The sequence below is a fragment of the Anticarsia gemmatalis genome, chromosome 1 (assembly GCF_050436995.1).
Source record: "Anticarsia gemmatalis isolate Benzon Research Colony breed Stoneville strain chromosome 1, ilAntGemm2 primary, whole genome shotgun sequence".
Classification (NCBI taxonomy): domain Eukaryota; kingdom Metazoa; phylum Arthropoda; class Insecta; order Lepidoptera; family Erebidae; genus Anticarsia; species Anticarsia gemmatalis.
This window is the reverse complement of record NC_134745.1, coordinates 4321038-4377142: the sequence shown is the minus strand read 5'-3', so window position 1 is coordinate 4377142 and position 56105 is coordinate 4321038. Positions and strand designations below refer to the sequence as shown.

Sequence of the window (56105 nt, the reverse complement as noted above, 5' to 3'; positions counted from 1 at the left end):
CAACATACATTTGTGTAAACAAATATGTCTTTATGTTTTATTTTCGGAGTCCATGAAAACGTCTGCTGTGAATCATTGAAGTTGTTTGTTTCATAACGATAAAGACTGAGGAAAATTGATTGTACCATGTATAGTGAACTAAATTCAAAATCTGAATTAAAACTTAATTTATTATAGTTTCTGTTTTTCTTGAAAATGAAGACTGCACGACGCCCAATAAGCCTACGTCATGAGATGCGTCCATGTTTTGGAAAATTTATTTTATTTAATGTCCTCAGTAAACAGGAAAATATCCGATAGTTTACTGTTTACAACAATAGATGAGAAAGGGAGGTAGCTTTTTAGTACTTTCTATATGAAACTCCTTTAATAAATAGCATAGAACTTAAATTGTTTGAATTATTGAATCGTATTGTCTAGTAGAAGAATAATAAAAGTCACGTACGCATGTTAGCTGCACGTGTTCCATGAACATTTTCCACGAAAAACATTGTTCTAAATTACGTACATTTGGAGTAAAGAAAATCATTCATCATTACGACACATATTCTTTTGCTATTGATATTGTAATAAGCATTTTTGAAGTCCATTCTTTTAATGATAGACATTACAAATTTGCCAAAATGGTTTCTGGACATTGGGGTAATCATAACCACAGTATTTGTGTTACATTTCCTTATATCATAATAACACTAAATTATAATTTAATTTAGTCTGAAAATATACTAAAATTTTACATTTCATTTAATATAGTACATAGAAAACTAATATTTTAACACTGTAATTGGCAGCAAATGTAAGTTTGCGCATCGGACAATAACTCCAACTAAATGTTTTTCGTAGCAGAAAACGTTTCTAGATATATTTTGTTGATCTGTGAGTTCAAAATCTGCTTACTGATAAATTGATCTTACTTAAAGAACATACTATTATACAATAATTTTCTGCACTCGTTATTCTTATAAGCTAGTATAATGTCCCAAAATTGGTATATACTTCTGTAGTATGTTCCATATTTAGCTTTATTCAAACGCATTTCCTGTGATAAATGAGTAAATGTTCCATTTCACCCCATCGTCCTCACTATTCATTATTTGAACGATTGGTAGATTCAAGGCTGTCAATACGTGGTATATATAACTACTGAAACTGCCTGGTGTCTCAGAATATTGTGCGTTTTCAATATATCAATACAAAAAATAATATTTTTTTCAATATGACGAAATTCGTTCTTCTTTTGGTGGTGGTTGCGTTTGCCTGCTGTGTTGATGGTACTTAGTTTTTATTACTTTTAAAAAATATTTCGTCAAAGTTATTGTGAGTGAATTAAATCAGTATTTCGTTTTTAACCGACTTCAAAAAAAGGAGGAGGTTCTCAATTCGACTGTATTTTTTTTCTGTTTGTTAGCTCATAAGTTTTCAAAGATCAGTGTTTGCGTAGGAAAAGTGGTGAAAGACGTAAAAGAAAGAAAAACTTCGGGTTTGGTATTTATTTTCATAGAGCAGCTTGTTAATGCTGCAGTTATAATTACAGCTGAAGATGTTTCTATGCTATTATTTAAAGAAAACACCATTCTCTCAATATGGAAGAATTTCAGATACAATACTATATGAAAAGCTTGCATTTGTTCTAATCAGTCAAATCGAATCTAACTTGTTTGTTGTGAAATCAAACAACACGCTAAAAATTGTTTGGAGTCTCTTGTTATAAAAAAAATCTATGAAAGTCTGGAAAATATTTAATAGTACAATATGTCACTAAAACACGAAAGGTCTGAAAATCCTCCGCTGTATATTTGAAGTTAGCAAAAGAAATATACTATTTTAATTGTTATTTTTTCTTTTTTCAGCGCAAGCGGGCAACTTCCCGTAAGTATTACCATATAATTCCCATTTTACTTCGAACCGGAAAAGCAGTTTTAAAACTTGTATACTGAAAATTTCATTGTTTTATTTAAATTTAAAGACTTTTAGAACAATAATAGTACTCCCTAAATGTTCCGTGTTATTTTCGTGAATATTCGTTCACCAGCGGGCTTATCACGTATCTCAGTTGACAGCTAGTGTACGTCAAATTGATGGACATTATTCAGTACATTGCTGCTTTGAAGTAACGTGCTAACCACAGTATTCTAAGGGAGAAAACAATGTACAGGGTAGTGTCTTTCAAATATTTGACAACTGAGATACGTGATAGCCCCCCAGGACTGAATTGCCACATTTGGCGCGTAGTATTATATTATGATGGTGATGGTGTCATTGAAATACAAGCAATCATATACAATCGTTTTTATGAGTCATTTTTTAATAAAATTACAATCGTAAATCTAAAGTAATTTATATTTAATATTTCAATTATTTAATCAATCCGTCTCGCATGATATTGCACTTATTTAGTGACGTTGAATTAGTTACGGGTACTGTATTATAATATTAAAGATTATAATACTTGTAAATTGTATTTCCTATATTATTACGCATGTTGTCACGGTGTCGTACATTTTGCTCGACACTGTGACGTCATTAGCCTGCATCCCGTAACTTGAACACTAGTTTAGTCGTTGATTAAAAAATCTATACTTATTCATATAAAAAAATCCCAGTTGTCACTCCGGAAAATAGAGCTATAAAGAGGTTTACTAGGAATAATCGAACTCTTATACACGCTTTAAAACAAAGTGAAGTATAGACCTGATTGGCTTTTAACAGAGCCTTGTTTCTTACGCACATAAGGAAAATATTGTTATTGATAGTAGACTGTTTTGAAAAATCTTATATGTTCTTTAGGTTCCAGAGACTGTCAGCAAACAGGTAACGACTACCCAGACAATTAAGTAATAAATAAATAAGTATCCTTGACCACACACGGTCATTTGATTTCAAACTAAGCAGAGTGGTGACTGATAAACTACAACAGGCTCAGATACTCGTGCTAATTACAAAAATATTTGTCCCGGGTGATATGTGTTTAAATAATTTTCATTATTTATTTTTTATTGTTATTATCCTATTATTTATTTATTTATCAGTTGTTACAAGTTTGTTAACTTTATGTTTGTTTACAGATTCGGCTTTTTCATGTTCCCGGTAAGTTTAAAAATATATTTATATATTTTGCACTTTTAGATGAATTTACGTAAAGTTTTTCTAAGTAAGGACGGCAAACTTTTACTTTCACATAGGATTCGCATGTATAGACACTCTTCAAGAATGTTTAAAATTAAATTAATAACAAACAATTGAAACTTTTTATTAAGAATCAAATAAAGGCAGTCTAACAGTTTTTTTTTCCTTTCCAGCAGAACATGCTGTCCCCAGACTTCGTCAAGAACATGAGAAGCGGTTCGGGAGTATCGGCCGTGTCCTCCGTGAGGTCTGACGGCAGCGGCAAAGTTGACAGGCACATGTCAGTCACCAGCAACACTGACGGAGTCGTACGTCACTTTGAATCCAACGATTAAACCACGATACAGGCCAAACTATAAATGACCATGAACGACGCAAGCTGTAGTTATGTAGTACGTAGTTATATAAAGAAAAAAAAAATACTACCGATTTTCTTATGTTTTCTTCAGTTATAGAAAGCGTATGCTTTTTTGTACCATTGTCATGTCCTTATAAATTGTCTTTTAAAGTAAAGTTTCCCAATTAATAAGTTTTACGAGCCTTTTTCCTTAAATTGAGATTACACATATAAAATTTGCATTGTTTCCCTCTTTCTAATTTATCATTATGTTATTAAAATGTTACTTTACATTTGAATAAATGTTAGCAACAAATATGAGTTTACATTTTCACCTGTTTGTTTAAATATGTTAGCTTATAGATACTGCAGATAAATTGCAGTCACCTTATCCATCGGATTGGTCGCCCGTCAACTAATTCGTTAGCAGTGAAGCTGGTTCTTAATAAAGTTATCTTTATGATAATTTGCCAATCGCTGGCTAACGATCGGTCCCACGACTGTTGTCTTATTCTTATGATCAGGTAAAACAATATTCGCGTAGGATGTTAAAAAAAACAGCATTAAATTAGTTTATTAAAATTAGAGCACTGAGATCGTTGACATTTAGTAGAACTGGTTACACGAAAAATATTATAAGCGGATTTTTGCTTATTGTAAACATTATTGTAATGTAAATTTATTGAAATTCCAATAAATGTTAGGAACAAAAAATCCACTTTACATGTTATCTTGTTTTAAAGTACCTACTTAAACGAAAAAGTAAAGTGGTCTGATTCAAAATACATTCGTGTGCATTGCGTCCATATATTGTCTTGCATCGATCCTGCGCTATCTACATTCGTATAGCTCATTCAAAATGTTGCTAATAAAGAGGTACTCTTAACCATCTAAAACAAGAAAGGTAGGGTCAGACCTACGACTAAGTACAGACTAGTATAAAAACTAAATAGCATTACTTGATGACTCAGGCATTAAGACATCTAGGAAACTTAGCAAACAACAAAATATACAATGTAAAATCAGGCTCAAGACCACACAATTTATTAGCTCCGTGCTCAAATAATTAAAAGGATTTTAGGACGAAATCCTATTATTTATTTAGGTACAAAGAAGTACACAACAAACGATAGGGAGAAAATATGGTATTTTTCCTAGGACAATATAAAAATAGTTGGTGAGAGATTGGCGACTACCTAAAATCAATCAATATTTTATTGTAACTACATTATTTTAATTTCAGAAATGCTAATTTAGCATACAATTAGGACATTAATCGATGCATAGCGCATAATTAGATTCATAATGACGTTGATAGTGCACGAGTATTATTAATAAGGAAAATTTCATTCCAAACTCCATAATTGTTCAGATCCTTTATCAATACAGGTGTTAATTTCTTCATCGTTTTGGATTGTATGCCGCTACCGAATATTTTCCGTCCATTGTCCACACGCACCCCATAACACCCCAGGATATATTTACTAAATCTATATGTATATAGAAAATATATATAATCTCTTTGCCTTGTAAAATATAAACCGCAATGCGAAGGAGTGTGAAATCACAATGTGTGTGTATACGAAACAGGCTAATCAACGTTTCGGACCACATTTTAATATTGTTTTAAATAATATTCATTAATTTCCAATTGTTTGGCAGAAAGGATATTTTCCTTTTATGTGCGAAAGTAAACCCAAACGTTTTTATATCAGAGGGCAAGATTCAATAGGAGTCGTAAAAGTAGAATAGACTAAATTTTCCTCTAATAAATACTCACATGTATATTTTCTACGAACATCTAAATCTATTCTTACCAATACTGAAAGGTCTGAAAACAAAGCGACATGACGTAATACCTATTAAGTTATGACGTGCGAGTATTGTCTAACAACACTAATTATACGTGACTACACTAAATATAGGACAGGGACGTATCTACCTACTATTATCTATTTAAAGACAGCTAATTACGTATGAAATTAAAGTAGGAGACTTCCAAAAGACTTTTACTAAGTGTATATTGAAGAGTTCACCGCTGAATATCGTCAAATCATACGATTTTAAAAGGCGCTTGGAAACATTTCTGTTTTTGTGGTTCACGATAAAGTGATGCGAACAACATGAGGTTTTCAAACTTTACTTATTTAAAACATTAAGGTCGGTTTTTTTGGAGGTGTAGGCTGGAATAAATCCACCTTTCGCTCTTTAGTCAAGTTTAACATGTTAGTCCAATGTTATATAGATGACGCAGCATTAGGTATATCGGGCAACTAAGTGAACTTCGGGCTGCTATTGAGTGTAACAAAACAGAATAGCACTACTCCCGCCCCGGGAACCGAGCCCCAGACTTCATGATCAGCAGTTAATACACGACCACTTAGACCACAGGGACTAAGAGGCTAATAAAAAAATTGTGACATTACAATGTAATGTTCTAGCATCTAGATTGTCATCTTTGTCAAGATCGAGAGACTTCGTTATATTGCTGAATTGATACGTAATTTAATGCCAATTCATTTTATTTTTGAAGTTTGCCTAATTTAAACTTAAGTTATGATCAATAAATATATTATAACCAATTAAGACATACATAAACTCAAGCATTTTTATTAAAATTGCAAAATCTAAATTTATTTTATAATTAGCAGTATATCACCATATTATAATGTTGGACTTTTATTTCCTTTTTCTTGTAAGTATCATGCATTATTGTCAGTTTTCCTGTGACCTTACTGATGGTAATTATAGATAAACTTTTCATTTGTTTTTCCTTCATAAACATAAGTGATAGATTAATAGGGAAACGTGTGTTGTTAGTTCATCACCTTTTTATCTGCATTGTAGGAAACGATTATCTTGTGAACTTCTGTGAACTATCCATTTCCCCATTTTCTGACTAACGATTGAACTAAATAGATGTAAATAATAATAATACATATTAGTAAGTAACCGACTAGTGAAATGAAGACATGCGGTGATTTAGGATATTCCTAAAACCAAAGACACATCATACCAAAACTTCGATTTTATTTTTGAACACGACATGAAACAGATATTTGAGTGAAAAACCGATCAAATGAAATTAACAAATTATGGCCAAATAATAAAAAATATAAAAATCTCAATACTACGAGGATAAAAACTCATATTATTTTGTTACAAAATTGTTTGAAATGTTACCACCCTGCACTTAGTCAAGTCTAAATTTTAGTCCTGCATATCACCATAGTTACCTTTGTGCCTATCTAGAGGAAAGGTATTGAGTGACCTCTGATTTCCATGTTGAAAGCTGAAATACAGTAACAATGAATTACTCTATATGTTTTGACACTTTTAATGGAGGTGGAAAGTTTTATCTGTCTGAAATAGGTAAAAATCAGATTAACGTATACAAGAGTTTAGGCTACATTTGTCAGATTTAGTTAGCGTGTTACAGATGATTTATATTACAAGGAATCTGTTAAACAGAATGTTTATTGAAATATTATAAGGTCCACGAGCAAAAAGTATTCACTCTGAAGCGAATGTCATTGTACTTAGCAGGATTGGAGGTGAGACGCGCATGACATACTAAATATTTTAATTAGGTATTTAGCCTTATTTACTTTACCTGAATGACAATGTTCTTACTCATTTTGTGCTTAAAAAACTTTTATTAATATTTGGCTTAGATATTAAATAGTTTTATTTTTCTTTGAACGATTTGTTCCTATTAAAGTTTTAGTGTATAATTTTATTATTACATCTATAAATATTTAACGATTCATTGTCAATAATAATTTTGACTTTTTAATGACTTTAAATAGATTTATAAATAGGATGATCGCCAGAATCTACCATTACTGTATGCGTTGTGTTGTGGGATCGATTTCCATCTATTTCGAAAATTAGTAATTACGGTACCCTTGTTAGTTTGCGCTTTTAGCTAGTTGAGGAGCTTTATTTAGATAAAATAAGTATTAGTATACATTTCTTGCAAAAAATATGGTTAGTTTATTATACTAACCGAGACAAAAATCTAGGCAAAAACATATAAAAGATTTTCTGTTTTCTCTCTGTCTCAATGGTTCAAAAGAATATGAATTAAAATAATTAAAAATAATTAAATTTGATATCATTGTAATTAAAATAGTGCTGATATTTATAGTAAGTAACCAATAATAATCAATTATTTTATAATTATTGAGCTCCTGTGAAAATTAGTCACAGATATGAAAATAATTTTAATTTAATAATTAACTATTTTAAAAAACACTTCAACCAACCTGAGAAGTGGACCAGGGACACTGTAGTCATTTTTGATATCACAGATGATAATCAGCCAGATTTGGACAATTCTTACTTAGTTCGTTCAATACATAGGTACACTATAGTACAGTTAATAGCCGCATGCAAAATTCTGAACATCAGTAACCTGTACGAGTGAGCAACTAGCAATGGCATACTTAATACAACTACTTTATTTTAGAACCTAGATTATACTTACTTAGATAAAACGTACATGCCAGGGCTCTCTATGAATAATGTCCTTCTTACCGATATTCGGGTACGGCGGCGGCGGTCAGTTTCATTAAAACTAGCCAACTGTGCAGGACCTTGTCTATACTGTCCAATTGTGTGCACAATACGCAGGTACTCTCTCTATTCCTTATTAACTCTCATAGCTGGGTGGAACGAATGACCGACGCTCTCCTCTTCTTCCTCAGTAGAGAGTAGTGTCAAAACTGTTAAAGTCGCCCTAAGGCCTTTGACGTGGCTTAACGATTGTAATCTTAATAGACAACAACCGGGACCGACTTTTTTTACATACCCTCCGAAGCACGGAGACGCCCCCTTTTCAAATACCACTATGCGGTCACCCATCAATGGAATGTCCAAGCGTTGCTTAACCCACAAATCGTTTTACCTACCGGTGAGCACAACTGGCTATGGGCGCCTTATCGTTCTCTACTAAGTTGGCAGACTATAGACTGTGGGTAGAGTCCGTTACGATAGAAAAAGATACCTACAAGCTTCTGTACGAGGTAAACGTTATATAACAATCGAGTGTTAAAAACATTCTCTGTTATTTATTGGGCCGGTTTGAGTTTTTTTCTTTTCTATGTAAAAAGGTCCAAAAATGCTGTATCCATTAAGGAAATACCCAACATAAAAATAGGTCGAACAGAATAATACTATTGTGTTGATAATTTGATAGGTATTTTGACAGATATCATTAGAATTAATGGATAATATAATAGTTGTACGAATTGATGAATCTTTTTTGGATTTTGCATAGAATGTAAAGAATTTAGCCGTGAATATAACATCTATCATGAGATTTATTAGTAACTATTTTTAGGATTTATTTTGCTTACAAGGATGAGATTCACATTAAACTTTTATGGGACTAGCTTCTGTCTGCAACTTTGTCTGCGTAAAAAGATTTCCCCGTAGCTGTGTTCCAAATGTCATCGAAATCACTCCGTAGGTTTAATGAGGAAAAATAACAACCTCCATACTCCATTCTTCTTTAGTTAGGGGTAAGAATAGACAGGGAGAACAATAAATTGTAGTGTGAAATGGTTGGTAAATGATATATACTAGCTATAAATTATGACCTTAAAACCTATTGAGTTGCAATCTTGAGTTTGTTTGGAGTAAGTTATATTAGGGGATAAAATTACCGACACATTTAATGTCCAAGTGCATTACTCTGAAGTTAGGCATCGACTAAATCTAAATCAAGAGAATCAACAATAAATTATCACATTTACATAAACAACTCTATATTTACTTGTTTTCGTTTTTGTGACACTAAACAACTTCTGTACAAAGAAACATTTAGCATATAATTGAGAAAACCCATACGACATCGACCATAAAATCTAAATAAGTAGGTAGTGGAATACAAACAACAAAACGAACCCTTGGATGTGTACAATAATACCCTATCACATATGTGAACATATAATGTATAGATGGAAATATAGCGAACGATAAAAGCCTTGATATCGCTCCCGATGTCGGCATATAGTCGCGTCTATTCACAACGAACACACGTGTTCACGTAAAACTCGTTAATTCGTATTCGTATCTACATTAAAATGGCAAAAATCGCCTTATCGTTGGTTCTAGTGGTTTTAGCAGTTACCGTCCAAGGTAAGCCACCAAATTATTCTTACATAAATACGATAAAAATACATAAATTTTATCACTCATCATATGTTGTAAAATTACCTAATTCTATTTAGCATAGTTTAACAACATTTGTCTGTTAATTATTGTTAAGAACCTGTTGAATTCGTGACGAGTAATCATCTTGTAAAAAATGCATAATTTATTGGTGATATTTAAAATCGAATGCGGAAGTTATGTCAAGAAAATGCGCGTTGTTGACGAAATTTGTAAGGTTTCGTGTAAATAATGTTTGAACATAATACATGCGTCTACAAGTAAGTACTAAAAATATATTGATGTTTTGAATAAAATAAACCGATCTAGTAAAATGTACTTTTAAATTATCAATAGCATTCGAATCTTACAGAATTTTCTTAGAAGGATTTACTTAAATATTACAAAATATATCATAAAAAATACTACAGCCATAAATCTCAATTTTGATAAAGTTACTACTAACACTAAATGTTTCTAGAAATGCAATAAAAATTGCATAAAGTTTGTTTACAAGAGGCGCACGCAAGTATAATTGGAAATTAAAGGTGTAAAGTCAATTAGCGATTTGTTTTCAATTACCTCCCGTCTTGCACTGTCGCACAGCAAGATATAATAGCCCTTTTGTTTAGCTCACGAATACAATACTATCCGAAGTCGATACTTACGCATTTTTTACTATTTTACTTGAAACACGCACTAAGAATAGTTTTTGTCGATCAATCACAACTCATCGTAAACTTCACGGTAACTCTTTTCAAATTGTCAACTCGTAATTATTTGAAGCCAATTAACAAATAAAAACCTGCCTTTTTCGCGTCCTCGAATTCGTTTATGAGTAATTACATACATACATAATATCACGCATGTTATACTCAAAGGCTTAGGCAGAGGTGTATTAAATACCCCCCACGTTTCGTAACAATGTTTGTATGTTAATTCGAATATAAATTAGAAAAGGCCCCTAAATAGCACTTTGTCCGATCCGGGAATCGTAACTGAGACTTCGTGATCAGCAATTAGATACACCACCGACCACCACAAACGCAGTCTTGTCTAGTCTTGAGTAAATTAATGTAGTTATTTTGTTGTTTTGCAAGTCTTTACTAATAGTTCTAGAATCTAGACTTAACCCAGGAAGTGAATATAATCGACTACAATACAAAAGAAGTCTTCAATTTAATATTGCGAAATATTTGCCAATTTTTGTAATTCTACTTAATATCTTAGTATGGTGGCGATGTCTAGAAAAACCTGTTAATTGCGTCTAATGTTCAGTATGTTTTGAAAAGTTAATTAGCGTATTATGAAACGCTAATACATTCGTAATAGGTAATTCGTTTCGGGTGTAAGTACTTTAAGGTACGATTTTTTTCTATTACAGAATTCTCCATTATAGAAAATATTAAAGTACATTACTTTAGTCCTTAGTATAATAACAGAATATGGTGATTTTTCCTTGGAATGCGTGTAAGAAACTGATATCCTACGTTTTAACACCCGGTCATAATATTGGCGTATCTAATATTGTGGATCTAGTTAACAATAAAGGCAAAATTTATATAGAATCTTTCCGTATATTATCTATATATTAACCATGTATTGGCAGTCAGATCGAGTTAAACTAGTGACTTGTAGTGATACAAATATTATTCTTGCTATATGTCAACATAATTATTATTATACTGTTGTTTAATGCTTACTGTCGATATCGATTCGACTTCATAGATGACGACGTTTGCAATCGTTTTCTGGATTCACATTAAATACCACGATACAGAGAAAATGTCGAAATCAGCAAATCAGCTACTTTTGAAAAGCACATTTAAGTACCTACAGAATTACGACATAGTGACGTCACTATTCCGTATTTACGTTGGGATTAAATGCGTGCCTAAAATAATATCTCTGTCTGTAATAATTTTGATATCAGCAAAGAAAAAAAAACACATGAGAAACTTAACATTTGGGATGATACTTTTACGAGTAAAAGTTTAATAATTTTTAGTTAACCCAGTCAACTGCTCAAGTAGAATTTCAGTCGTACGAATATCAATACCTATACGTTGCAGGCCTAAACATCTTAACTGAGTCAATGCCATAAAGGACAATATTTTCCCGAAATAGTTCAATCTTGGATCAGAAAGATATAAATGCATAAGACGGAATTAATTATTTACTACAACGGTAATGAACTTGTTAGGAGGCCAGCGACATCCGGCGACCATGACAGTCGTATGTGATTTATTCTAACAAGAATGTCATGTGCAATTCTCACCATATTTATGAAAATAACCTCCATTTACTACAAGCATACGACTGTAGTTTTGCAATGTATTTAAGCGGTTTGTAAGTTTGACGTTTAAGACTGTGCGTAAAAAGTGACTCTACAATATGTATTATTTTCGAAATGTAGAAAAAATATGAAAGCCTTTCAAGGCACTGCGCTATCGTGTTTGGTTGGTAGTCAAATTTTTAAATGAGTGTGAAAGAAGAAATTTATAGAATATAACTTATTTCGATTATTTCTTATAAAACACTAATAATATGCAAATATGCATGAACGGTTATTTCTTTATTCGTTTTCTTAATACGATCTAGATAGCTGCTAAAATTAGAACAGAAATGAGTGCAAAAAAGACTTAATAGACTTAAGATAAATATCAGAGATTGGATAAGTGCTAAATGTAAAAAGTATATAACACATTATTTAGGTCAAAAAGTAACTTCTGTAGGTCAAATGCACACGTACGATTATGACAAAGCTACTATCGAAATAATTCGCGGCAGGTTTTGAAGGTAAAGCCCGTGAGAAAGGACTTACAAGAAACTCTAGGTTTCTTATCTTAAAAATATAATAGAAGAATCTTCACAATATAGCATTATAAACAGATTTTAAATATGAATATTTACATACGTAGTTTTATGGCACATGGCCCTCAAATTTATTACGCACTGAAAACTCAAAATTCAACCCGTTCTCGTCTCCAAATGCGTCATAACTGTATTGAATTTACCTCATGCGTGAGAGAATAAATAAAAATTTAATAACCGGATGTCTAGCATGATTCGTAGATATCAAAACAATAATAAAGACTAGTAAAATGACTAAATACAAAAATCCCGGTAATTATTTTCAATTCAAAAAATATTGCATGCAGTTTGTAAAAACTTTATTTCAGAATAATCTTTTTTTTACATATTGTTTATTCAGTGAATAATGGTATAATCTTCAGTCAATGATCTTATCCGTTCTAATTACCAAATAACTATAATATTGCTATTATTCTACTTTAAGAGTTACATCAATCAAATAATATAGGGCCACACACTAAATAACATATAGGGAAGAGATAACAAATTAAATAAGTAGAAATTAATTTCATGAAAATCGGTCATCAAGAATGAACTATAAATCAATACAGATCTTCTTTTATCATGCATACCTAATCATTCTCGTAGCAACATATTTAAATTCTTTCAATCAGTGTTATTTTAAAAATACGACTGTTTTATTTTCTTTTTATTGATAACAGTTTAGTGGCGCCTGAATTCAATTTAGTTCGAGACAAATTAACATAATAAAAAAACAAAGGCGTCTACATTCCTGTCTACAACATTGTGACCACATAAATTTAGAAAAAAAATATGTAAAATATATAATAATTTTCAATAATATTGTTTACTACAATAGTGGGATTAACCAATTTGGTCTATAATATAGAAATTAACATATTATTATCGTACGCAATACGTATGGCGTTTTCTAATAAAATTGAATATTTGAATATAAATTGTACAAGAATTCGAGTTCTTTTTACGATATAATAGAGATGTTAATGTCGGGTTACGGATATTGTTTAGTGAATTATTTCACACCTTACCAGCCTCGGTAATAAATTTTAAATTGGTTTGTTTATGCTATTGAAAATGTGGCCAAATAATAGTTTTATACCTATAACTATCTGACGATAAAGAGTCTCTCTACTCATGTTGTACATACTAAGGTATCTTTGATCCAGAAACTATATCAGACGTTGAACCTTTGCCTTATTTAAATCTGAATGATTATTTATAGGGACTGGTGCTTTGATGAATGTAAAGAAAGTAATTTGCACAGCTACTAAACAAATGGTTATAAACGGTTTATGAAAAATCTGACAAATGTTTACAAAATGGGCCAAGACTATATTTACTTTTAGGGCAATTGCAAACTACTACTTTATCTTTTAAATAAATTATTTTTAGTATCATTATCATAAACAAGAGTATAAAGTTACATATTAAAAGCATCTGGAATCTAGATAAACACTGTATATTTTTTTGTGTCATTTAAACGGTTGTTATTATATCAGTGCACATAAATACTGCATTTTATTATTATAAAAACCCATGTAATAGAGAATTGTAATAGGTATGCAATTAACTTATCATCACATTGTACAAATAGAGCATATAAAGTTACCTATTTATTACAAATAAATTGCAATACATATTTTTTTCAATAATAAGTAAATATTTAAAATTGTTAATATTCACGACTTAGGTACAAAGTATCTACTAAAATTATATGGAACTCAATCATGGGTATTGCTAAGTCCAATATGGGTACACTAGCGTGGGTCCACGAAATTGATCGTGTTTAAGGTTTATTGGGATATCGAGGTATCCGATAAAGAGGATCCTAGGTACTAATCTATACAAAATACTACATATTATTTGTATACCCAATAACTCAGTAGACAGATTTGACGTCCATCCTTAGAATAGAGAAGGAGAGACGAATAAGTTTTTAACGTTGTAGAATTCTTAAAATAATATTCCCCTTTTCGAGCAATATGTTTTAAGCGTTAACCTCAGATTCAACATTCCACAATTCGTTTATTTGTCAGATTCTTTTAAAAGGCCAGTTGAGTGACTGCGATGTGTAAATTGACTGTGATGCAAATATACTTCATATGTACGAGAACATGTAGTTCCGTATTTATTGATATATTATCAACGAGCTCCTAATCAATAAATCACTTGGTAAACTCCATTTTTATTGGTCTATGTTTAAAGTCAATAACATTGGCCATAATTGAGATTTCTCAAACAGGATGTGACATATGAATACGAGCTGATGACCTCTTTAGGATTAAAGTGGAGTCATATAATTTTAAAGTCACGAGATAGTTTTAGTTGACTTCTCTACTACATGTAATTTGAAAAAGGAAAATGTTAGTAAAATTAATCTGCCTCTGTGGCTCGATCGGTAGTGTATCTCACTGCTGATCACGAGGGGCATAATTACCAGGTCGGGCAAAGTCCTGTGGTATTTTGTTATTCAAATAAAAATAAATAAATATTAACCCATTAATGTCCCACTGCTGGGCAAGGGTCTCCTCCCGTAATAAGGAAGGGGTTAGGCCTTGAGTCCACCACGCTGGCTAAGTGCGGGTTGGGGACTTTGCATGCCCTCAATAAATGTATTAAACAAATTTTAGGCATGGCAAATTTCCTCACGATGTTTTCCTTCCCCGTTAGAGCAAGTGATAATTATTACTGATACACACATAACTTCGAAAAGTCATTTGTGTGTTGCCTCGGGTTCGAACCTGCAACCACTTGCGTGGGAGATGATATTCATATTAGAATATTTCAAGAGTTCGGTAACGTGCCTAGTAAATGACACGAGGCGTCCCTAGTTACGTGGGACTAACATTGTTAATGGCGAAACGTCTATTTCATACGCCTCTGCCTACATATTCGGGTATTACAGGCGTGAAATCATGTATATATGAACGTGTGTAGTTTATTATTCTCCTATGATTTAATGCGGATTGAATGCCACCCGGATGTAATTTTTATGTGACATAAAGTTATACACTGTAAGTTAATTGAAGGAAAACTATTTATAATAACTCTACTTCATTGTCAAGTCAAACGATACGATCTTTTATTATCCTGTAATTATTGTAAACACTTAGTTGTAACAATTATTATTTTATTCATACCTATTATCCGACAATTTAATTGAGAATATTTCTTTGTATTTCCAAAATTAAGTAGATTTGTCAGACGGGCCACCAACCAGTTCGTCAGGTTATCTTTATATATATAATTCTTCTGTAAGTGTGTATGTCACTGAACTTCTCTTAAACGACTGGACCGATTTTGATGAAATTTTTTGTGTGTGTTCAAGGGGATCATAGAATGGTTTAGATTCACAATTTTGTCCGCTGGACAATGTTTTTTTAATTAATTTTTACAAATTAAAGACGTGTAGACAGGACAACGTCTGTCGGGTCCGCTAGTAGATGTTATAAATTTTGAATTTTGTATGCCTCCGTAAGTCGCGAATCTGCAAACAACATTCTGTACTAAGTTGATGGTCTATGAGCTTTAAACCTTTAACTGAACATTTTTTTAACCCACAGACTATCCAATGAACAACTGTTTGGTATAAACTTAATTAATTTAAGATAAATTGGTGTTTCAGCTCGTCCTTCGACATACGATGACATCGTAGAAGCTGCGAAGGCTGGCAACTGGGATCAAGTACAAGCATTGTAAGTGATGATGCATCTATTCCAAATCCTATGATTTTTGAGAAATGTTAAAGTACTTTTGACTGGTCAATAGTAGTTTTGATTGGTTAAGAGTTTTGACTGCAACATTAATAAGATTCTAACTAACGATATCACTACGCATAGATAAGTCTCAGTTAGCTTAACAGCTGGAAGTTTGACTGACTTTTTTCTAATATGAAATGTGAATACATCGATGTAATTTTATTTTGATTGGAATTAAAACATAACTTTGTCTCGTTACAGTATAAACGGAAATCTGGCAGAACAGAATTCAGCGTGGAAGGTGAGTTTAATAAATTTCACAAAAGTTTTAAAATTGATTTGACACTTTCTTAGAATAATGTACTATCATTTTTTTTATCAAAGTGACCCTTATCAGATACATCATCCGATTAAAGGTAAACCCAATGACCCTTATAGATAATACTCATCATCCTGCAAAGAAAACCAAAGAAAAAACATTCTTGTCAAACGGTTATTAACAAGATATCTTTATTATATTTCAGCCCGTGTCCTTCAACAGTGTTCGTAGCCTGAAGCCTCCTCAGGGTGGCCAGGTGTACGGAGAAGCCGAGTATACTTTCCAGTCCTCATCCGACTTCAACGGACAGAAGACGCACGAGAGCGGCGGCCACAAAGTCGTCAACAACAATGGAAAAGTCAAAGAATTCGATTTCAAGCCCACAGGATTTCCCTTTTAGATTTTAAATTAAGTCATTGTTTCATATTCAGTGCAGTAATTACGTATTAATTGAGAATTAATTTTGGTTGGTACGATTGGCAATCAATTATCTGTACTCCTGGTACCCTGTTGACCATAAAATGGTAACCATAAAATTAGGAGAATGTCCAATCTATGTTGGATCTTATCTTTTGTTCTGAAGTTGTTCCATGGTGATTATGGAAAATTAAAAAAATATGTTACTCCATGATGCATAATTGTATAAAATATGTTACGAAACATCACGTTAATGGTTATTTTATTGCACAGAATATGAAACGATATATTTTATAGATCTAAGTTAAGGCATAATAACTCATTGTAAAGATAAATTAGTTGGACTGAAAGAAAATGATAGAAGAAAATTTTGTTTGCGGAAGCGACCTCGCACTTAAGCTTTGATATTGATAGTGAAATTGTATTCTGTAGCTACAAAGACACTAATGGATTTGCTTAGGACAAAGTTGATAGTTGAAAGCATGACTTGCAAATACAGTCAATGCTATGCTTAATAATGTTAGCTTGGCATTGAAACCGGAAAATCTTTGTGAGCCAAACACATATTCGGGCAAGCATTATTCGGTCCAGCTGTAAAATCGAATATAATATTGATAAATGTTCGGGAAAAAAGGCCCTCAACATTACTGCGCCCAAATTAAAGCCGAGTTGTCACGATCGGGACCGAATAGGCTAAGACCTAAAGAAGAGTTGTAGCTAATTGTTTCGAGTCGGTTTTGTTGTTCGATAAATACTGCCGAACCGACAGTGCCGGCCCGAATATGTGTTTAACAAGTCTAACACGTAGATATTTGATATTCGTATGAGATAGACATAAATTATGGTTTGACTCTAGCTAGTCTCATGGTGTCCTATGGGGCATCTGCCTTCCTATTTTTCGTCTCAGTATCTTGTCGAGTGGCATTAAAGGCAATGGGACTTCTAAAAACATCAAAAGGAGGTATCAGTAGTGTTTTATGTTTGGGTAACTATCAACAAATAATTATTTCGAGTTATGTATGTCACAAATTATATAAACAAATAAAACATATATTATCACTTCTTACAAGGCCCGTTGAAAATGGATAAGCATCCAAAAAAAATTGTCTTGCCAGCTTTTTCTATTGACTTAGAAAAGAAGGAGGTCTAATATATTTACAATTGATACTTATTGAATGAAATATAATAATATGCATAGAGCATCAAAATGACTCAGTAATAGTTTTTGGTATTTAGGTAGTATAAATCGTATGTTTGTAATTCTAAATTTTCTTTTAGTTAAATAGCTAACATGAGATTAAAGTCGGTGATATTCTGTGATTATTATTGTAATTATATTAATGTTAATAAATTAAATTTTAAATGTAATTCTGTTTATTTCGACTACGGTGCCTGATATAATAGTTATAGCAACCAAACGACAAACTACATAAATAGTATAATATACACAAGTACACGATTTAAAGCCTCAGCAGATAGTAGCAAGATTTTTGTAGGTGTTAAACATCGTAACAAAAATCCCAAATCGCACATTTTTAGCTATTACTTATTTGGGCCTTATTTTTATGTAATATATGAAAAAAAGCCTTTTAAGTTTATTTTAAGGCATACAAGAAAAAAATATTTCAAACCGTATGTATAAAAAAATATAGCGTATCGGACCCAATATTTTCGTGCAGCGGCGCCGATATGACCACTAACAAACAAACACTAAGTTTTTTCTTAAAATTTTCCTAGTATTAAACATACTTAGTATAAACATTTGGATGTATCCGGCCGGCGCCCTACGCAAGTGGTAATAAAACTCTACTAGGTACCTACTTTAAGTTAATCGTGAGGCACGATTATATTAATTATACGTCTGTTTGTAAAATGAAGGAAGGTACGTCTGCAGGAACTAACTTAGGTTATGTGTTGTTGTTTAATATGATAAAAAAACTCTTTTGACGTGTTTGAAGATGTACTAGTTTTTGAAACCCGACAGAGCTCGATGTGACTTAATAGTATTTATTTATAATAACATTAATGAAAATCTAGATCAAAGGAATATAAAGGGGTATATCAAGAAACTCGGGAACTCGCGAAAATTCCGTTGTAAAGGTACCTTCTCAGTAATAGAAAAAGTATAGAAAATTTATCAACACCCTAGCGCATTTTTGCAGTTCTAATAGATGTCAAGTAACTCTTAAAGTTAAATGCAGACAATTACAATCGTACCATAAATAGGAAGATTCTATAAATTAACCAGAAAATCATATTTTTAAAACAGGTTTAACTGCATAAACGTAACGCCATCTATCGATAAAACTTGACAACAGTATCTAGATATATTTTACAATCTACTTTTCGATATCGGCCTACAGTCTCACCCCTCTGACCTTATGCCGCGCATGTAACCTTGACCCATGAGATAAAAGATGGTCACTTTATGCATTTGTATGATAATCTCCGCGATTCGTATCGATCTTATTAATTCAATATTCGAGCATGCTAGTAGATTATATTGTGTAATGAATTGTGTTATAACAAACTATTATAACTGTTATTTTAATTATTAAATAATATAGCATTGAGTTTTACAACCAGCGAGATAATTTTTTATCACATTCAACTATCTATAAATTTTGTATGAAGAACTGACCAGGGCCCTAGTTTATTTTGCAAGAACAATTTTTTAGTGGTCGCTAATGGGGAGTTTCGACTGGAGAAAAACCACGGCGCAGGTCCTTCCGAGTAGTGGATGGTTAAATCCCTTATTCGATTCCCAAATCAGGCGAATTGCTAAACCTCTACCAACTATTATACCAACTTTCATACAGGGTCTCCGGGTCATCTACCTTATACCCAAATCTAAAAAACTTATGCATACTTTGAAAAGTTTCAAGAAGTTAAAACAAAAAGACTCAAGTTCAAGGAAATTATTAATTTCAAGTCAATGCTCTTTTGCACTAATCAATGGTAATGACCGATTAATCAATGCAATAGGCCAGCTGATTGTCAACCGATATAACTAGCGAACAATAGCTGCAACTCCATAAAATCGTACATAATGTTGTATGTATGTAAACGCATGACATAATGGAATCGTGACGTCATGCGACACAAGTTAAAAACCAAGCAAAGAAGATTTAAGCTTTTAATATAGAGTCCTTTAGTAAAATTCTCCTCAGTTTGTACTAGCGAGTATCGAGAATAACCGAATATAAAGTAGTAACATTCCAATAGCACTTTGTCCGGCCTGGGAATCGAAATCGCACCTTGTGGTTAAAAGTCGGATACTCTACCGACCTGCCACAGAGGCAGTCGCAGTTGTTGACATTCGTTCTAAAACTCGATCATAAGAATAGTTTACTAGAGTATTAACCTGGTTTTAAAAGTTAATATCCCGTAACTGAATACCGTGACCGCTACCATAGTACGCACAGGATGTAAGCGCCCATATTTCTTCAACACAAAAACAATTTACATACTCGGACATAAGCTTGTTATTTATTTTAACAACATTTTTTTCGTATAAACCACACCTTCGGTTATTAATTTTAATGATGCATAGAGTACTTCAAACTACTTGTTATATTTAATTGTGAATTGAAGATTAAAAATCACTCCTAGATTATCATGGTTGTTAATTGATAGCTTAGTTGCCAAACTGAACTCTACAGTGTATTTTGCTATCAATTGTGCAAGCTACAGGTTAGGTTACTATGGCTATGGTCGCAAGCTGGCTCTGTTAGTATTCGAAGGTATATGTATGATCAAGTTAAATCCCATTGGGTATAAGGTTTTCTCCTATTTTAGCAAGATAAAGTTCAGACGGTAAACTAATTTTATCAACAAGTTGAATATTATCCAAAGAAAGGAAACTTTAAGTTACCGTTAGAATTTCTCATGATCTTACTCATAGTCCCGTCTGAGCCTCCTGTCCCTATATGTAAATAAATGTCATTATACTAGCCTTTTATTCTATAGAAAGTTATTAGTCACAACAATATAAAATGGTGTGTGGTTTGATCATAGCTATGACTACGACATGCTATTTAGGTTCTACTAGAATACACTGTTTGGGATTCTTTCGAATGGTGTAAAAGTCAAGATGGATGACATTACCTTAAATTAATTAAAGGAACATCCTACTTCAAGCTTTTTCTAGCGCTTATAATGTTTAAATTTTTCTACATAGGTCTGTTTTTTTCTTTTTTCTGCGGAGTACGGAAGCCGATTCACCAGGATATCAAATAGACGCGCATTTCGGAAATCATGACTCAATTACAAAGAACAGCGACAAAATAAAATGGTCGAACGATTGTTCTTCAAATACGTACATAACTATTTAAATAGAATGTCTATTGAAATGTAAATGTACTGCGAACATCCTCAAGTACTGAGGTACCTGGGTAAATAATAGTTGGAGGTTAGAGCCCTACAAGGAGTGCTAGTTGCAACATCAATGATCCCGGATGTTTACATCTAAAAGATTGTGGATCTCTTGTTATGCGTAAGCCTTTTGACACAGCTAATAACTATATATTATGTTATCCCACAATCACAATTGCATATTATAGTACCTTAATAGTATCTGTTGTGGTTCTGACACAATGACAAGATGTATGGATGTGAATGAAGCAAGGGAAGTTTGTAAGTTTCGTACCAAGTGCCATTTTTTGGTCTCTTGCCCTCCGCCCTTAATTTATGTATGTATATGTAATAGTATGTAACACTATCATCTTGAAGCCTTCAAAAGTAAGACACAGAAGCTTTCCCTCTATTTCCTTTATTGTAATCGGTTAGGTATGGATAAACATTGCATCCGTTATTTGTATGTTTGTAAAAGTCCCCGCGAAATAACTAGGAAAAAAGCTAAACTTATTTATAATTTAAAAATAAAATGTTAACAAAACCAAGTCAAGCTTATTTATAATATATTTATTGAAATATTCCAACTATTTTAATTAAGTTAATCACCGTTTAGAACTATTTAATTAACACATAATAATCGAAGCGATAAACTTTCTTAGAATTTCAATGGTATATATTTAAAAACAATCGTGGCTTTAGTACTAAAGATACGAGTTTATTATATTTTTATTTTATACACATTCAGTTATTTTAATGTTTCAAAGAACCGGTAGATGACTCACGTGTGTTTTGCCTAGAAAATCATTATTATAATTAAGGGTACGTAGTTAAACCTTTATGATACCTACACAATCTACACATACATACATATTATAAGAAACTAGCTCTTGTCCGCGACTCTGTTCGCGCGGACTATAGTGGTTATAGGCATGTATACAGGAATTGGCCATGGAGGGAAATTACTATAAATTTTGAATACATTTTCATTTCATTGACTGAAATGAAACATTCTTTTTTATAGCTGTCGCCCGCGATTATCTGTAAGTATGTGTGTCTTGTATCTTTCTATGAGTGCCTTGGACTTTACATTATCGCGCTACAGCTTGTGCTAGTACACAAGCTAGGATTATGTAACCTATGTGTTATTTTGGTATATAAGCTAAAACACTGTCTAGTTTAATCGGAAAACTGAAACGGAATAGACATTGATTTAATACCAAATCTTTCCATTCAAACATAAAAACCTTCGCACTTATAATATTATATTAGTATTAATAAAATGATAATATCAATGGGCTCGGCGTATGTCCACGTCAATCTCTAGTGGGTGTCGTTAAAGGCTCAACAGTAAAGATACGGTGACACGTGATTCATGAGCGTTGACGAATATTCTTGCTTTACTATTGTGTTAGGTAGGTCAATGACTTGCTATGTTAGGGTCTGTTTTAATGCTAGAAATTAAAAGCCGAAAAGTCTTTGTTGAGGGTATAATTTTCCAAGATATAAATATCAATGTATATTCCGTTAATCGGTAGTTTTAGTCATTCGTCAATATACATTCAGATCATTAGCATTAATATGTCTCTATAAAAATATTATGCGATGAAATGTGCGTTAACACGACAGTTTATTTCACTTCTGAGAAAACCAAAAGTGTGAAAATGCTCCCAAAAATGCTCTGGATTTTTTTCCAACATCTTACACACAATAGACTCTATTAAAGCTCGGAGCAAAAAACATCAACTCACAAGAAATTGTAACTGATAACTTCAATTTATTTCCGATGCCTTCAAATTAGCAACTCCGTCAGACGTGATAATTCTTCTACACCTATCAAAAGCGATGGTAACTCTATAATAAATTGAGTGATAAAATACATTACTTTGTTGTCATAACACATCACACCGCACCTTGACAATGAACCCGTAATGGACATCAAGGCCGCACTTTATAACACACTGATTATTCCACTACTATTTATAGACTCGAAAGTTTGTGAGATTGCAAGGACGTTCCTTACTCTTTTACATTTTTATTAATTTTATTGTGTGGTTATAGGTAACCCAGTGTCAAAGCCGGTTAAGCCGCCTGAAAGCCTTTGTTTTTTTAACTAACAAAAACTAGGACTGACTTTTTACGTGCTCTCCGAAGCACGAAGACCAGGGCGGAAACAAAAAGATAGGAATACTAAGATCAGTTCAAATAAAACTTAGCCGCAAACTATTTATGGAATTATCGCACCAACTGTTGTTGCTTAACACGCAGATCGTATACCTACCAAAACTCCAGTGAAGATTAAAGACAAGGTAAGCACAAAGCAGGTATGACTGGATGACTGACTGATGGATAGACTGGATAGAGAAAAGCTGCGGAAGATGATGATGACAAGAAACTTTCCATCGCGAAAAATCTTTTCATCGATTTAGTCCTGATTAAAAGTTAGTGTTAGTTAGTTATCAAGATAACACGCGATGTCTAAAATTAAAAGTCGATCGTCAATAATGATTCTATGAATGTATTAAAATGCAATTTCATATAACAGGTTTGACTAGCTCCTTTATTACTTGATTGTGAACGTTACTAAGTAATAGTGTTTCGGTACTAAATTCACTTATCTATTAACGGAAACACACCTGTTAGTGCATTATACAAAATATTTGTTTATTGTGAAATCAAATGGTCGTAGCACATTGTCTTTTCATTTTAAAATAGCTAATTGAAATTGATATTTCTTTCGAAACCTCCAATCTAGATAAATCAGGATTTAATTTATCGACATAAGATATTTTTGGTCTAAAAATATGGTTTTTTGACTTCACACTTAGGTTTCAAGTTATAAAAAATGCCTGTAGTTATGATCGTTTATGCAATAAATAAATCTTACCATGCATAACTTATCTAAACTGAACTTGAATCAAAAAAAATGTAGCAAACCGAACGAAAAGTATCACAAAAAAATCGATATGACATCTCGCGATCGATGTACGCGCCGATCGATTTTCCGCTACGAAATTAAAATCCAAAGAGAACTAAGTGATAAGCCGGGAAATATGTCGGTAATAGGTATATTTATAATGCGCGGTGGACCGGCCATCAGAACACATTGGACGGCCGGCCGACGTACTCGCGTATCGATACGATAATTGTACCTATTACGAGTAACCAGTATTTAATAACAGCTAGTGACGTGACGATGGCCGGATTGTTGTTACTTGTGGTGTTGCAGATAGTATGGAGTTTGGGTGAGTTAAAGAATCTTTGTTTTAGTCTGTACTTATAGTAAACGAGTACAAAGGAAAGTTTGTAAGTTTGGATGTAGCAGGTAATCTCTGAAACAGCTAGTCCGACATTGTTAGTTTTTTCATTTGAAAGTTTCTTTTATAAAAGTCATAGGCAAGTTTGTACCCAGTAATATATTTGGGAGAGTTTGAAAGCATGGGAATAGCCAGGAAAAGAGTTTTATATACGCGTAAGTCCCAAGGTGAGGTTTTGAAGATAAAAATGGCCTAGCATTAATTGAAGATAATTAAATCAGTCATGAGAATCTCGTAGTAAACAACTATTATTGTGCTAATATTGGACAGAGATTATATCTGAGGCTGAATCTTCATGAGAATAAGATAATATCTTCCTCATAATAGTGTTGTGTATACATATTTTACATTTATTTGTAGGGAATAGAGTACAAATTATATAAACAAAAGATTTTTTATGCCTATTTGTCATTAATGGCACGGTGTTTTTTTTCTTTTAAGTGACTAGTTTATATCTAAAATAAAACATTTAAGTCACGGTGTTCAGCAGGGTATAAAAATACCTCTGTAACCATTTTTATCTAAATCAACATCCCTGAAAGTATAGAGAACTGCATACGCTTTTGATTGAACGACAAATTTTCTTAACTACGAACTGCACTTTAAAACGTATTTTAATGTAAACTACGATGCCTCAACGAATTTTTTGGTGTACATCTTTTTTATAATGCTACTTGGTAACAGTCAGTAAGTAAATAACCCTGGGGAATCCCATTGAGATCACCTCATGAGACCATTAGCATATAATATCGACGATCTCACTAATTGTTTCTAAACAATACTCTTGCTAACTTTGTTATATGCGTTCTTTTGAACTACTGTCTGTGTAAAAGTTGGCTGGAAATTGTGACTAAAAATAAAAAGTTGTGTTCAAGAAATTAAGGGAGTTTTTACTTTTTAACTTATGCTGTTAGCTTAATACAGTGTATGCTGTCAGCTTATTTCCATAGACCTACGGTAAACCAAATTAGGTCAAGTGTGTAAAACCTCTTCTTAATCGTATAACGAGTGTGTGAGAAATACGCATCATATTCTCCGATGTCATCAATATAAGTTTATATGTAGAAGTATATATATTAGTTGCCTGGCTACCATGGTACAGGCTCTGCTTAGTTTAGATTCAGATTAAAAAAATATTTTAATTAATTTAATCCTAATCAATAGAAAACTTTACCTATTCATGTCAATAACGCACCAAAATGTTTACCAGTGTAATGATATAAGAAGCTTGTACACTTGCTTATCAAATCAATAAAGATCGTGCACTTCAACAAAACTCAAAATCTATTTTTATGCAATTGATAATGATTCACATACGGCATAATAAGCCAATCACGAAAAACTTGCGCACGCGTTGAACTATTTACAGATTCTACAGTCTATGCAAAAAATCGTATTCTAATGAAACAAAACAATATAGCAAATAGTAATGTCAAGTCTGTTACACCTGAAGGTGTAGGTAGAGATAGGAATACGAAATACATCCACGTTTCGCCATTTACGATGTTAGTCCTAGGTAAAAGCCTATTGCCATGTATACGTTACCAAGCTCAGAGCTATTATAGAGAAAAAATCAAATATAATTTAAAAATACCAAAAGTACTTTGCCTCAGATGAGAATGAGATCAGAGAGATCTCATGACCAGTAGCTGGATACTGCCGACAGCGCCACGGAGGCGGTCAGTTGTGTCAAGTTTGACATAATATGAAGTAAAAATATTCCTTATTCAGTTCAAACACCCATGGGAAATACACTTTATTCTATGTTTAGCACAATTATTATACTTAAATTTTTATTTATATTGTTTGCAACTAAAGATTAAGTACTGAACGGTACCTGACATTAATAGCTCAAAAGCAACTTAAAGTAGCCTATTTACAATTTTGCTAAGTCGAGCCTTACATACTCGAATACAAATGCAAAGTTATGAACATTACATTTTGAATTCAAATGACAATTTTGTGAAAATGTAAAAATACGAGAGAACAACGCGTGACACAGAAGCTTTTAAATATTAATGGCGGACAAATTAAATTGTATCACAGAACAAAATCTTAAACCTGAAAGTGATTTATTAGTTTGTCTATTTTATGAGGCACCATTTCATGTTGTATTTAAATTTTATTTGAAAAACATGCAAGTAGGATCAGAATGGCGCCGTAATAAATAACGCAGAGTTTGTAAGGAATATTATTAAGAATGTTCTAATAGTATACCTACTGAATACCGAACTAATAAATAACAAAGATCGAGACGCCCGCTTGTCGAAAACGGTCTACAGGGTAACTACGGACTGACAACTTAGTAGAGAGCCTTTGCACATACGGTTTATCCTGATTACAATAAAAAATGCACATTTTCAAATTAAGGATGCTGTGTCCTAGAGGCTGCCATCGTCTGCATAGGTCTGATGTTGATCTAGATTCTAGCAGTGGTTCTAGATTCTGTATACTCAATTTTGTATTCCTTCTTCAGCAGCGAAACTTGCTCTCAACTAAGTTGTTGTTATTTTAATGGTATAAAATATGTACAGACAAACGATGATCTACGTAAAAACTATTTAAAACAAAGGGTAATAAAACAACATCGTTACAAGATAATTACAAAGTTATGTAATAAATCTTTGGACTTAATCCATTGATGTGCATCTGACTGACGTAATGTATCAATGTCTTTTACGTAAATCAATCACTTACATATTAAACATGATTTTTTGTTAAGAAATCAATCAATAGGAAATCAGTTCTGAGAGGTGTTTACATATTAACATATACTAATTATATATTTAGATTAGTTCCTTTCGCACTTTTACATGGAAAATTGATGCAACACTTAAATATGTAATAAGTAGGAAACATTATATTTTCATGGTATGTTCAATATCAATTGTTTGACGTCGCATTACTGAATAAAAAGAAGTACATATAATTAAGGCGAATACAATGTAGCAATTGTCACGGTAGTCAGTAATCTCAAATATCCTTCTTTATGTCAAGAAAGTACCTACGATTTTCATAGAAATTCTTATATTCAGAGAAGTTGTTTCATACTTCTATGGACTATCAACAATCGGCTAGATATCAAGTAATTTTGTATGATCCAATTTCTAGATATAGCAAGCCGTTAAAATACAACTAGAATACTGGAGCGCGATTCTGTACAGTTGGTACTGTCGAGTATCAAAATTTTGACTGACTGATGAGATTCTCATAATTTCTCGATGACAGGTCGGTTGCCTGTAGTCGATAGTACTCGTAGTAGAGGATCGAGCTACTGTAAGGGACCAAGACCTTAATGGAAAATAAGGACTAAAGGCTATATTGTGAAACGGTATCGTGTACCACTGATGTCACGACGAATAAAACTATTAAGGTTTTATGACCAATAAATATTGACGACACAATAAAGTTCAATGACTAATCTATTTGGTTGGAAAGGTTATAATAGACAAGTCAGCTGTTTTAGTAAAATTATCTTCTAAGGCTCTGCTCTCTAGCTTCAAAACTAATAATATTTAAGCCTGAGATTTAATTTTGCCATCTATTTTCATGCATTTGCTGTCTGTCACACAGCTAATAGGTTATTTTATACAACTTCATGAACTGTGAAACAGGCTTACAAAAATTCTCATTGTTTTCATCTTTGATACTTGAATACCAAAAAGTCGCGACGTTACGAAATGTCATTTTTAACACTTAGTTTCCCGCGCGGCTTCGCTTGTGTGCATTAATTCTAGTTTTTACTATTTTCTTCACAATTTTCTCTTTCGAAAAGATCCTTCCCTTATGCCCTTACCCACGGATGTTTCAAATTTAGCACTACGCATTAGGCTATTATATTACTTTTTATTTACACAATTTAAACATACTATCTCCAAAATGTTTTTTATTTAAAATTATATTAAAATATTGTTCTTATAGTGCGTGTCTGATGAAATTTATGTTTTTATAATATTGGTCACAGTCCACGCGTAAGTAATATTCGACTTTTAATTTTATTCTTAACGGTTATTGTTTCATATTTCACATTAAAAAGATTAATTCTTGATTGTTTTGTATTTTATAACAAACATTCAAGTTATTTGATTAAATACATTTGTTTACATTCGTTAAAATCATTAATAATAACATGTATTCATAACTAGACTAATCATAACAAATATAATATCATATTTTTAATAGCCTCTCAGGCATTTGCGATTTCAGATACTTTTTTTATTTATTTATACACTTCATACATTGCATTTCATCTATATGCTAAAGTTTTGGTATTCAGGTGCGCTAAACTACGCATTTTAAAAACAAGACAATTTCCGGAAAGAACGCCTTTGAAATCGCCTTAAAAGTTCGACTGCAGGGTAAAGGACACCCTTCCCTTTCCTTGTTGCGCTTCTGTCATGAACTTCAAAACTAAAAACGTGAATTAAATTGAATAAACATGAAGATTACTTAAATAATTAATTATTATCAATAATTTACTATCACTAAATTATGAGTAGGGTCTACTTTATGATGCTTTTAGAGAAATTTTATAAAATATGTAAATATGTAAAACCAATATTCCGTTAAAATATTCAAATTATTTTTTAATTAGTTACCTCAATACAACACACTCCACGTTATAAATAGGTACCTATTAGTAAGACCCCAAGAGTGCCGAAGTTATATTACCTTCATACCAATTGATTCAATCATTGAAGTAATATTTATTGATACAATAACTGCATTGAACGACCTTATTGAACATCAACTATCTATATATGAGGCAATTAAATTTCAATGTTACAAAGTACCTACGTAATCTTCTGCCACTATAACAAACAATATCTTGTTTTAGTACTCGGGCTTCAATTCCTCGAGAGCAAACTTACTAAATTGTCACTTTTATCTACGAGTATCTATCAATTCAGCCCACTTCTACCCATTGTTGAGCACAGGCCTGCCAATACGCTATTTTCTCTGTTTTACCCATTGAAGTCCTACACATCTAATGATGGCATCCGACCATCTAGCTGTATGAATTTAAATAGTTATTAAGTAAACATAGGAAAACACAAAAAAAACGTTATTGAAAGTGTAAACATATTGCTTAGTTTGCTAGGCAATAACTGTTACTTAAAAAAAAAAAGGTAATGAGAATATCTAGACATCCAATATGCAGTAAATCCTAACCCGACAGGCATTTAAATATAAACGCTATAGCTCTCAATCAGCCAATAGATAAAAGAAAAACAAAAAAGAGTTCGACAAAGATTTACTCGTTCTAGTTTTAAAATCAATTAATCTTTAATTAAACTGCAACACAATTACTTTTTACACATCATTTATAACTTAAATGAAGGATTTAAGTTGATAAGTTACTTTATTCCACAAAGATCTAATGAAAAGCGATTAATTTGTCGCAGACTATTGGCGATATAATTATGAGACAGGCAAACAAGCCTCCTCATCTATACTAATATAATAAAGCTGAAGAGTTTGTTTGTTTGTTTGTTTGTTTGTTTGTTTGAACGCGCTAATCTCAGGAACTACTGATCCGATAGGAAAAATTCTTCAGTGTTAGATAGCCCATTTATCGAGGAAGGCTATAGGCTATATAACATCACGCTACGGTCATTAGGAGCGGAGTAGCAACGAAAAATGTTACAAAAACGGGGAAAATTTTGACCCATTCTCTTAGGTGACGCAAGCGAAGTTGCGCGGGTCAGCTAGTTTATAATAATTATTACAAAGACTATATATCGCGATGAGCTCTTAAAAAATACCTGATACTACTGATACTACTTTTGCCTGCAACTTCGTTTGCGTGCAAGGCTCTTGATTTATCTGCCTTAACGTTAGTGGTCTAGAAGGTTTTAGTAATAACACTTTTATTGAGTAGAGCTACAAATACTACAATGCATTATTTTATTGGTTACATTTGTGTCTAGAGTAGAACAATGATTTTGCTCATAAGTTTGTCAATGTTCAATACGAACAGCTAAATGAAGTTTTATAAACTCATTGCTCTAAAAGTAACACTTGGAAGTACGATAACATGCATATTTCAATTAATAAGGTAATCGTTTCGCATGTAAGCTTTTCTTTGTTGCGTTCGTTTACTAAATATAGAGCAAAATTGTATATTTTTATAGCAAAAATACTTTACAAACGCACAGACTATCTTCAAAATTTTACATATATTTAGTCTGGGGTTTTTATAATACTTTCGCTGTGACGATATTTAACACATACATCATCGTTCGACACCATATTTATTGGCTATAATTTAACCTAACCAATTCCGAGGTATTGATCAAAATGCCTCAGGCTACAGTCAATTCTAGTTTATATCTTTAACAGTATATTTCCAAATTTATAGGTATTTATGGCTATTTGATCCTTTGTAACTTTAGTCGCTTCCATAATATTTTATGTGATTTTTATAGTTAAAAATATTTGCTTTTTAGAATTCTTAAGTTGTGTAGTACCTACACATAATAATCAATAAAAACGACGAACGTTGTTCAATTCGTTGTCTTGTCGGCTGATGCAGATCAGGCAGATTTTATAACTCGCCTGAAGCATGAAGGGTTTGACACAGTGTGTCACCTTTTTTCAAGAATTCACTACAAACTAATTACAGTACATCTAGTAGAAACAGGAGTAGAAAAGATTTTACGGGGCATATTCTATCTTAACTCCTGATTGAATATTCAATCAATTAAAATAGTTTTATCCAAGAGCTATTTTTAAAAAATGCCATCGGTATCTGTAAAAGTAGTTAAAAACCTACTCATTTTACACTAATTTGTACGCGACTCAAAGTAATCTGGGGGCACGGAAGTGCCCCCGCAAGTCGAGCAAAAAAAAGCGGCACGGCCGTAACATCCTTTTCTCGAAGTAATTCGGGCTATTTTTGACACCCCTATAATTTCGTTGTGGATAAAACAAGAAGCCTGGATTTTCAGCAACTAATCAGTCATTGTATAAACATGGTATATTTAAAATTTCAGTCAATTTGAACCAGTAGTTTAAGAATGACAACTTGTTATAATTTTGAATTTTGTCACTCACTGATTCACTGATTCGCTGACTCACTGACTCACTGACTCACCGATCATCAAAAGTCTAAGGTACTTCTAGCAGACTTAGAGGCTTAAAATTTAGAATACAAATAGGGTTTAGTGTCTTAATCATGGGAAAAATTTAATATTTTCTAATTTCGGTCCAATTTTCTAAATACACCAACTGCAACAATAACTTTGTAATCCCATATAAATGTATAAGATTACAAGGTTGCATTTGCAGTTAATGAATTATTATTACTGAAGAAAATAAAATAAATAGGTGTAAATAGGTACCTACTATTTGAGGCATAACGGGAGGGGGTATAGGGTGGGTAAGGGTGTTTAGCCCATGAAACTGAACAACATTCCCATAGGAAAATATGTTGAATTATGAAAAAAAAACGTCTTTCCATACAAATTGGACTTATGTTCGTTCTACAAAAAGAAGTGAGATGCCATCAAAAACATTCTGTAAAAACCTCAAGTCTCGCCGTAAAAAGTTGTGAGATCTATATAATACCAAGTCGATTAATCTATTTAGTCTCCACTTAAAGGACCTTCTGTCTTAAGTTATTACGTATGTTATTATCATGCCAATTAAAAAAAATACCTTTAAAACGCATGAAAACACAAATTCGCCATTAACATTTCAGGAGCATTAACTTCTCGTCATGCTGTGTAGTGCGATACATACTAATAATTAAATCATGCGATGGCCAGGTCGGTCTATTTGTTTTAAAGGTATTTTTTTTAATTGGCATGATAATAACATACGTAATAACTTAAGACAGAAGGTCCTTTAAGTGGAGACTAAATAGATTAATCGACTTGGTATTATATAGATCTCACAACTTTTTACGGCGAGACTTGAGGTTTTTACAGAATGTTTTTGATGGCATTAATACATTTACAAAGCCATAAAACTGGACAACTTTTCTACCGAATTATTTTATAGCATCGTTGTTTTATAAAACGTGACCCCTATCTACATTACAAGTTTAGTATCAATACAAACTTTAAGTAATGGAATTATAAACTCTTTCTTTAAAACGAGGATTATATTGAGTATCTTTTAACGATAAAAAATAAATAAAAATTCAAACACCGTTATTAATTGTTAACTAGTATTCATAAGTCAAGATGATAGTACATATAACGGTCGTTATAACGTTAGGTCAATATCGAACACGCTAAGGGTCCATTACCAGCTACAATAAGAACCTTCTTTCAAAAAAGCCAGTCCTAGACACGGTTACAGTCTCAATAGTAATTTTGAATGAAAACTTAGTGAAGTAGGCACTTAACTATAAAAATATTTATGACGTTTTTAACTTAGTTTTCGCATATTGACACCATGTTGTTGAAAGGAAGAATAGAAGCCTATGCCTCAAATTTTTATGTTTTGTTTTTTTATGTTGATGTCGAAGACACTGTGTGCCCTGCGTGGGAGGCCAATAATAGTCCCATAACGCTATTATTGCTAATTTGCTATAAACGTAAATTGATAAAAAACCTTTTAAGCTAATTACTATCCAATTAGCTTTTAAACACTTTAGCTAATTATTTCCAATATTATAACGGATTATTTTGATAAATAAACTTTCCTGCCATATCGGGCACAATGCCATTAATTTACTAAAACAGTAAAAATAGGAATAACCGTATGCAAGAATGGCTTTATAAGCGATTAAAATGACAAAAGGAATTTATAGAAACTGGTTTTGATATCACATAACTTAGAAAGATTTCGGCTACTTAATATACGTATTATGATAATAAAATGACCTTTCTATTGGTATAAATCTTTGTGGTAATGCGTGAACCTTGCTGAATGACTGGTATTGCCTATTAGGGTACGATAGCCGTCGATAACGCCCCGGGAAGCCTTTTCTCTGAAGACCAATCATACTTCTCGTAGCACACTTCTCGTTATTAGCCTTTTGATTTAGCCAATTATAAACGGATTGATTTTAGTTAATGTAATCTGCTGTGGAGCGTTTTGTTTTAAATGTATATTTATTATTTTAATGCATAAATTAATAATAAATACAATTCCAAACCAATCATGTCGCGATATACGGTGACCAAGCAACAGATGACTGTACTTCTATACCTGTTTCTGAATACTTAATAGTGCATACTTGATCTTGTACCTTACCTAGATTCAGAATTATAGTCATGTGCATCCTAGGACAACTCACACACGGTTATCTGATTCCTAAGCAGAGCTTGTACTCTGGTAACTAGATAATTGATACCAACATAGATTAATACAGTCGACACATTACAACAAGACTTAGAACAGATACTTGTGCTCGTCACATAAATATCTCACCTGGATGCGGATGGAGTCCTGAAACATTGGGATGTGTTAGGTCAATGTTATAAAATCTTTTGCCGTCGTTTTTATATCACAATAGTACAATATTAAGTATTTTGTTATCAAAGTATTAGATTATGTGGTTGGCCGCAGCGTGACAATTGTAATATTAGAATATCAATACGTATGTATACTTATCGCAGAAATACAGTTTTTATAGGTGAATTATTGAGTGTTAAATAAACACAACTTGAGGTTTCCACTCCACATACAATATACTAATAATGCATAGTAAAGATGACAGAACGATTATTATACTTCTTTTTATTCAAACATCTCTAGTAACATACCTAGACAAGATTTAACGCAGTAGACGTCAAAAATCAAGCAACTATTTTCTCGTTTATGATCTAAATGTTTTTCAACTAATCTTATATAGTTTTTTTTCAGCAAATGGCATTCTAATGGGACTATTTATCCGTCAGATATATGATAGGTTATCCAGTCAATTAGGCAAAATAAGAATCCATCAATATCATTGAAAAGTTTTGGATACATAAGAGAACAACCATCGCCCATTTAATAAATGGATGAGAGTATTGAGAGTAAATAACATAAAATTCAGGTATTTTTTTAATTCTCATCTACGGACGTTGAAATGTGGGATATAGTAGATAAAGACGTTTTGGTTTCGGTCTTTTTAATAACTGTTTCTAAGCTTTAACACTCTGACGCACATTGACACGTTCCAACCGAGTTTCCACTATCACGTTTCTCAGTCTAGCGTGAATCGCACCTAATTTTCACGTAACTTTCAAATTACATGAAACAAGTCCCTTGACTAATGTGTGACATGTTCTTATTTGATTGAGTCTACGGTTGGATGACCGCCTCCGTGTACCGAATATACATTAAATCACGTCAAATCATGCGTTTTCGCGGTATTATTAAATTATACTTAATATAGCCAATAATAATATAAGCATGCGACAACACTGTAAGTTACAAAACAACTTATTTTTAAAACAAAATATTTGAGTCCGACGTATTTCTTCGAAATCTTAATATTTGAACAGTACTTATCTACTAACAATTTTGTTAGCCTCTGTGACTAAGCTCGATGACTTTTTCAAGAACTTAAAACATAAATTCGGTTTCGAGCCCATTTTGAGATTACCAATTAATCATCCATATAAATAAATATGACTATAATATATACTAGACAATTATAAATATACCAGACAATTCATTTTATATTTATTTTCTACTTTTCTGTTTTGAGAATGAAAATTGTCAAAAAAGATATTATTTACAAATAATGACAATCGGCGCCATGTTTTTGTGTTGCATACCTTGTCACTAATCTTAAGTGATTTATCTGAATTTACTAAAATATGCGTACGTTTATTTGGTTTTAAAAATGTTAAGACGAGGTAATAAGCTCATTTGTAAAACTTACTTGTTAACGTGGAAACATGTTCTGCGAACACGCGAGATGATCCTTACGTTGCAGCATTTTGATCTTTTATAATAAGAGTACTATGTATGTATAAATACTTGTTAGCAGAATAAGGTTAGAAACTCATATTGTACAAAACCACGCGTTAAAGTCTTTTGAAGGTAATGTGGTAAAACAGTTCTTCTCTCTTCTAAATTTTTTGTATCCTCGCGAAATTCATATTTTAGCTTAAGTATGTTTCCTGCGATTTTTAATCTAAAAATGTTTTCATATTAAAGAAAGGCTAAGCTTAGCCAAAAAAGCGTCAAAAATCAATAATTTATCTGTGATTGAAATAGACGCAGTTGTAACTGAATTATTAATTACTTGATTCAGTAACTGAAGAGCTCTTTTCTTAAGTTGAATATTCATAAACCAATGTGGTTATTAAGGAACATAATATTCTCATGCATTACATTGTTTCTATGTATCGTACATAGTATTGCATCACCAAACTCTTTATTTAAAAAATGACATCACTAAAAAACCCAACGTTATAATAAAAAATAAATCACTCAATATGAACCTTTAACTACCAATTTATGTATTTATTCAAAAGGGATAACGTTTTATAATTTAAGGCTATATCTGTATAACAATACCATTATCATACATTAGGTGGCATTCTTTAAAGTGATAGTTAAGATCAGATACCGTTTTACAAGAAACGATGAACACGGATACGAGAACAATAAAATAAACATACATTTATCAATTTGCCCTTAAAAATTAATTTAAGTATAATTTTGAGGGAAACTGTCTTGCAAATTGGTAATTCTATTGCTCAAGTTAAGTATGCACAAATTCTGGATAAACGAAATATTTAGAAAATCGAATTGATTTTAGCTTATAAGCACGTCATTTTATTGTGTTGTCCACTATCACACTATCTTAATAATATTTAAATAAATATTGTCTAATTGTAGACAGTTATTTAAAATCGAAGAGTGCTATTAATTATGTTTAATATCCGTTGAGGTTTATGCAAGAATAGTGCAGCATAGTATAAGAATACTATTTATTCTATTTTGTACAAAGCTTTACAATTCAAACAGGCAAATATTTTTAGCTGTATGACAAATACGCAATATAACAATGCACTTGAATGGAACAACGTGGGTTGTTCGTATTCACTATGTGTTTCAACTTGTCACTCATTCTCGTATTATACTGTCCAATGCAACATGTGAAACGTTCAATGTAGAGTCCATGATTAATAACGCCCGTAGGTATGCGAGAAAAATTCAATTTTTCCAAGGATGCTAATTCATTTCACGGATTCCGAGTTAGTGATGGCTTATCTTCCTTTTGATAGATAAAGTAACAGCATTTTATGAAACACACTGTCAAAATTCCTGTTATCTGATTATATTATTTTATTTTGAAATGGTGAAAACAACATAAATTATTTGCTTTGTCATCAAATCACTGAAACATCACTTCCGAAACTATATTACTATACTACAAAAAGTCTAAGTATATTAGATGCATCATTTCATATAAATTGTTATTTAGAAGAATGAAGTTGTAAGTAAATAAAAAAATCTTTGAGAGATATAGCATAATATAATAATGATAGTTTTATATATTAGTTACAAGAAATTTGAACGTTCAACAAATAGATACATTATGAAACGTTAATGGTCCTATTTGTCAAACCTAGCTCAATAAAATTAATACATTGCAGTCTACCTCTCCATATTATTTATAACTATGATCTGCTATGCATTGTATTTCATTTATTATTTAAACTACTTTGAACAATATATCCTTTATTTTGTGGTAATTTCAAATACATAACAAACATGGAAACTTTTGTTTTCCATAATTTAAAAACTGAATTGTAAAGACCGAATTTATAGAATGACCTGTGACCCGTCGTTTATAGAAGACAATAAATATTCTACTCTCAAGATATTTATTTCAAAATGGATTTCATGCTGTGCTTCATTAAATTTTATACGTCTATTTCTATCAAAGTCATATGTTGTGCAATATTTATTTAAGGTAACCGCAAGAGCTTCCATTGAATTGACAGTACAAATAATTAGACTCTTATAAAAACTTCACTAGGTACTCTTGTCTCCCAAGCCGATGATCTTTCAATAGGTACGGTGATTCAGTTATTATTATAAAGCGTCGAACACATCGACCTGGCGGTCTTCGTTCTGCGATCGAGTATATAGCTGAACGTGCGTTCACATTTACTGTCTCAACCTCATCGCTTTGGTTATAAGATTCTAAAACACCACATCCATTAGAAATGTGGCATTAATATTGCAATTTTTTTACTTTCATTATCCCTTACATAATCCTGTTCAGCAGCAGTCAAAATGCAGCCACCGGCATTTTGTTGTGTGCCGGGTGTAAAGACTAGTTGCTACATCTAGCTTCCGTCGTCACCTGTCGTCGATTTGAAAAGTAGCTAGTGTGTGGTTTCCCATAGAACCTAGAACGCAAAACACTGACCGCTAGTAGACCGTATTGTAACCATCGCCTTATACAAACATCATTTAAACACAATATAATAAATTTTCCACAATGACTTTGAGAGGTGCTAATGATCATGTGTATCACGCAAGATGATGATGATAAACTATGTGTTGACATTACTCTAATTACTGCAACAAGGTTTTTTATTAGATGCAATACCGGTTTTTTCAAGGTTACCTTAGATATTAATCCTGCAAATGTATCAATTCATATCATAATGTCCGTCCTCTTTAATCATAAATGTTGTGATTATGGAATATGAGATCGTGGCGTGAAACGACGAAAATCATCGAACAGTAGGTATATTTTTTACCTGATACAGATGCCTACTACAAAGTACAACCTATTTACTTCTACAGTAGTTCGTTTCTAAAGATATCGTGTCTTCTTAACTTAACAAATTTGCATGGGACCCGTATAAATCCCATTGTATCAAACCCATCTTAAAACACTACCAACGTAGAAACTGCTCAAACAGCACCAGAATAATTATGATGTTAGATTTTTTTTCTACTGAAGCCACCTAAGTTTCTAGACTTCCTAGTAAGTCTCACACGAAGTTTCCCATCACCGTACACATTGGAATTTAGCACAAATTCTTTTGCCTAATAAACATGACTGTGAACTCGTGAACTTCAAATACATCACAATAAATCGTTGTAACGAATGTTCGTGTATTATATTATCATAATCATCACATTTGCGGTGTCAACGGCTCTTTTATCAGGCCGGCTGACGACCAATCTGATTTGGATAATGGGTACCGTGTATCTAGCTGTCAGACTACCGCTTCACCCTAATTTAACTGCTAGTTTATGTATTTTGTCCTTTGTTTGAATAGCACGAGTTCTTGGTACCGTTACAGGGTCTTTTATACTTAGAATATTATTCGCCAATGTGTTGAAGATACAATGAGATACATGGATCGGCGTCTCGGCAAATTACTGTCATGAATATTGTTTTACTAGGACCTCACGTTAAATGAAAATCCACCAAAAAGGCGTTTTTAGAAATATTTCCTGATATCTGTACAAAAATTCTTGGTCACAAATTTCCTGTTTCACACCTTTACACGAAAGATTCCTGGCTGCCTTGACTGCTGATAGTGCTACAATTAATTTCACAATTGATTGTTTGTAAACCTTAGAGCTATTAATCATCTGTTGTACTTTATTCTCTGTAGCTCAGCAATGGAATATATAAAGGTATTTCGGTTAATCACATAGAAGAATTTAAAGTGTCGAATTATCTATTTTAACATAACTCATATTTGATTTGTTTACAATAGTAGGCTTCGGACCGGTTCTCAACAATTTCACACTCTCCGCACACTTGTTCAAATCAACTTTGAACAAAGGCACACAATTACACATAATGTACTTCAAATTTGTAGTTTTTGTTATCTAAGAATCATGTTATCAGCAAAAAAAATGTTCTACAAGCTGTACTTAGGTAATGAATTGCAACGATAAAATAAATGTATGAGTTAATGATGGTAATCAAGCGTACAATATATAAATCTATTTATTAAAATGTTATCTTAAGGAACTCTAGTAGAGTATAAAAATATCTAATCTAGTAGAGTATAAAATAATAATAGTTTTGATGTTAGATTTGTTCAGCTTTTTTGCTAAAGCTCGCTGTTTTGTCCTCTTCCTGACTTCGTGTTGTGACGGTATGACATAATATGTCCTACACAATTAAAAACATCCAAGTTATCCCCAGAATAAAGTTGGGATAACTGGCAATAGGAAAATCGGTCACTACTAATTTATCAGACTTGAATCGATGTTAATCACTGGAAATCTAAAACAAAGAAACAAAATCTAAGGTAGCAACGTGTTCTTTGTACCGAAACATGTTTCATTTGCATTTAAAAAAACAATACATTTCTACACGCAAAAAATCTATTCTCAAATAAAGTGATTAATTTATCAGACAGTGTATTTCTTAGAGATGCTTGGTTGTAGATAATAATTTTGCATTCATTTGAACGTCTTACAATAACAGATCTGATTGTTATCGACAATAACTAACATCCGCCGTTTAATGATTATTCATTCATTTAATTTTATAGTATGGCATCATTCAATTACAATATTACAGAACTAAGATATGATTGAGGTAAATTTACTCCGTAATGTTCCCCTGCTAGGCTTGATACCTACCTGACAAGCAAATCGTGGTTCCCAATTTCAACATCACCACTCACAATTTGGTGAAATTGAATTCAAACTAAGTTACGAAACTTTTGCTGCATGATTAGCTTTTCCGCGGCTTTGTAAAGGTGAAGTACGTAGTACGATAGGTACAATAATTTCATAATAAGACACATATTATTTAAGAGATATTAATCCAAGATCAGTGTGAATGAAGCAATGGAAGTTTTTAAGGACCGTACCGAGTGGCGTTCTTTGCGGCTATCGCTATAGGAACAAGGCGTGATTTTATGTATTACATTCACGATTTTTCCTTTTATCTAAGTTCCCATATTCTTCAGAAGAAAGCATCTCTCTGCTGCGATATTCTATAGTCCTTAAACCCCATGATTTCAAGCATATGTTTCAAATTGCACCATCCATCTAGATTTTTCTATTACACATTATTTCCATAAATGCGTCATGTTCTAGTGTATGCCATTCGACACAATCATGGTGTATTGTTATTACTTACTTCACACCTGTAATCGTTAGCTCGATTGATTTCAGTGTTAAGTCGTAGCTTAGCTGATCACGACGCGAGGTTCGTTTTTTTATTACTTTCTTTTGATATTAAAAACTATTTCTATTCTATAATCTAGACTTAGATCCAATATTCCTGAAATAAAGTTTTGTTTTCTGATTTATATATCTATTGGTACATATTTCAATTCTATTGTTTTCAAAAAGTAATTAAGATTTTCTCAAAATGTTGAACTGCAATATTTCGACTGCCAGTATAATCGTGTAAACAAAATTTGCAAAACAGTTTGGACGTACAACGTGTACTGACTCATATTTATTTTCGAATACAAAGGAATCTATTTGCTTCGTTTTGCTGTATGGGTGCGAATCGTCACGCCTTCGTAACATTTCACGGGACGTAATTAAAATAATAATTGATCATAATAACATGACAACGTGCTCTTTGGGGATTCCCGTCCATCAAATAATGAGCTCAGTCGGATGCGCTTGCGTATTTACAAAACCACTAATGGATAAAGACGTTAATGTTTTGACACGATATTGTTTAATACTTCATAGAATCTTGATTGATATGAACTTTTTACATGCTCAACACGTGTTTCGATCACGTTTGGCGCAACAAAACATCAAGTTAGCAAGTAAATCAATGTATTGTTTTCATCATGATTCATTTTCATTATAATTTTCCCCGTTTTTTATTTGTTTGCGCCGTAATAGTTTGGTCGTTATTATTCGCCGGCACTTCTTCAACCATTTTTTGCAAATATTGATTAATACCATTTTTGTTTTGTTCATTTCGTTTTTCTTTTGTTACTCATTATATGAAACACGAGTTAACGAATTGGTCTGTCTATATTTAATTTATCGATTAAATATCGATTGGTCTTAATTGAATCATTAAGTGCTTCGTAAAACCCGCTAGGTATTTGGCGATGGTTTAATTATAAGAACCAACAATGTAGGCGTAAATGTTTGAACTAAAATGAGTTTCCTTTTTCGGTGACAGCTAATATTTTCGCTACAAAGATGACTTTGTTGATATACTAATTATTAAGTCGTCTGAACTCACTCAATATTTATTGCGGATACCAATTCGATCGTTTACATTTAATTTTAGCACGAGTTGCACGGTTGTTAGAGTCTGATAAAATGGCTACTTGTATTAATGCAATATCAATTTATAACGTATTATTTTGTTTTATTTCAGGGCAAACAGAAGCATTTGCATCATCAGCTGGAGGAGGCGCCTTCGCATACACAGACTCTAGCGGCAAGAAGTACTCGGGCACGTACAGCACTAAGGACGGCAAGGTGGTCCAAAGCTCAGGAGACCCTGTGCCCTTCGCGGACACCGCTTTCCCTGGGTACGGCTACGGATACGCGAACCCGTACGACTTCGGATACCAAGGCGACAGTTTCTACCCTTCTTACTTCTCGAACCTCGAGAATTTACTACAAGAGTAAGAGATGAACATACGAAGCTACCCGCTTCCGGTGGAGGTCGTGCCGTGCTCCGTGGTGAAGGGAGCTCAGGCTTTCGTTCTACGTGTACCTTTATCTTGTCTATCGTCTGCTAGGTCTGATGCCGCAATTGTTAGATTTATTGACACGACTCATTAACTGTAGAACTAATTCACTATACACTAGTAGTTTGCATCTAAAGCACTCTTATATTAAGGACCGATTAAAACTGAGTCCTGCACTATCAAGGCTATTAGGAACTTGCCTTATAATTTCAATATCCTATTATAATACCAGCAATTATTTTTTTTAGAAGTCGGCTGACTGGACCACTTCTGCCAATACTTCGTCCCTTCCATCCTATGTTCCCCTTTGAATTAAGGTAAAATTTTAAACCCCTGCATGACCGGGGCGTGTCTTCTGTAGTGGTAATTTTCAATTTTATTTTATTCTAACAATCTTCTCCTGCCAAGGCCTTCTCTATCGCTTCTCAGCCTTCATCATCTAGCATTTCAACTGTTACGTGTGTTTGAATAAATTGTTTGTGGTTCCAGGGTGTTCCATTCGAATTTAGAAAATCAGAGGCTAGCGTACAACGCTGCAAGAAAAGCCTTCGACATATCGTCGAATCAGGCTGGTTATTATGAAAATTTCGCCTCCAGGTTACCGCAGCCTCAGTTCAACGATTTCGGAGGATTCGCGGGAGGGTACGGAGGTGGTTACGGAGGAGGATTCGGTGGTTTCCCCAACTTCAATAACTTCGCGTTCGGAATGCCCAACTTCCCTAACAGTGCGTTCGCGGGTGCCGCGGCCGGACCAGGATTCAGACATCAGGTGGCCGCTATCAACCCAGCCAATCCGGTAAGGTTTGCTTATCTGTGGGAAAATCTCATTCTTGTTATGTTTAACAACTTTATAATGATCAAATCACGAATTCGCCATTTACTTTGTTACTTTTGTTGATCCTTGTTTTTGTAGATTATTTTTAAATTAATGTTCATCTGTCGTTTATAGTATTTGCATTATTTGTTTGAATGTATTATATACATAAGTTCTTTGATAGGTATAAAAAATATACTCTATTTTAAAACAGATACAATAAATAACTTATTTAGGAGTTAGGACAAATCAGTGTCGCATCAACTGCCAACATTGCCAAAATAATATTTCACAGATTCTTATTAAACACTTATTTACATACAAAGATTGACATAACATTTGAAATAAGATCACCATCACAAAAAATCTTTCCATTTGTACATATTTTTAGCAATGATCTTCACATCATGGAGGAGTGCTAAGTGCTTTAGTATTTTGACATTCAAGCTTTAAAAGGACATTTTTTCGCACAGTTTCGTACTGATATTTACATGGCGGTGGGTGAATGACGTAGGCTTATCGTCCGTGTCGTGACTAAACTGCATGATAGTATGATTCAATGGACCTTCGTAAACACACATCGGGCCAAGATATTGAATACAATACTTGTTTATGTATTAATAATGATGTTAATGTAAATATTGACTACAATTTATGTTCTGTTCTCTAATGTAACCCTTTTTTGCTGTTAAGAATGTTGTTTACAAAACATATGAATAGTTATATGAATAGTAACTTTTAATTGATCAAACTCTAAGGTTAAAAATAAAAAGCCTTTAAGTGTAACGCTAAAATAGATTACTAAATTCTCGAATCGAAAATACAAAATCTATTCAACTTGCAGAATTCACCAAACGTGAACCGGATCAGCCACTACTCGGACACTAATCAAGGCAACCCAGGAGGCTACTATGCCGTCTCTAGTAAGTCCTACGCATCCTCGTCCAATGTCAACGGTCAGCCTATCAGCCATAGAGGCTCCGAGACAGTGGTCAACGACAACGGCAAAGTAACCAAGTACAAGGTTCAAGACTAAAAAGACAAGTACCCAAACGCCTTCACCGTAATTTTTAAAAATGGATCTCATGATGACAGCTAAAATGGCGGGAATTTTGACAACGATATAGTTTCGATGTATTTAATAACAGGGTGTAGAGGCGTACAAATTATCATATATTGTGTTATTTTTTTATTTAAACGATGTATAAAATGAACATTATCATTTTAATTTATGTCAATAAAATGATTGAATGTTTGTTGGTTTTTCATTTGTTCTGCAGATGTTATAAACTACCGATCGTTACGCACTAATGATATTTTAATTGCTTGTGTTTTTGGTATTTTTCTTGACTCATTTGTTTAATCGATTTATATTTAGAGTCTCTGATATATAAGTACTTTAGTATTATTACTTGGTGCTGCTGAATAATGTACTCGTAATTGATCAAAAGATAAAAAAAAAATACCTGGATTAAGAATATTGTAAGAAGATTGTATAACATAAATATCTTTGTATGTTAGAAAATGTGTTCAAACCATTAATAATGTTACAAAATTAATTACGAAGAAGAATAATTGGATGTGCATATTTCTCTCCAAAATGTAAAACTAATTATTTTTCGTCTCAAATAACTACCAGACTACTTTTTATACGTATAACAATAAGAAGTTCATTTACCTCATCATCTTGAAAAACGCAAGAACAATTTAAATGTACCCACCTAGTATCCGACCGGACATCTTACCGGATACATACTTCATAACTACATTATTATTTACGTTATTAATTGTGATATCATTGAGTACCTATTATACTATACTCCGTACTCCCAATCATGTCGAACCAATATCGTGATTCAAAAACATTAATGAATACCTGGAAACGTGAACAATTATTCGCCCATCATATACCTACCATACCTTCAACCTCAGAGCATCGTTTCAAGGTCACTGAGATAACATCTCAGTTTTTTCTACCCATTACAAAGTACGGAGGATGAACAAAAACAATGACCGCACGACGTATTAGTTTAATTTCGCCAATTTACCATCTATCTTCATCTTTGCAGTCGTTGTTTCGTGTATTTGAGACCAAGGATTACTTCTTTGTTGTACACAACCTCTGAAACCTTGCATTTCTCTACACTTCTTACAGTAAAACTCTTTCATTCCGTCATCTGATATTCTTCTGTGGAATTTCCCGGGAGTTTGATACGCCGGTCTGCTGTTGATAGTGTTTCTGAATCCTGCATATTCGGTGTTTAGTGGTACTTCTTGGTTGTTCCAGTTGATGTTGTTGTAGAACGTAGAAGGCTTCCATTGCGACGGGATGTTGACGTAATTAGGGTATATGTCGTATTCATCTTGTATGTTTCTGTTAATGATCACAGAATCTGGGAAAGCTTGAGGCTTGTGCCTTGTATCTGGAGTTCGAATAAGAGTTGATTCTACTGATTTATATCCATTTACTACAGGAACTTCTCCACTATCATCCCTTGCTTTGGCGTCTAATTTGTACGTTAAAGCTCCCATACCACCTGAGAATAAACCATTCACACATGTTGTACAATCACTTTTAAAATCTTTGGTGTCAATTACACTGTTATTATCTCTATAACTACTTATTATTTTAGACCTTTAGCAACATTCTGGGAAATAAAGACTGCATTTTTTGTTTGTTATTAATAAAATGGAGACCTTCAAATAATTAAATAGATATACTAGCAAAAAATGCAGGAGGAAACCTATACACGTGAGATAACACGTTTGCAATGATTCATATATTTATTATACAGACTTAACTAAAAACAAATGCGAAAGTTTGTGAGTATGTTTATTTTTAACTTTTTTAAGAAACTACTGCTACTACTAAATTGTTGAAACGTAACTTAATACTGGGATAGTTTGTAGGTAGCTTACATAAATACATGTGCATTGTGGAACCTCTACATATTATTTAATCGTTTTAAAATTGGTATGAGTTTTGTATCTCTTGTACCACTGAGACTCATAGGAAGATCAAAGCTAATTGAAAATCACAACTACAGAAAATTTCAACATCTTAACATATTATTTTGTAATGTGATGAAAATTTATAAAGTGAAAATCTTTCAACATGAATAAAGCCGTGAACAAAAACTATTTAAAGAATCTTACCATCGTTAGAACTATGAAGACCTCTTCTGTTGTTATTCCTAAGTCTGGTCGACACTACAATAGTATGTTTCACTTCAACATCTTCGTCTTCTCCCTTAGTAGAATTAGCTTCAACTACAACCGGTTCCTGGTCCTCACCGAAGTCCATTTTTGATGAAACGGCATGACACGTACCAACGAGAACTGCAATCAAGATTCTCTAGCATTTTAGGTTATTTATAAGAGACCTATTTTGTATCCAATACTTTCAAACTGCTGAACGTTAATTTAATATCATAATGACAAAGGTAGGGTTGAAAAATTCAACTGAGAACTGCGTCACATCATCCTGATAATAAGATCCTATTATACCTAAATGTATTATTTATTTACGCAAAAGTAACAAGAATTAGGTAAGTAGAAATCTCAAGATGTTCCTTCTTTAAACTCTACTTAACTCATAGCAAAGCATATTACTATAAACTTATGTATTTATGAATTAGTACCTACTTATAAATAACCTATACGGCAGTCATTTGGGAACTTGTTTGTATTTAGTACCAAAAACAGTAAGTATTTCCTTATAAAAGAACGATTTGCCCCTGACATTAGTTGAAAAGATCCGTACACTCAAGGTCTACGTGTCAATGTCAAGGGTAAGCCTTGGGGTGGGTTTGTCTTTTATCTATGCTAAAACTCGATTTCTATTCACTCCATTTCTACTTGTCTCCAAAAATAGCACTCATATTAATGATAAAGCACTGAATAGGTTCCTTTAAGCTCGAACACGGAATTGAATTCAAAAGATTCGAGAGTGTGAATAGGAAATGAAAATATGGCGCCGAAAATACATTTACAGTCGTACCTACAAATCATATTTCATTGGAATTATGTTGAATTTCATTTGAAATACAGACGGACTTTAACAATAGTATCGTATGCGCCATTTTATTTCCCACACGAATAAAATAACGCGTAGATACTTTGGCTCTACTTAAGTACAAATGTTTATATTAGCAAAAGAAATGACGAACAAGTGATTATTTTTGTACTTTACTTTGAAAATAGATTATTTTTAGGAATATTTCAACCTTTTCTTTGTTGACGCCAAAAATACTGGTCGTTACTGTTCAAAAAAATATAAAAATGCCATTTAAGTTTTATTTTTAATATTTGATTTTTAATTTTTTAATGGCGTTATTACATTTTTTATTGCTGTACCAACCAGCTGCAATCTAATTTGACGGAATAAATATGTAAAACCTTTTCGATATCAAGTCTTGTGCATTCATCATCGATGGTTAGAATTATTTCTATATTGGAACAGTAATCGATAAATTGTATTATTTTTATTATAGCAATAGGTAGGCCCCTCCCCTACTACCTAATTTGTTTGAAAAAAAATTGATGGAAGTGGTCGTGTTAAGTAACAGTGGGTAAAGAAGGAGAACAAGCCTTATTACGTAAGTATAGACCTGTAAAAATTTCAATGTGACCAGGAATTAAACGCCCGTACCTATTATCAAAACAAAAGATGGGGGAATAACCTTTACCAAAACACGGATCCAAAAAAGGCAAAACAAACTCTTAACCCACGAAAAGTACCAACTTATAATAAAAATACTTGAATTCTTACCACAAATAGTCAAACATAAGTACAATAGTCTCGTCATGATGTCACTTGTATATTTTATAAGACAATAAGGCTTCATTGCGTGGCTCCTACGTTTTATATAAACTACGCAAAATTGCACTAAATGATGTCGCAGAGGAAGCGGTGCAATTACCCCCGTGTCGATGCTGTATGAAACAAAACACCTTCGTAATCACCACAGCTTAGGGTATGACTTGTCATACTTTGAATATAATACGATACATACATATAAGACATGACGCTTGTTATACCAGAAGCTGTAGGCAGAGGACTGCTGATCTCGAGATCTCACGTTCGATTGCTGGGTGGAGCAGTTTTATTTGCTTTTTCTTATTTATTTTACGATATTTATCAATAACAGTCTAGACTTTGGTAACGAGGCAGATAAATTAAGGCAATAGGCTCATCTCCTGTTACATGGGACTAACATATTAACCGCGAAGCGCGGGTGTATATCATGCATATCTGCCTACACCAGTATAACAGGCGTTATGTTATGTTTATACTTATTTTCAATTTAAAAGTAAATAATTTTCTTTAGCGTACAGTGACATCTATGTCTTCAGATAGAGATAAAAGACCATGTAAAGTTTACATACTACCAATAGATGTCGCTTAATTTTATTACAACTTGAAAGATCACTCTGCATTTGCGAGATTATCGGAGTCATTACAAATATAATTTTAAATTCCTTCATTGAAATAATAGAGTGCAAACACTTAGGGTCAGCGCAGACCAAGAGGAGCGCAGCGGAGAGGATTTTTTTAACGCAATTGAAAATCAACTTTAAATTAATTAAAATAAAGTGCATAATTGCTTGAACCTGTCAAAAAATGCTCGCGCGTCCTCGAGGATGCGCGGGTATCCCCGCGCATACTCGAGGACGCGCGAGCATCGTACGAAAAATTTCAATGTTGTTACTGAGTTTAAAGAGAGAGAACGTCATTTTTATTCTTCTTTAGTCAAAAGAGCAATTATAATCATGGCCCAGTCTACCATCGTTGACGAATTTTCACGAAAACTGTCCTGTTTAATGAAGAATGGTAACCTAGAAAGTTTTCCTCGCGCAGGCTCGAGCAGTCGCGAGCATGCTCGAGCATCCGCGAGCCGTAAAGAAAATGCTCGAGACCGCGCGAGTATTATTCCGGTCTGTCTGCGCTGGGCCTTATGAAAAATGTTAAATAATTTTAAGCTCAGTATTTGAGCGCCATCTATTACAAACTTCATGTACTTCATGAAATGTGCGTTGTAGAACACTCATACAGTAGGCGTTTCAATACATTTAGGTTAGATGACGCTAGTGTGCTTAAAATACTTTTCTGAAGTTTGTCCAAATAGTCCACATTTTTATAATTTTAGCCAAAAAATATCTGTAATCTGGGGTCTACCTACCTTGCCTCAAAGTAAATAGTCGTATTATTTAACCTCTTTTAAAATGTAGAGTCTTGGGTACTCAGATTAAAAAAATATTTGAATTCAATTTACGGATCATTTGGTTACGTTCTCTCAAATGTTTCAGAATAGAATTTTATGCTGAGGTTTTCTGATTTACGTCATTTGACCGATTTATAGGATTAAAGATATCTATCGGAAATTTTGTCACGATTATTTCAGTAATGAAACCAGGATTATGCATAAATACTTTATTGATTAATAATTTGATATACACAAAATTGCATGTTTATAAAGCGAATTTAAAAAGGTCTGGTGAGACCGTCGGAAATTGCAGCGCAATTTAAGCGACACTCGACTCGCCGGGATGCACAATACCTTCATTTTCATCGGTAAAGTAGTCGACCAATATTTCATAGTCGGAGAAGTGATGCTCCTTGCCATCGAAGGACACGTAGCAGACGGCGTGCGATGGATGCACCTTGCCGCAAGTGAGCGCGCCCTGAACACGCGCGCGTCCGATGTAGTACGTCTCACCCTTGTCGGTGCCGCCGGGAAGAGCGTTGGGGGGGATGTTGGATCCACTGGCTGGTACCCAGTGGTTGGGGCTATTCACCAGAACCTGTAAAGGATATTAATTAAATAAAATTGAAAATGAACTCCGAAATCCTTTTCTTTACCCAAATTAAAACGCAAGCGGAGCCGCGCCTGCTCTTTAGCATTTAATCAGATTAGCCTGTCTTCCAACTATGTTGGACTCGGCTTCCACTTTCACCGGATGCAGCTAGATATTACATGTAGCTACTGCCTATCGGACCTCCCCAACTCAGTTACCTTGGTTATAACATGATAGCTTTCGGTAATTGGTTGTCAGACTAACAAGCTTTTGACTACTGTTAACGTCTGTCAAAGACCTATAAAAATGTCAGCCGAGATCCACAATTTACCGACCTCCTTGGCTCTCCTTATCTCGCTAACTTCTTATACTTATTACCTAACAAAAGACAACAAGAGAGTTATGATACTTGCCTCGTATTCAGTTTTATGGTGCTCTTTACCATCATAAGGAACATAGGCGTGTCTGTCCCGTGAAGGGATAATTTTGCCGGGAACCAGGCAGTTGTCGTGATGAGCCCTGGCCACGAACATTTCCTTGCCATCTAAGTCTACTCCAGCGGGAACAGCACCACTAGGCATCGAGCCGTTACTGCACTTTACCCAGTGAGGATCTGTTGTAGATAAAATGACAAATTCATATACTATGTAGTACGTACAGTTATTTAATTACTTTCATAAAATGTAGGGCAAGTAAGATATTAGAAACAAAATTTTTCAAACCACATTTGACAATTATACGATACTGTAGTTCAACAACTTAGTAGAGAGCCTCGTGTGTAATGTTTGCAAAATTCTCAATTTGGAACATCAGAGACTTGCAGGCTCACGCAAATTGCGGCGGCATGTTCGATGAGCTACTTAACTTGGTAAAACATAGGATTATTAATTGTATATTCAATTTGCTGCACTCGTATGAATGTGAATAGCTTTATTACCTTGGGGTTTGTTAATCAGTATTTCATAGTCAGCGAAGTGATGCTCCTTGCCGTCGAAGGACACGTAGCAGACGGCGTGCGATGGATGCACCTTGCCGCAAGTGAGCGCGCCCTGAACACGCGCGCGACCGATGTAGTACGTCTCACCCTTGTCGGTGCCGCCGGGAAGAGCGTTGGGGGGGATGTTGGATCCACTGGCTGGTACCCAGTGGTTGGGGCTATTCACCAGAACCTGTAAAAGATATCAATTAAATAAAATTGAAAATTATCCCCGAAATCCTTTTCTTTACCCAAATTAAAACGCAAGCGGAGCCCCGCCTGCTCTTTAGCATTTAATCAGATTGCCTGTCTTCCAACTATGTTGGACTCGGCTTCCACTTTCACCTGATGCAGCTGGATATTACAAGTAGCTACTGCCTATCGGACCTCCCCAACCCAGTTACCTGGGTTATAACATGATAGCCTTCGATAAGATTGGTTGTCAGACTAACAAGCTTTTGACTACTGTTAACGTCTGTCAAAGACCTTTAAAAATGACAGCCGAGATCCACAATTTACCGAGCTCCTTGGCTCTCCTTATCTCGCTAATTTCTTATACTTATTACTTAACAGTAGGCAACAAGAGAGATATGATACTTGCCTCGTACTCAGTTTTATGGTGCTCTTTACCATCATAAGGAACATAGGCGTGTCTGTCCCGTGAAGGGATTATTTTGCCAGGAACCAGGCAGTTGTCGTGATGAGCCCTGGCCACGAACATCTCCTTGCCATCCAAATCTACTCCAGCGGGAACAGCACCACTAGGCATCGAGCCGTTACTGCACTTTACCCAGTGAGGATCTGTGGTGGATGAAATGACAAATTCATATAATATGTAGTATGTACAGTTATTTAATTACTTTCATAAATGTAGGGCAAGTAAGATATTAGAAACCAAATCCTTCAATTCACAGTTGACAATAATACGATACGTTAGTTCATCAACTTAGTAGAAAACTTTGCGTGTAAATTTTGCAAAATTCCCAATTTGGAACATCAAAGACTTGCAGGCTCACGCAAATGGCGGCAGCCTGGTCGATCAGCTACTTAATTTTGGTAAAACACAGTGTTATTAATTGTATATTAATTACCTTGGGGCTTATTAATCAGTATTTCATAGTTAGAGAAGTGATGCTCCTTGCCATCGAAGGACACGTAGCAGACGGCGTGCGATGGATGCACCTTGCCGCAAGTGAGCGCGCCCTGAACACGCGCGCGTCCGATGTAGTACGTCTCACCCTTGTCGGTGCCGCCGGGAAGAGCGTTGGGGGGGATGTTGGATCCACTGGCTGGTACCCAGTGGTTGGGGCTATTCACCAGAACCTGTGAAAGACACTCATTAACATTTGCTCTATTATGCATCTGTATATGAAAGCGAAAAGTTACTCAATCGCTCATTTATCACAAAATATTACGTACTACATGAACATCAAATTTAATGATGATATGATAGGAGCTGTCACATAAGAATGGTTTTTTAATTACTCCCCTGAGGAACCTATATAATTGATGAAATGGTGTGATTTTAATTGCGAAACTCTAAGTGACTGTCTGTTCTTCTATTACGTTGCCAAAGCTAGACTACTGAAAAATAAACCTTAAAATCTATTCTTCACCCAAATCTAAACATAAAAAGCTCCGCATCTCCACTAGCTTCTTATATTATACTTAAAATTAGACGTCAAGAGAGAATCTATACTAATATATTACTAATCTATACTTATAAAGCTGAAGAGTTTGTTTGTTTGTTTGTTTGTTTGTTTGAACGCGCTAATCTCAGGAACTACTGGTCCGATTTGAGAAATTCTTTCAGTGTTAGATAGCCCATTTATCGAGGAAAGCTATAGGCTATATATCATCACGCTACGACCAATAGGAGCAGAGTACCAGTAAAAAATGTTACAAAAACGGGGAAAAAATTCACGCATTCTCTTTTATGTGACGCAAGCGAAGTTGCGCGGGTCAGCTAGTCTTTTTATATTACCCAACATTAGGCAACAAGAAGTATACTTGCCTCGTACTCAGTTTTATGGTGCTCTTTACCATCATAAGGAATATAGGCGTGTTTTTCCCGTGAAGGGATTATTTTGCCAGGAACCAGGCAGTTGTCGTGATGAGCCCTGGCCACGAACATCTCCTTGCCATCCAAATCTACTCCAGCGGGAACAGCACCATTAGGCATCGAGCCATTGCTGCACTTCACCCAGTGAGGACCTGTTACGGATGAAATGACCAATTCTTTTACTATGTAGTTATTAACTTTCGATTATATAGGGCAAGTAAGGTATCAGAATGATATCTTTGTTAAATCTACACGTACAGAGACTTATTGTTACTGTGCGGTTCTAGTCGTCTCTTCTTTGTAGTACTTTTAAAACGCTTGAAGCAAAAATAAGTCATACTTATGTGCCATTACTATTTTATTTAATCAACCAAAATTCAACGTGAAATATATAGAGCCAAAAAATTTATTTGATGTAAGAACCTTCTTATTCTTTAACTTGTAGCGCGTTTTTCTACAGTCGGTACTGTGGGGTATAGTTATAGGGAAAGTTTGACATGAAATATACTGCCAAAATAGTTCCAACTCCGCCCACTAGAGGCGTAGGCTCAGTAATGGCAGAGAAGTTGGGCAATGGTAGCTCTTTTACTTATCTCCTTATAACGCACTATAACGAATATGAGGAGAACAACTATGACAACTATAATAAATAAATTTAACCCATTAATGTCCCACTGCTGGGCAAGGGTCTCCTCCCGTAATGAGGGAGGGGTTAGGCCTTGAGTCCACCACGCTGGCCAAGTGCGGGTTGGGGACTTTGCATGCCTTCAATTAATGTATTAAACAAATTTTAGGCATGCAAGGTTTCCTCACGATGTTTTCCTTCACCGTTGGAGCATGTGATAATTATTTCTAATACACACATAACTTCGAAAAGTCATTGGTGTGTTGCCTCGGGTTCGAACCTGCGACCACTTGCGTGGGAGGTGTCAACTTATACCACTCGGCTATCACTGCTCAACTATGACAACTATTTAGTTTAAATTATCTAGCGATATTTATAGAAATAACTGATATTAATAAAATATTTTATGAAGATAGAGGAGATTCTAGTGACTTAAATATATTTTAATTATCACGTGCCTGATTTTCAAATCCCTTGTTACATATTAACACAAAAAATATAACTTTAGTCAAAGTTGTTCAAGTCGCCCGAAAGGCCTTTGACATGGCTTAACGATTATTATCTAAGTAGACAGCAACTGGGACCGACAATTTATGTGCCCTCCGAAGCAGTGAGACGCTCAGTTCAAATACCACTATGCGGTCACCCATCTATAGATTGACCGCGGCAAGGGTTGCTTAACCCACTGATCGTTTACCAACCGGAGAGCGCAACTGGCTATGAGCGCCTCCCCTACATGAGATAGATATGTACCCCGTTGCTTTTAAACTTCGGACTGGCGCAATGGTTAAAGTAATTTTAAAATACTTTTACAGGTACTCACCGACTGAACACATGATGAATAGAGTAGTTGATTAGTTAACGTATTAGTTAACGCAGTGACCACCACTACAGTTAATAATTAACTACCAGATATAGAGCCTCAGCAAGTTTATATACAGTTTTGATTTACCTGATTATTATATCTATTTCTATTTATCCCTATTTATGCAAATATTAGATTAATTTATCCTTTCCACAGTGTTCAGTTTTTGGAATGGGTTGTAGTTTCCCTGATACGTATTTCCCAACCCGCACTTGTACTCTAGGCGTCACCCGCCGTTCGTTCGGGAGACCCTTTGAGAGAGAGCAGATATGATTGCAGAGGGACAGATATAAGTTAAAATAAAAACTATGTCAAAAGTCCCTATAATGTGTATTTGGAAGTCTTTTGTAACAGTTAAAAGAAATGCACTTAAAATATAACTATCTCTACCTGAAAGAAAGGCTCAAAAGCTTTTGCGGGACGATGTGTAGCATTCATAAAAGTTTAAAGTAAAAAGTAAAGACTGTTTTATTTGGAACCTGTTCTTTTTACTTTTTGCAGTAAAAATTTATAAAAATTGTTATCTTATTCCTTTCAATGCAGAACAGAATAAACGTTGCTATTTTCCATTCGTGAACAAAAAAAATTCTTGGGTCTGTAAATACCTACATATTTATAATAATGTGTCATATTTACATTTAATATTCAAATTTTTCACATTCTTACACTTCATCTTTGTTGATTTACTTTAATGACAATAAACAGTGTTCAGTACATAGACAATTTTCTCTGCGTATAAAACGCTCGTACAAAAAGCTAACTCTCTCTCAGATAGGACATGTTTACTTGTGGATATTGCTCCGTCAAAGCTCAAAGCTGACTCCTAGGGGGATACAAACGTTCCTTATTTCAGATATAACTGCACACGGCGAGGTTTATTTGGCCAGCGTGATGGAAATTCGTCGCGATCGACCGCTGGACTTAAAATTGCTGTGTTTAGTATTTCGTAAAGAAAATATTTTGAAATATAAATTCTTCTTTTTCTTACTTCTTTATTCTATTTTTAAGGGAAAAACGTGCTCAATAGGGTAAGATTTGTTATAAACTTTAATGACACTTTTTGGTAGACGTTTCTAGGCGTTGTATTAATTGAATCGAGGAAAATATGATTGATCTAGTTACCAATAAATAAAATATTTACCTTTAATTTAAATAAATATATGATATACCTACATAATTCAAAATCCAGCGTCCTCTAAATATTTCAGACATACACAGAGTACATGTACTTACTATAAAGAAAGTGAAACCGTAAGAAAAGAAAAGTTGTGTTTTCCATCTGCCGGGGTGACGCTTTCAAATTACCAACATGTGCCAGTTTCAGCGCAACTCGGGTACACTCACCCTGAACAATGTTTCAATAAATATAAATAGTTTTACCGAATGTCTCTGTTTATAGAATGTATGTAATTTGTTTGTGCGTAGTCTACTTTATTTATTGTTATGTGTATAGTCTACTTAATCATTTCTTGATCCTATTATTTTGAAGGTATCAAAAGAAAAGTCAGACTTATTTGCCAAAGAAATACTTCAAGTCATTAATATTATCTCAATTTGGGTAACTGACAGATATAATCATTTACGTGAATTATAATGTGAAATTACCCCTACCACACTCTTTTTAAATCACATTAATCTCACACAATTATTCAACGCGAATTTCCTAAAGAATTTGAATAAATTTCAAGTAGGCAGTGGTTTGTCCCCCCCGACGGGTCTCCACCTTGCTGTGGTGGGGGGGCTTAGTAGCCGCAACCTTGAGTCCGCGGATTCGGTTGCGGTGAACCAAGAGGGACCCAGTGGAGAGGCCGCTTCC

The 56105-nt window shown here is 33.6% G+C and overlaps 4 protein-coding genes across 7 annotated transcripts; 2 read left to right on the top strand and 2 right to left on the bottom strand.

Annotated features, from left to right (window-relative positions):
* Positions 1-9454: 9454 nt before the first annotated feature.
* Positions 9455-18277, top strand: LOC142972505 (uncharacterized). The gene is made up of 4 exons (XM_076113708.1): positions 9455-9607; positions 16101-16170; positions 16435-16474; positions 16698-18277. Exons 1-4 carry the CDS (start codon positions 9553-9555, stop codon positions 16890-16892), a joined length of 360 nt encoding a protein of 119 aa, XP_075969823.1. The 5' UTR covers positions 9455-9552; the 3' UTR covers positions 16893-18277.
* Positions 18278-24348: 6071 nt separating this feature from the next.
* On the top strand, positions 24349-44218 carry LOC142972442 (uncharacterized). 4 transcript variants are annotated; one of them, XM_076113580.1, is made up of 5 exons: positions 24349-24507; positions 41831-41987; positions 42398-42466; positions 42747-42945; positions 43808-44218. In XM_076113580.1, exons 1-5 carry the CDS (start codon positions 24459-24461, stop codon positions 43997-43999), a joined length of 666 nt encoding a protein of 221 aa, XP_075969695.1. In that variant the 5' UTR covers positions 24349-24458; the 3' UTR covers positions 44000-44218. The 4 variants fall into 4 exon arrangements, with proteins under 4 accessions (XP_075969695.1, XP_075969705.1, XP_075969685.1 ...); XM_076113590.1 differs by lacking the exon at positions 42398-42466; XM_076113570.1 differs by lacking the exon at positions 42398-42466 and having other exon boundaries at positions 41831-42083.
* Positions 44219-44487: 269 nt separating this feature from the next.
* LOC142972470 (uncharacterized) lies at positions 44488-47869 on the bottom strand. Its single transcript, XM_076113640.1, has 3 exons — positions 47735-47869; positions 46120-46302; positions 44488-45500 (listed from the first exon to the last, which is right to left on the bottom strand). Exons 1-3 carry the CDS (start codon positions 47808-47810, stop codon positions 44989-44991), a joined length of 771 nt encoding a protein of 256 aa, XP_075969755.1. The 5' UTR covers positions 47811-47869; the 3' UTR covers positions 44488-44988.
* A 1512-nt stretch (positions 47870-49381) lies between these two features.
* On the bottom strand, positions 49382-54346 carry LOC142972412 (uncharacterized). The gene is made up of 7 exons (XM_076113516.1): positions 54248-54346; positions 52752-52951; positions 51829-52060; positions 51339-51538; positions 50699-50930; positions 50175-50374; positions 49382-49767 (listed from the first exon to the last, which is right to left on the bottom strand). Exons 1-7 carry the CDS (start codon positions 54258-54260, stop codon positions 49489-49491), a joined length of 1356 nt encoding a protein of 451 aa, XP_075969631.1. The 5' UTR covers positions 54261-54346; the 3' UTR covers positions 49382-49488.
* Between the last annotated feature and the right edge of the window lie 1759 nt (positions 54347-56105).

Coding starts and splice junctions, on each gene's coding strand:
- LOC142972442 (XM_076113561.1), top strand. CDS start 24,459: ATGGCCGGATTGTTGTTACTTGTGGTGTTGCAGATAGTATGGAGTTTG. Junction 24,508..41,830: donor GCAGATAGTATGGAGTTTGG/GTGAGTTAAAGA, acceptor GTTTTATTTCAG/GGCAAACAGAAGCATTTGCA. Junction 42,084..42,638: donor CTCGAGAATTTACTACAAGA/GTAAGAGATGAA, acceptor TTGTGGTTCCAG/GGTGTTCCATTCGAATTTAG.
- LOC142972470 (XM_076113640.1), bottom strand. CDS start 47,810: ATGAAGCCTTATTGTCTTATAAAATATACAAGTGACATCATGACGAGA. Junction 46,303..47,734: donor CTTATGTTTGACTATTTGTG/GTAAGAATTCAA, acceptor TCTTGATTGCAG/TTCTCGTTGGTACGTGTCAT. Junction 45,501..46,119: donor TCTTCATAGTTCTAACGATG/GTAAGATTCTTT, acceptor GTTTATTCTCAG/GTGGTATGGGAGCTTTAACG.
- LOC142972505 (XM_076113708.1), top strand. CDS start 9,553: ATGGCAAAAATCGCCTTATCGTTGGTTCTAGTGGTTTTAGCAGTTACC. Junction 9,608..16,100: donor TTTAGCAGTTACCGTCCAAG/GTAAGCCACCAA, acceptor TTGGTGTTTCAG/CTCGTCCTTCGACATACGAT. Junction 16,475..16,697: donor AACAGAATTCAGCGTGGAAG/GTGAGTTTAATA, acceptor ATTATATTTCAG/CCCGTGTCCTTCAACAGTGT.
- LOC142972412 (XM_076113516.1), bottom strand. Junction 51,539..51,828: donor ACTGATTAATAAGCCCCAAG/GTAATTAATATA, acceptor CATCCACCACAG/ATCCTCACTGGGTAAAGTGC. Junction 49,768..50,174: donor ACCATAAAACTGAATACGAG/GCAAGTATCATA, acceptor TATCCTTTACAG/GTTCTGGTGAATAGCCCCAA.